Source organism: Misgurnus anguillicaudatus, chromosome 19 (genome assembly GCF_027580225.2).
Source record: "Misgurnus anguillicaudatus chromosome 19, ASM2758022v2, whole genome shotgun sequence".
NCBI lineage: Eukaryota > Metazoa > Chordata > Actinopteri > Cypriniformes > Cobitidae > Misgurnus > Misgurnus anguillicaudatus.
Genome location: NC_073355.2, coordinates 11,688,009 through 11,760,097, shown reverse-complemented (window position 1 = coordinate 11,760,097; position 72,089 = coordinate 11,688,009). Strand labels below are relative to the sequence as shown.

General features: G+C 36.5%; 2 protein-coding genes across 2 annotated transcripts; one reads left to right on the top strand and one right to left on the bottom strand.

Annotated features, from left to right (window-relative positions):
* Positions 1–17,609: 17,609 nt before the first annotated feature.
* tbcd (tubulin folding cofactor D) lies at positions 17,610–63,526 on the bottom strand. The gene is made up of 39 exons (XM_073856918.1): positions 63,036–63,526; positions 62,883–62,934; positions 62,669–62,766; positions 62,491–62,592; positions 62,201–62,347; positions 60,312–60,367; positions 59,070–59,202; positions 57,720–57,765; positions 57,489–57,621; positions 57,161–57,303; positions 51,174–51,234; positions 50,930–51,004; positions 50,753–50,846; positions 45,932–46,089; positions 37,910–37,967; positions 37,512–37,541; positions 37,331–37,416; positions 36,654–36,734; positions 34,718–34,791; positions 34,515–34,632; positions 34,349–34,409; positions 34,243–34,265; positions 34,125–34,156; positions 33,814–33,876; positions 33,630–33,706; positions 33,463–33,544; positions 33,249–33,367; positions 31,340–31,431; positions 31,027–31,167; positions 30,565–30,648; positions 30,320–30,478; positions 28,603–28,741; positions 19,427–19,548; positions 18,997–19,074; positions 18,720–18,809; positions 18,541–18,628; positions 18,331–18,442; positions 18,165–18,250; positions 17,610–17,773 (listed from the first exon to the last, which is right to left on the bottom strand). Exons 1-39 carry the CDS (start codon positions 63,192–63,194, stop codon positions 17,759–17,761), a joined length of 3,567 nt encoding a protein of 1,188 aa, XP_073713019.1. The 5' UTR covers positions 63,195–63,526; the 3' UTR covers positions 17,610–17,758.
* On the top strand, positions 46,214–50,331 carry znf750 (zinc finger protein 750). The gene is made up of 3 exons (XM_055187075.2): positions 46,214–46,859; positions 47,886–49,164; positions 49,292–50,331. Exons 2-3 carry the CDS (start codon positions 47,930–47,932, stop codon positions 49,887–49,889), a joined length of 1,833 nt encoding a protein of 610 aa, XP_055043050.2. The 5' UTR covers positions 46,214–46,859; positions 47,886–47,929; the 3' UTR covers positions 49,890–50,331.
* Positions 63,527–72,089: the final 8,563 nt, after the last annotated feature.

The following is a 72,089-nucleotide window of genomic DNA, read 5'->3' as shown; positions in this document are numbered from 1 at the left end:
TGCTCTATGTCATCATTAACCGTCAAAGTTCAATTCCAATTCTCAAGAACGCAAGTACAGAGGACGCATGAAAATACCCGGATGTGTTCTTGATATCGAGGATGCATCGAGTGCAGACTTGCACGCTGAAATCACTTTACACCCCAGAAGTCATTGCGGCAAAACAATGGCGGAGGTCAGGTGACCAACAGGAAGATCGCACACATCTCAATTCTCACAAGTGCGTTCTGTGCTCTTGCGACCTTCTGAGTTCATTCTTACAAGGTCACCTGGCAAGACCGATCTCCACGAGAATGCCATTCTTTGCGTTTTTGGAATTGAGAAACAGCAAAAGTCTCCCTAACAAGCTAATGAGTTAAATAAGGTGTGTTAATTAAGGAGACATCTAAAACATTCTGGAAGGGGTTCACTGAAGAACACTGCTTTAGGTGACCAATCCTGCTACTGGGCTCAGTTTTTCAACAGAAATCAAGTGGGATTTCGGATCACGAATTGGATCAAATATTGGAAATGTGTTTTCGAAATAAGATCAGAGCATGTAATCCGATTGTACATTTAATCTGGATCAAACCTGCCCTTTGAGTTTTTCAAAGCTTTGAACTCAGCCACAATTACAGAGACTAGGACTAAGAATGCGAGCAAAATTCTCCTGCAGATGAAATGTTTATCCTGGACTTGATCGAGGAGGAAAACAGATCCCCAGTGGATGTAATGAAGACAGTCCAAGATGTTCCTACAAGAAAACACAAATGTTCCTTAGCTACAAACCAGGGTGGTGACAGCTATGAGTTGCTTCTGAAACTGGAAACCGAAAGAGCAGAAGTACAAACTGAACTGGGTAAAGAACAAATCTTGCTTACCCAACTGCAGCAAGAAAAAGTGCAGATGGAGATACATTTCAAGCTATGATATATCATGTTTAGCAAGCAACACTTTATGAAGCTGCCAGATATGATACTATTTTTAATCGTTTTCTGATTTTTGTGTCACCTTTGTGCCACTTCTAATACTGTTGAACTGTGTTGAGAGTTTATATCATGCTCATTTCATTTAATTTACATATAGTGTTCATACTGTTGATTTTTTATTCTCAACAATTCAAGTTTGTACTGCCAGGTTGCCTTTGAAACATTTGTAGAAACTATAATATAAAGGGGCCATGGCATGAAAATCTGATTTTTTTCATGTTTAAGTGCTATGATTGGGTCCCCAGTGCTTCTATCAACCTAGAAAATGTGAAAAATATCAACCCAGTAACTTAGTTTTGGTAAACCATTCTCTACAAGCACATGAAAAAATAGGTTGTTTAAATTTGGCTCTCCTTATGATGTCATAAGGAGCTCTTATTATAATAATACCACCCCTTAATCTGCACTATCCAACCACTGCCATTTAGTGCAGAGGAAAGCACAATTGAGTTTTAATTGCAACAAACCACCATCATTGTGATCAGTGTTTGAATTTTATCAGCTCATTTGCATTTTAAAGGACAAACCAATACAGTCTCCTGAGGTTGCGTATAAATAGCACGAAGTGTAAAACTCGTGCAATACATACGCCAAATTCCACTTTGGCGTGCGTGTGATGCGCGGGTCCTTCCCATTCACTTGGACGGGGCATCTTTTTTGTCGTTTTGTTTATTGGTTTCTCTATTTTTTTCTGTTTTTTAAACCATTTTCGCTTGGGTTTAGGGTTAGATTTTAGATTAGCTTAATAAGGTTATTTAATATACAGGTTTCTCAATGTTTTTGTCCGTATTTAAGCCATGGTCGCTTGGAGTTGGGGTTAGAGTTGGGGTTTGGGTTAGGATGTCATTTTTATATAACAAAAAGTTGTTCTAACCCTAAACCCAAGCAAAAATGGTGAAAAATAACAGAAAATTTGAGAGACCAATGGATGGAACGACAGAAAAAGATGCCCCGTTTGGGTGGATGGGAGGGACTTGCGTGTCGTGTGCGCGCCGGGGTGGAGTTTGGCGTGTGTGTTGCACGGGTTTTGCACATCGTGCTGTTTGTACGCATTTTCAGGAGACTGGGCTGAACAAACCCAAAACGGCACATTTTTGCACACATCTACAAAGTGGCAATTTTAACATGCTTTAATAAATTATTTATATGGCATTTCGAGCCAAAACTTCAGATATGTGCTCTGGGGACACCAAATATTTATTTGACATCTTAAAAAACTCTTGTGACATGGCCCCTTTAAAATGTAATAGATTTTTGCATTTATTTATTTTTTTTGCAAAGATAAAGGACAAAATATATTTGCAGTTACATACAGACAACGTCAAATTTAGGTATATTTAAAGAGCACATATTGTCTGATTCACGTTTTTACATTTCCTTTGGTGTGTAAGTGTTTATTAGTACATTTTAACAATCTGCAAAAGGTACAAACCCCAAAGTAAATGATAAAGCAAGTTATAGTCTCCAGCGTAAATCTCTTTTCTTGGACTACAACAAACACACGGATTGTAGGCAACAGTTTACTTCCTGGGATTGTTGACGTGGACAAAACTGACATTATCATAATTCCTCCTGCTTCAGACTCACAGCCTGTAAGTTAACTCCTGTTAGCAACCGAATCTTTCAAACATGGTAAACTTTCGTCACATTTCCTGCTGATGTCAGAGGTATTCAATCACAACATACAGATTAGCTGGCCAGAGCTTTTCAAATCTGTGTGTTTCAGGAAGAAAGATAAATCTTGAACTACAATGTACTAACGTTATTTGGAAAATAATGTGTTTTTATAACCATAAACCTCACAAACACATTGTATTATACCAAATACACAAAATAGCATTGTTTTTAGCAATGAAATAGGTGCTTATAAAAATAAGAGTAACACAAAACATTTATCTTTTACCCAGCTGATGGGGTCGAAAGTAACAATGCGCTATTTATGTTAAAAGTGAAACTATACTGAAGTTGTTTTACATTTGTTCAAAATTCCACCTGACATCATTAGGCCACACTTGTGAGTTATTGACCACAGGAAAAATATATCTCTGTCTAAAATTAAGTTTTTCTGAAAAATTATACTTTTGCCCCTTCTCTCCCCTAATAAAATTCTAGAGAATTGTGTAGTTTTAATTTTGGTGGCGTAAAATTTTAAACTGTATTTACCTTGGCATAGATGAATAATAAGAGTTCTGTACATGGTAATGACATATCGTGAGCCTCAAACACAATTTTTTCCTTCTTTCGTATGTAAACCTTGTGCATGCAAAAGACCGTTGGAAAACATAACACCATAATGCCCGCGATGTACCCCCCAGCATTAAATTACACATTAAATTCATTACAGTGTTGTTACAATTCTAAAAACAAAGTTATGACTGCTGAGTTAGCGCTATATGCTAATTAATGCTATATGCTAGTGTTAAGGCTGTAGTTCTATTATTGACGTTAAAGTTAAGTTTTGAAGGTCCATACTGAAAAAACACAAACTCAACACTCAGAAACGTCTATTAACAACGACTGAATAGTATTGAGTTTTCTTCTCAAATTCTGTATCTGCTTCTAAGGTCTGTTTACTAATATAAGCTACTGACATGAGCCTCGCTGTGAAATAGCCAATCAGAGCCAAGCTTAACATTATTATTCATGACCCTTCCAAATAAGGTAACAGACCATTTTGACAGATTATTTCAATGCATTCTTTGGCACCTTTAAAGAAAAACAGTTTGGGCAGGGCCCAATGACAATGCCTTTTTGCACAAAGCAAGATTAAAATAGAAATAATTGATTCAGTCTTGTGTGGAAGAACTTGATTGGTCTGCATTAAGCCCAGATTTGAATCCAGCTGAACACCTTTGGTACGACTTGCAAGCTTTAGCCGAACACTTATTACCCAAACCCAGCAGTGCCTTGTAAAAAAGCCTTTCCGAAAATGTAAATGTAAACAAAACTCTTTAAAATGGCATTACATGGTATACCAATAGTATCTGTTTTCATTGGAATTACTGGAATAAATAAACATGTTTATTAGAATGGGGCGACCCAATTCTATTGTCTATACAGTGTAGTTAAACACCCTCCCTTGTCTTTCACTGATCAGAAAAAATAAACTCTCACTCCAAATGTGTTGCTGTGTCAAATTACTTTAACAACCAATGGTTTAAAAACACCACACAGCCACAGTGTTTACACTTTTCAGGGTTCATGCTGGGATAGACTCAAGCTCCATTAGACCCTTCGCAGCTTCTATCCACAAAATCCTGCTAATCATCATTAAAGTCAAGCCAAGCGGTTTCTCAATGAGACACTAATGAGTTCAAGGTGTCATTTCCCTCTCGTATGGGTGTAACAAGCTTTAGGACATCACCTGGCCGTAATTACACACCTCAATATTTATACGACTTGCATAAATGATCCCGCATACCAAGAGCTGTGTTCATTTATGAGTCATTGTCCAACCCTTCTATTTAATGAGATACAGGAGAGACGATTCACATTAGAAGCTGCTGAAATAAACACAGCAAATTAAAAATCAATGCTCCATGTGGAAATCATCATTTAGGTATGTACTAGAAAATCCTTACACATACAAGTTACACCACAAAACTGGAACATAAGAAACGTTTTTGCATGTTTATTGCACTGTTTAGATCAAGTTTAGTGTCTCTATTCACCTTGGCAGAAGCGCAGTCCTTTGTTTTTGCTGGTTGCAGGCCACTTGGGTTTGGCGGTATATATCGTCCAACAGCAGAAATGAGTCAACTAATAGAGTTTCTGCTGAATAACCTGAATAAACTGAAAACCAGGCAGAAAACTGATCCAGTCTTTAAATGCTCCAAGTGTTTTAAATGGAGCAATTTGATTTTTAATCACCATAACGTGCAGCTTTGGTGTAAATACTTGTATACACTTATAAAACGGCTCGTTGAATGCTTGATTCTGATTGGCCAGTCGTGACATTTGCAGCTTTGGTATTTCCAGAAAACAACCACTCAAAACTAATAACACACTGATGCTGCAAATAATTTTGAGAGGTAGAGTATAATATTACACAAAAATTAAATATATTTTTTCTTTTAATAACATATATGACATTTTATTTAGAAATTCTTAAACCAAATGTGTTCGTGACATTTGAAAGTCTAATCTTAAAATCAAAAATAAAAGTTTTTTTCCTCGTGGAAGGTCTGCATTCGTTAAAAATTAGTGAATACAATTTTTTAAATAAATATTTAAATGTTCCATACCGTACTTGTGAGGTAAATAGCCATGTAATAACCAGGATAATGTACAGGCAGTCGGATGTTATACAAGGAATAATTGACGACGGGGCGTTGAATTATTAGAAAATAATGCACATCCGCGTTGTGCCGTTACACTGCGTGTGTGCATTATTTTCAAATAATTCAACGCCCCGTCGTCAATTATTCTGCTCATACCACGGGTACCACAAACAATGCTCGGGTGCCTATTTTAAGACTATTTTTAAAGGTTAGGCGTACGGTTATTAAAAAATAATCAACACCCATGGAACATTTCTCAGCCAATCAGAATACAGCATTCATGAAGTCCGTGGTATAATGTGAAATAAACACCCTTGGTATGATACACTGCATCAGGGCTTATTTCTGCAATAACAACCGGCTGCCTATACATCATCTCTTACTTAAAAATGTTTTCTTCCAGCCCTTGATTCTGTATGGTCAGTAGCTGTGTTTTATTTACGATAAAACACAGTTGTGACTGCCACACTCATCGATTCTGTGCATCACTGCACAGTCACAGTCAGTCAGGGACAATTTTTTTCCAACAGAAGGAAAGCTTTTAGTGATTTTACTCATTCATAGTTGCGTTGGTATTTTTTTGTTTTTGCTTTAAATATTTGTATTGTATGGTAAGTGCTTTATAAAAGCATTAAGGTACAAGAGGAAGTGCTGTATCATGAATAAGTCAAGGATAAAGGGGTTGCAATGACCATGCTTCATGTCAGCCGTGACTTATTCCATGATAAAGCCTCTTGTACGTTATTGTTTACTTAAAGTGGACATATCATGAAAATCTGACTTTTTCCATGTTTTTGAGCTATGATTGGGTCCCCAGTGCTTCTATCAACCTGGAAAATATGAAAAAGATCAACCCAGTAACTAAGTTTTGATAAACCATTCTCTGCATTCTCTCTTTCCTCCTCGATGAAGGAAAGTCATTGTCTCACCAGGCTATGTTTATTTGGCTATCCAGTGCTGAGCTTCGATGAAACTTCACGAGACCGGCGAGATGCTTCCACAGGGCGGGAGATAAGAGGCATGATTGACAGCTTTGACACCAAATGGACATACGTGAAAATCAGATGACATGATTTCACATTTTTTCATTGGCCATTTAGATATGTGAAGCATACTGTATACGGAAATGAACCTGGACATTCAACCCGTCGAAAAATCTAAAAATCGGCAAAATGGACATACGTGATTTTCATCGGACAGCGACGATATAGTGGACTTCAGGACCCAACAGTTTGCAGTTTCAATGCAGTTCAAAAATGCAGCCTCAATGCAGCTCAAAATGACTCTAAACGATCCCAACCGAGGCACAAGAGTCCTATCCAGCGAAACAATCTTCAGTTATACATCAAAGCACTTTTAAACCACAACTTCTCACCCCGCACCAGCCGTGCGATGCGCCAGCGCGACCCCACGCACCACGCAATCGCGTTGAAAGGTCACACGTAACATATGTAAAACGCACACTTGCGGACCATTTTACAACAATAAACTGACACAAAGACATTAATTAGTATCATTACACATACAACAAGGTTGGAACGGTCCTCTTGTAAACATTGGAGCGGTAGTTTCACATATGTCATGCGTAACTTTTCAACTTGATTAAATAATACGCATTACACGGCCAGAGCAAGATGAGAAGTCGTGCTTTAAAAGTGCATTTTTTATTTTTCTTGCCAAAAATGGCAATCTTTTCGATAGATAAGACCCTTATGCATCGGTTGGGATCGTCCAGAGCCCCTTTCAGCTGCGTTAAAACTGCCAATCCAAACCGCATTGAAACTGTAACCTGTTGCGGTCCACTAAAGTCCACTATATGAAGAAAAATCCTGGAATGTTTTCCTCAAAAACTGCAATTTCTTTTCGACTAAACAAAGAAAGACATAAACATCTTGGATTTAAGAGATTAAATATACCTTTAAATATGCTGTATATCTTTTGTTTTAAACTTGAAAGATTGCAAAGATAACAGAAAGATTAAATAAACTACCTGTTGTTTCAATCTAACTTAAAGGTAGCCATGAATTCCATAACATCACGCAACATTATCTCACGGAAAGTCGTGCTAAAGTTACACAAAATTTGATTCATTTATTTGTGTCCATGACACGAAATTCAGCTTTTTTACGTGTCTTGAGCACAAATGTCTTTTTCGTGACACAAGCACAAATTTCTACAAACAGTTTCTCGTGTCCGTGGCACAACTTTCTTTTTTGTGTCATTTTATGTATTGTTTTCTAAATTTCCCCCCTATTTTTAAATCATTGTCGCTTGGGGTTGGGGTTAGGGTTAGATTTGGGGTTTTGGTTAGGATGTCTAAAAATGTAACAAAGTGATTCCAACCCCAAGCAACAATTGTAAGAAAATAGGAAAAAACAATAAGAAAACAATACATAAAATGACACGAAAAGAAAGTCGTGCAACGGACACAAAAAACCATTCATCGAAATTTGCTCAAGGCATGAAAAAAGCTGAATTTCGTGCCACGGACACAAATAAATTGATCAAATTTTGTGCAACTGACATGACTTTCTGTGAGATCAGTTTGACATTACATTACAGGAATGACATAATGCAAATTTTGCTGATATGACATTTACTCATACTGCCCATGCTTACCTAACATGGTGTGTTAAAAGACATAATTATACACTACAGATATGAGAAATTCGATTTTTTTTCTACACACACCTGCACACTTAGCTTTTCCTGTCCAGCCGAACACAAAACCACACCGCACTTCAGTGAGGAAACAGACCTTCTTGAGACATTTAAACCTCGCCTCACCCTAAGCTGGTAAAGTTCCCCTCTTGTAAAGACTTCCGGGTTTAAAGTTTGTACTTTATTAAAGTGCCATTAAAAGAGAGGCTATAATCTCAGAATGGTGTAGACCGCTATGGGCGGCACCTAATCCCATAACAAACAGCTCAGGGTAAAGTGGAAAATGCCCTTTCGCAATATCACAGCACAGCTGAGCGGATGAGATTGCCGGTCTCTTTAAAAGGCCTCCATTGTACGGGACCCATCGCCATGGCTACTGTCGGCCGACTGTAAGCCTTTAAGAATTATTAGCATTCTTCTTGACTCTCGGCACTGTAGCAGAGCCCCTCGGTATTCCAGTAATCCACCCAGATAAAAACACAAGAATTACTTACAGAACTTTCCATCTCTTCATCCAGAATTAATTAAATTCGAATTACGCAAGGTTAGAGGAGAAGACCACCTGAAATCTCATACTAAACAAAAATCCAGGGCTTGTGTAAGGTATATGGAGACTGCCTGTGTTTTTTTGCACCAAGATTTTTATTGAATGCAGCGTTTGATAAAACTAGTAGCACCAATACAGAATTGAAAACAGGTGAGTTGAAATAAAACAAGAAGTGATAAAGTTTGACAGCGACAGGACATTTTATCAATCACCTGGTTGCTACTGTATAGGTCAGTGGTAGAGCATTGTGTTAGCAGTGCAAAAGGTCATGGGTTTGAGCCCAGACACACACTAATAGAAATTGTATATCTCAAAAAGCACTGCAAGTCGGTTTGGTTAAAAGCATCTGGCAATGCATAAATGTAAAATGGGTTCTGTTTGTGCCATTGTAGCCCATAGTAAAATGTTATTGGTTTTAACAGCCCACACTGTAAACAAATATTTTTGTACTGCATTTTTAAGTTTAATCAAATTGGATTTACAAGCAATTTCAACCGTATTGGCTAGTGGTGAGTTGCTGTAACGTATAAAGTTGACATAACTAAGGCAAATTCAACTTGATTTATTAAGTTACAGCAACTCCTCACTTGTCAAGATAATTGAAATGACTTGTAAATCCTGATTAAACTTAAAAATGTAAGTGCAAAAATTAGTGCCATGGGCAAAGATTAATCGCGATTATTCGCATACAAAATAAAAGTGATTTGTTGCATAATATATGTGCGTGTACTGTGTCTAATTATTGTGTATATTTAACCACACACACATTCATATATTCATTTCAGAATTGTTTTACTTATATATAATTTTTTAAAAATTATTTTAATTTAGAATATATAAAAATATAAATAAATATATATAAACATGTAAATGTTTCTTAAATACACACATGAATATGTGCGTATTTATTTATACATAATAATTACACACAGCACATACTCATATATTATGCCAAAAATCACTTTTATTTTGTATGCGATTAATCACGATTAATCTTTGCCCAGCACTAGCAAAAATATAATCAAAGTGTTATAATAATCGAAGTGTAAGTTCTCTATGGGATATTTAATAGCACTGATGCCAATTGAGAGATGCATTAATCAGGATATGTAATCTGGTGACTCCACCCAAAAAAATCTTATTAAACTCAATTTAGCAACAAAGATCCTTTGCAATTGGTTTTAGTGACTCCCTTTTACACAGGTAACATTTAAAACACACAATCTGCTTAATTGCCATTTATAATGCCATTAAAGAGATACATTTTACTTTTGTGGGATAACCTTAACATAAGAATTACTCTAAAAAGTATGTGCATGACTATATGTGGGGTGAGGTTGTGGAATAATTTGGAGCAGTTGTTTAAATATTGTACAAACTTTAAACAGTTTAAAAAGATGTATAAAAACAAGCTACTAGAAGGTTATGAGGATGAACAGGAGTGATTGTGAGGGTGGGTCAAAAGATTGATTATATTAGGTTTAAAGGGTGACGGTTTGTTTGGAATAAAAGGTCAAATTTGGTTTGTATTTTAAAATAGGGGGATTTAGTTGTTATTGTAATATGAAGATATAGACTATATAGAAAATATTTGAAATATAATAGAATTTTGAATGGCTCTTTAAGGGGTGGGAAAAAAACAAGCTTTTGCTTCATCCCGCTCCTTTTCGGACACATGAAGTTAATGGATATTTTGTTTTGTTTCATGTGGTAACACAATTATTGTATTTTCAATTATTGTATTTTCATATTTCATTTTATTTTAAATTTGTTATTTTATTTTTTTGTTGTTCGAAATAAAAAGAAAGAAAGAAAGAAAGAACCTTAGATGACCTTGCCAAGATGTCAGGTGTATTTGACTGGACCCCGACTACTCACAACAGCTACAGTAACAATGTATCTATTACTCCTATAGTTTATAATATATTGCTTTATTAAGATGTCATTCATCAATAAGCAATAGTATGCACCAAAAAAGAAAAACAGCCACTTGATTCTGGGTAGAGCAAAAACGTGACCCAGGACCACAAAGACATTTTTTTTCAAGTTGCATGGGTATATTTGTAGCAGTAGCCAAAAATACACTGTATAGGACAAAATTATTGATTTTTATTTTATGACTAAAATCATTAGGATATTAACTAAAGTTCATGCTGCATTCAGATATTCAGTATACACTTTACTTGAAGGGGTGTTCACAAAACTGACACGACACCTCCACAATCATGACATGACACGTGTCATGAACATGAAGGAGATTTAATGCATGTTTATAACTGTCATTTGTTCAATTATGTCATTTTTAATGCAAAGATGACATTGTTTGAGATGTCTTCATGATGACAACTTGACATTAACCAATACATCATAACTTGTCATGACAACTTGAAATACCAAAGACAACATAACTGACCAATTTTTTTATCAGTGTTACAAATTGAATTTGTCATTAAAATGTCATTAAGTATTAACATGTTTTTCATGTATTTTATTTTTGTACTATGATACTGTGCTGACCTGCCAAGGGACTGCAGATGAAAAATAGCTCTTTAGCTAACTCTGGCGCATTTACATTTTGAGTGTAAACAAAAAATGTTGATTGATGTGCATTGTCCCTTTCAAATAAAAAAAAACAGCATCATGAATATTCTTCAGTTTATAGTGCTTTTTTCTTCAGTTTTTCCAGGTGTTAGAGAAATAAAATCAATCACCCAATAATAATAATAATAATAATAATAATAATAATAATAATAATAATAATAATACAAATTAAAATTGATATAATAATATTTTATTGCATTTGGATACAGATTAACTTAAAATTAAATGAAAACAGTACAATAAAGGGTTAAGCAATGCAGAGTTGGGTCCATATCGCTGAAAAACAGTTAATTACGTAAGGAATAATCAATGACAGGTCATTAAATTATAAGAAAATAATGCACACCCAAGGTGCAATGCGGCACGACGCGTAGCAGAGTACCGTTACACCGCGGGTGTGCATTATTTTCAAATAATTCAATGGACTGGAGTCAATTATTCCTCTTATACCACGGTTACCACAAACATTGCTCTGGTGCCTATTTTTAAGACATTTGACAAGTTAGGTGTGCGGTTATCAAAAATTAATGCATACCCACGAAACATTTTTAGTCAATCAGAATACAGCATTCAACAGACCCGTGGTATAAATTAAATGAATTAATTAATTACTTTAATTCTTCTACGTCAGAAATTTTTTGAACCCTCTGTGTGAAGTTCTGTTAGTTGTCAGTTTTTTATGTGTTGTACACATACATAAAGTTAAGTATAATCTTTTGATGTGTATGTTGCATTTTGCTTTTTGTTTATGTCAAGTAGTCATAACAAAGACATCTCAAACAATGTCATCTTTGCATTAAGAATGACATAACTGAACATAATGTCACTTAATGACAGGTGTCATTAACGTGCATAAAATCTCCTTCATGTTCATGACACGTGTCATGTCATGATTATGAATGTGTCTTGTCAGTCTTATGCACACCCCTTCCAGTAAAGTGTTACCTTTTGTACATTTTATACAATAAATAACTTTCTTATTGTGAGTGGATGCAGTTGCTACAGACTTCTTTTGGACAACCTTAAAGACGATTTTCTCAATATTTAGATTTTTTTGCCCCGTCAGATTCCAGATTTTCGAATAGTTGTCAAATATTTTCCTATCCTTCAACAAACAATACATCATTGGAAAGCTTATTTATTCAACTGATGATGATGATGATGTATAAATTGGACAATGAATAAATCTCAATTTAAAAAAAAATTATAATTTTGTGGTCCAGGGTCACAAATGGTTATGTCAACGAAGTAGCCAGAATTGTCCACACACTAAAAACATGCAAAGAAAGCAAAAAATGGCCCATCAGAAATATTACATTTATTTTATAAACAAAGTGAAAAAAGTGCAGTGTCTTAAAAACATACACAGGAGTAGATGTTTCAGCTCATGCTTTTCTCACTGCACTTTTTTTTATCTTGCATTGCTTAAATTAAAGTAATATCTTTGATAGACCTGTTTGGTCTCTCTGCAAGTTTTCAGTGTGCGGTTCATTTTGGTTATTTTATTTTTATTAAAATGCCATCAAGCTTAATGCATTCCTCAACACAACAAAGGCAGTCTATGTGATTGTCATATTTAGGTCAGTGCTTAAAACCGGTTATAAAAGTTAATTAAAACCTAACACCTAACTCACATCTTCTTTATGAATTGGTACATGCTTGCAAGTTCTTTTAGTTTAAGATTACTATGATCAAGGTATTATAAGGAACGTTATAGAAGGTCTGCCATAAGATTTTTTTTATAACCAATGCTATACAAGATGAACCTGAGGACGTAATTGAGTCTAAATCCTAAACACCCAAAGGGGCAAAAGTCTGAACTTCTTTATCTACCTCACCTCTTTTTACATTATGAAGACCCATCCACCACGTCCTCCAATTCAACAATCAACCCTTTGTTTCAGCCGGGAGTGTTGTTGTGTATTTTGAGACCACGTGGATTTCAGTGAAACTCATGCCTGGTGTGAGTCAATCTGGGTCAGGTTAAGTTTGAGAGAGCGACAGGCATCCTCTCGCCCCACCAGCCAGACACACGGATACACGTCGCCAGAGGAAGCCTGAGTTGAAATGACCGTACCAAGCTATGCCTGTCCACTGCCAGGGCTTCCTCTTTGGTAAATGTTAAAACTTTTCCTGGAGTATAATGAAGCGGATTAGATTGAGTTTCACTGCTAAGCTGCTCGTCTGAAAAGCTGTGCTGGCTGTGATAGAAAGGAAAAAGTACTGGTTGTTCCCTGTCTGCTTAGATTTCCTCAAAACCTACCATCACTTTAAAGGTGCGAATACAACAACCAAAATCACATTCGCTTAAAAGTAATAAAAATAAAAAATGAGGTTAAAATTCTGAAGCAACAGCATGTGCAGGACTTCATTTAAGATAAGGTTCAAAAATTAGGTTCAACTTAAATGTCAAAAACACATGAGATGTATCTAAAAAAAGAAAAATCTTAAAAACATGCTATGATCTGATAGCCTGGGTTTCCCCATGCTGCCTTGCGCACAAATTTATTCACACTGCAAGTCTAGCATGGAAACCATGGACCAATTTTTTCCCTGAAATAGGGAACCAATCACAGAACGGGGAGGGGCAGCAAGACGATGACGACGTCTATGCGACACACCGAAGCAGTTTTGTTTATCCAACGCGGAGCAGACTCAAAGTTACTTTTTGATGCAGCCTTAGATAGTGTTCTTAGTTGTTTTGAACGCAAGTTTATTTAAAAAAAGAGCCACTTTTGACATTTAACAATTTCATATCCAAGAAGGATGTTTGGATATGGCAAGACATGATAGCCACAGAGTTTTATAAGACCAACCTGCTAGGCATCGTCATCAACGAAGTCCATTTAACATATAAATTTAAGTGGTATTTATTAATATCATATTGTCATTATGCCTGTACTGTGTTTGTCACAGTGCCACTAAGTTGTGTTGCTTTTCATGATCAATATACAGCTACCGGTTTAGTTGCATAGCTTTCACCTGTGCACAAGTACCTGATAAAAGTTGTTAACGCTTGAATTTATGTCGCTGTACATACGTCATCTGGTATAATTTAAATGATTTTGGCTATGAGCTACGTACAGAAGCATTTGATAGACATTAGTAGCGCCCCATAAACGAGTCTGTGCATTCGTAAACCACGCCTCAAATAAGAGAAAATCAGCATATGGTTCCCAGACCACGTCTCATTCTCTATGAGACTGGTCTGGTATTAGCAAGGCTAATGATCCGATACTGCGTGTTTATAAAAAAAATAAGTATAGTAGATTAAATGTGACCCTTGCTAACTTAAAAAAGTAGACAAAAGTAGAATTAGTAGTGTAACTTCGAGCTAGAAGCAAAATATTTTTTTTGTAAAATAATAAAGTTTTTATAAAAATAAGTACATTAAGACCTCTTCAGCCACCCCAATGCTCCGAATAACAACTAAACATCTAAAATAATCTATATTCGTATGTTATCTAAAAGCTGTACCTTTGCGAAATATTTCCTAATACAAAAGATGTGTCCACTGGAAGAAAAGCACTTGTGCGTCTGATGTTTTGGTTTTAAAACTTGCAGAAATTAGAAAATAAAGTGCAGGACTTGCTTGGTGTTGAAAGAGTTGTTGAAAGAGATAAAGTGCGGGACCTGATTAATGTTTAAAGAGTTATTTAGAGCGATAAGTAAAATGATTTTACGTAACTTTAACTAGATTTATCTCAAAATTGACTTTGCTGACTCTATTGACTTTAAACTGTTATTGTAATTTTTTGTCAGATTCTAACAAATCTACATCATTTTGAAGGATTTTTTACATAAAATGTGAAAAATGTATATATTTATATATAATTTATATATTTATATATTAAAACTACTTTTTTACCAATTTGCTTATTCTTTTTAAGGAAGTCGCATCACTGCAACCTTCCGATCTCTCTGATGAAGCCCATACAGAAGTGACTTAAACTGCAATTCATCGACTGGCCGCTTGAGGCTGGCTCCAAAAGGGAGTCAATTCCCATAGACCACCATGTTAAAATGCCCGACTTCACATAGTTTTAAACAATATGTTTACAGCCAAATACAAAAAGAGTTTTTGGTCTATATAGCTAATTTTGCCCTTCATGACAACTGTGAGCAGGGTGAATTTTTTGTAACTCATCTGTTTAAATTATATTAAGCCTTAAAGCTCTGCATAATTAAGGGCGTGGCCACTTGAGTGACGGTTGAACAGCCACTGGTGTCACTAGAGTCGAGCTAGGCGGGTGTGGTTTCAGAAACCACCCAGCTCAGCTTCACCCACGTCCCGCCTCTTAACCCATTTTCGGTTATCCGCAAGTGATTCGCAATGACGCGTGGCCAAGATGGCGACGGCAGGCAGCGCCTTCACAAACGGAATGTCACGGAAACTACGTCCATATTTTTTTTACAGTCTATGATCACTGCACTGCCATGTTTGCAACGCCTCCAGGTCTTATTACAGCAAGTCCCTTTGCCAAGAAAAATTTAATTCTATAATGCTTGATGATTGGCTCTCTTTACTAGAGCCCGACCGATTTATCGTTTTGCCGATTTTATCGGCCGATATGAGCATGTCGCAGATATATCTGTATCGGCGTATAAGCCGCAGATATGCGCCGATATGAACGTTTGTTACAGAACACGTTAAATGCATTTGAAAGATGTAAGTACTTGTTTGTCCAGCAGAGTGCGCCATACTGGTTGCTAATGGTGACCCAGGTCACTCACTGGAGTGACACCATCCAATCCCCCACCCCCTTCACTTCAGTCAGTCTCTCAGTTCAGGTGGCATGGAAGCAGTCACGCAGTGTCTTCTTCACAACATTGTTACACCTGGTATTAAGACGCGCTTTGGTCGATTGGATTATAAATGGACAAGAGAGACGCATTCCCGCTTACATTTGGTGTTTTTAATCCGTCTCTTTGTCGACTTGCGAGTTAAAACGCAAGCGGGAGAAATGACGCGAGACGGAGAAATGACACGTTTAAACTACGCGCAGCCGTGCACTTATATATCACTATATGAGATTACTGCTGCTTGTGTTGTTAGTTAACATGCTAATTTCAGAGCAATTGATTCAATAAGCTCGCGCAACTCTACACCCTTGCTAAATAAAAGAGGCGGAGCGAAGACGCTTTAGTTTTATAAAAGTTTAAAGTTTGCACAGAACCCTGGGTTTGTGTTATAAAAACGTTGTGCATAACATTAAACATAGCGTACATTAGTATGTGCTCCGTCAAGCATTGTCTTCGTAACGGTGAGTGGCTAACAAATTTGTGAAGTACACAACTTACTGTAAAGCTAATAATCAATGACTTCATAAGTTTCTCTTTATAACGTTATTCTTGTCAAAACTGCAAATGATGCAAGTTTTATGTATTTTGTTCTCTTTGTGTTTTAAAGTTATTTATAATAAGTCAAGTTTACTGTTTAGTGCACTGATATCCGACTCATTTTGGATAATAAAGTTTATTGTTAACTTCTTGCCTATAGTACATAATATCTTTGTCACATCAATATAAGTGTTGGATCACCACATTTGTGAGTGATCATTGCATTTAATTGTATTTATTCATAAACAGTATATTATGTTGAAGTATATAGTGTATTCTATGTACAGTACTGTAGTATAATATACTGCAGTATATGTGTACTGAACTATAATATACACATAAAGATATCGGCCGATATATCGTTATCGGTCTTTTTTTACTCCCTAATATCTGTATCGGCATCGGCCCAAAAAACGCATATCGGTCGGGCTCTACTCTTTACTGGAAGGCGGGACTAAAGCAGCAATATTGACGACGGGATCCCCCCCATTCAAATCTATACCAGTGACACATCTTGTTAATATTGAATTTGCCAGGAGGGGTCACAAATGCTGTCATTAACACTCAAAGCCTTTAAAGGGGACATTTCACAAGACTTCTTTAAGACCAAATATGGACCAAATATTTACATAAAGTTTAAGCAAGAAGCCATTGACTTGAGTGCTATACATTTTGGAATAATGAGGCCAAATTGCTGAACAGCCAAGACCTTGATCTATAATGATATACCTTCAGATTTTGTAATTTAACTAACTTTTTTTTCAAAATTTAAACCCGTTTTATCCAAATTCCCAAGAATCACTGATAGATAATTTATTCTAGCATGTTAAAATTGCCACTTTGTATGTGTGAGCAAAAATGTGCCATTTTTGGGTGTGTCCTTTAAAATGCAAATGATCTGATCTCTGCACTAAATTGCAGTGTCGTGGTTGGATAGTGTAGATTAAGGGGCGGTATTATCCCCTTCTGACATCACAAGGGGAGCCAAATTTCAATGACCTATTTTTTCACAAGCTTGCAGAGAATGGTTTACCAAAACTAAGTTACTGGGTTCATCTTTTTCACATTTTCTAGGTTTATACAAGCATTGATGACCCAATTATAGCACTTAAACATGGAAAAAGCCATATTTTCATGATATGTCCCCTTTAAGGCTAAATTTCCAGTTATATCCCCAATCTTGTTCCTGGGGCGTACAATTTGCAAATGAAGTTTAGAGCACAAGGAAGTTTATTGTTTTTAGGAATGTATTGGTCACATGGTATTACATGGAAAACATCTCAGACTTTGATTGATGTCCAAAACAAAACAGAGTACAGAGACAAACTGGTAGTGCTTCTGTTCGTCTAAAACGAAAGGAGCTATTGGGGTGAACTCTGAAACAGACAAATGACAGAACATGTAGATAAGATGAGAAACACATTAAAACTAATATAAATACCCATTCACAGTATGCCTAAAAAGGGCAGAGAATCCTGCATGCTTTTTTTCTAAGATTTTAATAACTTATTTACTTGCTGTTTCTTTCATCATTTAAATTTGGATGGGTGGTTAATAACACATGACAAACTGAAGCACATTTAATATCGGACTTTACACAGACTTGCTATGAAATGTATAATTTGTGAGACAAGGAAAGATCTCACAACCAGAACAATTGGACTGGCATGTTCATTTGAAAAATAATTGCTAAAATAAAAAGCCAAATACATTTTCTAACCCTATACTTCTTAATAATGCATTAAATGCCTTAAATCAATGTATTACCTTGGCCACCGGTATTGGCCTTGGCACTCCCAGCCAATCACAAAGCTGATTCCTTTGAGTTCTCACTGTGGCGATGTCATTTTCCCTGAGAAAAGAAATGAAAAATTAAATTTGTAGATATGCTGAACACACCTGATTCTCCAACAGGGCAAGCGTCAACACTCCCAATTTGTGTCACTGAGCACGGCCATGACATCAGTCAGCACTTGCTCATCGTCTATGACATCATCGTAGGTCAAGAGCATCTCATATACTTGACCGGCTGTCGTTTTCCTGATCTTCAGATGGAAGAGAAAAGAAAGACACGTGTGAAGAAATAAACCAAACAGTGGAATTCACATTAAATTGACCGATATGTAAATGTTAAGAAACTCACCACAGGAAACGGGTGACAGAGCAATATCAGCAACTGCACCAAGATCTTCTTCCTCACGTCGCCCTGAAACTGGACCATTCCACAGAACCTGAGGGCAGGAGAGCCAATCAGAGAGCTAAGTAACAATGGCCAATTTTGAGAGAGGTGATCACAGTAAACATCAATTCCTTCACACTTACACGGCTATACATGACAACAACTTCTGGACCTCTCTGGACTTCTTGATTTCCTCTTTACAGAGTGACAGCAGCTCCACACAAAATGGATGACTGAAGACAGAAACATTACATCAGATTAAACCAGACACTGACCGTCCATCTTTCAATTTCAACAAATGATTTAGCACGGTTTATCCTCGGTTCTCCAAAGCATTCACTGTTTGAGTCTAATTCTGTCTCCTGTTGAGCTCTGGGTGGTTTGTGTATCTGTAATGGTCTCTAGGCTTTCCACACTCACCTCTCCTCAGTAGTGAAGATGTCAAAGCAGCCGTTAGCCAGGAGCTGATCCACCATCTTCAGTAAAGGAATGGAGACCCTGTGGGCGGATTTAGGTAAAACACTCAAGTTAACAGCCATAAGCTTCATTAACATCTAAAACTGACTGCATATGTTTTTTTCATACCCCATTTGTTCTTTACGGTTATAACCCCCTGCAGAATTTTATTCAAATGTAAAAATATTTTTTTAGTGCTGCCTAGTATTTGCATCCTCTTGGTTTTGAATATAGTGTATAGCCTAACGATTTGCGTGAGTAGATTACAATTACAATTCTGCCAGGTATGCAAACTAGGATGATCAATTGTATGTCAACAATTCTTTAAGTTAATGACAATAAATGTATCTATATGTAACGTCAATGCATATTTAAGAGCAGGTGTGTTGTGTACCTGTCTTTGCGCAGATGATCTCTGAAAATTCTTAACACAGTGTCTCCAAACTGCTGTAGTGCTGCTGCATCCTGCTGAATGGACTTCAAATACTCAAATAATGACTGAGATGAGAAACGCACCTGTGGACACAGATTCAGAAATACAGATTCAGAGATACAGATTTAGAGCTACCGATTCAGAGATACAGAGATTCAGATGTAAAAGATTCAGAGATACCAATCCAGAGATACCGATCCAGAGTTAAAGATTCAAAGATAAAGGTTCAGAGATACAGATTCAGGGTTAAAGATTCAGAGATACAGATTCAGAGATACATATTCAGAAATACAGATTCACAGTTCCAGATCCGGAGATACAGATTCAAAGTTAAAGATTCAGAGATACAGACCCAAAGATACAGATTCAAAGTTGAAGATTCAGAGATACAGATTCACAGTTAAAGATTCAGAGATCCATATTTAAAGTTAAAGATTCAGAGATACAGATTCACAGTTAAAGATTCAGAGATACAGACCCAGAGATACAGATTCAAAGTTAAGATTCAGAGTTAAAGATTCAAAGATACAGATTCACAGTTAAAGAGTCACAGTTAAAGATTCAGAGTTACAGATTCAAAGTTAAAGATTCAGAGATCCATATTTAAAGTTAAAGATTCAGAGATACAGATTCACAGTTAAAGATTCAGAGATACAGACCCAGATATATAGATTCAAAGTTAAAGATTCAGAGATATAGACCCAGAGACACAGTTTCAGAGATACAGGCCCTGTCCCAAATGGCGCACTTCATGTGGACTTTCGGTCTCGTGGCCTTAAATTGTGCGTGCTCGCTTAGTCTACGAGTCCGTAGGGTGTCCCATCTGTAATTTTTACGCTTTGAAGTGTGCTCATCAGCGCCTCCTTTGCCCCCTTGATGCGGTCTTCAGCGAAGCCCGCACTGCAGCAGGCGTCGCGCACTTTACCAACCCAGAAGTCCTTGCGAAAGAGCAATGAGACAACGGAAGGGAGGAGCTCACACTGACGGGCAACTTCTCTACCTATTTCCGGTGTGACGCTCGAGTCTGTCCCAAAATACGACTCCGTTGCACCCATGTGGACTTGCATTAAGGGTCCCCAAAGTCTGGACTACGTGATGTCATCAAAGTGTGGACTCTGAGGAGGACCACAAGTCCGGAGTGTGCCATTTGGGACTGGACCAACGATTCAAAGTTAAAGATTCAGAGATACAGATTCAAAGTTAAAGATTCAGAGATACAGATTCAGGGCCCTATCTTGCACCCAGCGCAATTGACTTTGTCAGTGACGCATGTATCATTTCGTATTTTGCACTGGCGCACAGCGAGTTTTTCCCTCCACAGACGTACGTCGGCAAACTAGGGAATGAACTTGCGCTCCCTGGGCGGTTCAGCGCAAAAAAGGAGGCGTGTTCCGGCGCAAACCATCCCTGATGCTATTTTGCAGTTTCAAAAAACAATTGCGCTACTAACCAAAAAAAAAACTAGTCTAAAGTCAGTGGCGCGTTGCGCGTGGTTCATTATGCTATTTTAAGGGCGCATGCTTGACCATAATGTATAGCGTGCACAACGCGCATTGCTTATCTAATCACAGATGCAACAGTTATTTTGCAAATCATAAATTGTTACAATAAAAAATATAAGATAAGGGAAATCATTAAATCATAAATTGTTACAATAAAAAATTTTAATATATGAGATAAGGGAAATCATTGTGGTGAGCATTATGGTGATAGTTTTTATTTATTTTGTGTGGCAGCGTTAAACAATTTTCATGCAAATAACGATTAAAATATTTTCATAAGTTTGTTGTGTGGCTGTATTACGTTTATTTTATCTAAATAAAAATTAAAATGTTTTCATAAGAAACTTTCATGTATGTGAACTTGATTTGTAAGTGTACTTTGGGGTTGGACCTTGCTTGCGTTTCTTATGTCCGATTTCAAAGCCCCCAAACCCTTTCAGCAGTGAGGGTGGACGCAGCGATGTCCTCCTGTGTGCCCGGCGTGCCCGATTTATGCTGGCAAGCTTGGGATCCCCCCGTCTCCTGACATCGTAGTGCTTGGCGCAGCTGATGAGACAATTGCGGCTATTTCCTCTCACTCCTGTTTAACCGACGCTGATTTGGGCGTGTTTCTCCTATCCCCATACAAAACAACTTCTCTGTCTTTGACTGCTCTTACAAGAACGTGGGTCTCCTCGGCTGTGAACCGCTCCTGGCGTGCGCCTGTCAAATCCGTCATAATAATAGCAACCCGCCATGGAACTTGCGCCCTTGCGTTTAAAGGGAATGTTGCATAGCGTTCTGATTGGTTTATTTGACGTTACGCCCAAACCACACCTATGAATAATGAACCTACTTCAGACCAACCCCTTATTGATTTGCGCCCGGCGCAAGACTTATTTCTCCCGCCGGGAAAATAGCAACAGCGCCCAAGATCCACCCACAAAGTCACTTGCGCTTTGCGCTTCGGACTTGCGTTTCAGATCGTTAAAATAGGGCCCTCAAAGTTAAAGATTCAGAGATACAGATTCACAGTTAAAGATTCAGAGAAACAGATTCACAGTTTAAGATTCACAGATAAAGATTCACAGTTAAAGATTCAGAGATATAGATTCAGAGATACAGATTCACAGTTGAAGATTCACAGTTAAAGATTTACAGTTACAGATTCAGAGATACAGATTCACAGTTAAAGATTCAGAGATACATATTCGAAGTTAAAGATTCAGAGATACAGACCCAAAGATACAGATTCAAAGTTGAAGATTCAGAGATACAGATTTAAAGTTGAAGATTCAGAGATACAGATTCACAGTTAAAGATTCAGAGATACAGACCCAAATATACAGATTCACAGTTTAAGATTCACAGAAAAAGATTCACAGTTAAAGATTCAGAGATACAGATTCAGAGTTAAAGATTCAGAGAGAAACAGATCAAGAGATACCGACTCAAAGTTAAAGATTCAGAGATACAGATTCAAAGTTAAAGTTTCAGAGATACAAATCCAGAGATACAGATTCAGAGATAAAGATCCAGAAATACAGATCCAGAAATAAAGATTCAGAGATACAGGGCAGTTAAAGATTCAGAAATACAGGTTGAGAGTCGCAGATTCAGAGATAGAGATTCAGATATACAGATCCAAAGACACAGATTCAGAGTTAAAGATTCAGAGATACAGATTCACAGTTTAAGATTCACAGTTAAAAATTCTGAAATACAGATCCAGAGATACAGATTCAAAGTTAAAGATCCACAGTTAAAGATTCAGAGATAAAGATTCATAGTTAAATATTCAGATTTAAAGATTCACCGTTAAAGATTTACAGTTAAAGAGTCAGAGATTCACAGTTAAAGATGTTACTGATTCAGAGATAAAGATTCAGAAATACAGATCCAGAAATAAAGACTCATAATTAAAGATTCAGAGAAACAGATTAAAGGTGAAGATTCAGAAAGTTAAAGATTTAGAGAAACAGATTCAGAATTAAAGATCCATTAAAATGTATTACATTAAATGGAGCAACTTTAAATTAATCTACAAATCTCATCACTAATGCAAAACCACAGAGAAAATGATTTTGTCTGTATCTTTTTAACACAAGTTCTGTTTATTTGGTTGATACAAAAGTTGTTTTCTAGCCAAGGAACCATTTCAGTTCTTGTATCTCTTTATCCTATCAATGCATTTAGATTCAGTATGAGTCAGTGAGGTAATGGTGTTTAAAACATATATTATGAGAGTGCAGGTTCCTCTTCCTGTAGTTTCAGGGTGAAAACAGGAAACCTTTAGTAGAGAAAGCAGCACTTTCACCCCACATCATGAACCCAATAACACACAATGCAAACCTCTCTCATGTAGGAAGCTGCTACTGTGTTTATGTATGTGAGGGGTCAGACAGAGTAAGATTAAGTGTGAATTCAACCTAAAGTCTCCAGTGCTGTCCAGAGGGAGCTGAGCTTCATAGAGAAGTCCAGTGTAGCGCTCACCATCATTCACAATGTACTCTGTAAAAACCACACACACTTATCCACTAGTTTTGGCTTGAAGGTAAAAGCATAACCTTTACTGTGGATCCAGTCAAAGAAGAGAAAGATAATGAAAAGAGATATGAGAGAGAGCGAGAGAGACTGCAGGGTCTAATGGGAAGTTCTTTATAGGTCTAGTTGACAGATGAGTTGACATTTATAACACTCGGAGCTCCTATAAAAAGCCCTTTACCTTATTTTTCATCATTTACAAACACTAATAGCCATAAATAAGGGAAATGATTGGTCCCATCAGCCACTGTATCAGAGGCTCTGAGCCTAGGGGTTTGAAGAAAAACAAATGTATACAGGAAAAATATAATGAATGACGTAAATGGGGAAAAAATAAGACAAGAAAGAAAAAGAAATATGAAAGTAACACTTGCAAAAAAAAAAAATACGGTTACTGTGAAAGTCTGCAGAAACTTCCCCCAATTTTTAGTTTTAAGTCATATTGCTCAGAAAATCAATATAACACCTCTACTCAACAAGACTTAAGGTAGACATGACTTCATTTTAGTTTCAATCAGATTTGTTTTAGTTTGCACAATCAGTGTTGCCAGAATAACACTTTTAAGGGGACAATCCACTTTTTTGGAAATATGCTAATTTTCCAGCTCCTCTAGAGTTAAACATTTTATTTTTACCATTTTGGAATCCATTCAGCTGAACTCTGGGTCTGGCGCTAGCACTTTTAGCATAGCTTAGCATAATCCATTGAATCTGATTAGACCATTTAGCATTGTGCTAAAACTTGACTCTTCTGTAGTTACATTGTGTACTAAGACATACAGAAAATTTAAAGTTGTGATTTTCTAGGCCGATTCTGGCGTAATAATCAAGGACTTTGCTACCGTAACATGTCTGCAGCAGGCGTAGTGATACTACACAAATAGTCCCCTTGGTTACTTTCAATAGCAGGGGACTATTTTCGGCAGCTGCGTAATATCACTGCGCCTGCTGCAGTCATGTTACGGTAGCAAAGTCCTTGATTATGACACCAGAATAAGAGTATAGTTCCTAGCCATATCTGTCTAGAAAATCACAACTTTTTATTTTCTGTCGGTCTTGGTACGCGATGTAACTACAGAGGAGTCAAGTGTTAAATAGGAAAAATGTTGAAACTCTTTGGTTATTTTTTAAGCGCAATGCTAATGGTCTAATCAGATTCAATGGATTATGCTAAGCTATGCTAAAAGTGGTACCGCCAGACCCGGAGATCAGCTGAATTGATTCCAAAACGGTAAAAATCAAATGTTTAACTCTAGGGGAGCTGGAAAATGAGTATATTTTCAAAAAAAGCGGAGTGTCCCTTTAATTTTAATATATGGGGTTACAAATTTGTTCAAATCAGAATACCTACTGTACAGTAATAAACCACTCATGACGAGAAATCAGGAGCAAACATTAAAGGGGACATTCCAGAAGACGTTTTTAAGATATTAAATAAATCTTTGATGTCCCCAGAGTACATATGTGAAGTTTTAGCTCAAAATACCATATAGGTAATTTATTGTGGCATGTTAAAATAGGCAATTTATGGGGCTGAGCAAAAATGCACCGTTTTTGTGTGTATCCCTTTAAATCCAAACGAGCTGCTCAGGTGGGCGGAGTCTCAAGCGCTCCCGCTGCAGAGCTGACAGAACATCGAGGGAGATTCTCTCACGAAAGAAGTTTGTGAGCGATGTTAAGCATTATAAATATGAACAAGTTTAAAAAGTCAATTATCTGTTTTATGCATACTAAATACATGTTTATCAGTAGATGGGAAACATTGTGGAATAAAAATAAAGACTTAAGGTCTCATGTTGCCCTTGTTTTAAACAGGCATAATGAGTTTCAGCATGTTACAATAAAATACACGTCCACAAACATTCAGAAGTTTGCTTTTTGACCAAACCACACGAGCACATTTAAATGATCTGTAATAAAACAACACGTTTAATGCTTAAACTTTAGAGAAACAGATCAAATTACATGTTTAAGTTTATTGTGCACACATATTCAACACATTCGCGTTTCTGTCAGTCTCTCATCTATTTTGTAACTCCTCATTCATTTGAAACTTCAGAGAAACATTAAACAACATATTTACTTATTGTGTATGATAGTAAATACGCGTTGTTCACTCACTCTGTCTCGTGCAGTGCATTAATCCTCGTGTTCATTTATATAAACTTCAGAGAAACATATTAAACAATATAACTTGCTTGAAAGCGAACCGTCGCGTTGCTCTCTCTCTCTCTCGTTCGTTCGCTCACTCGCTCTCTCTCTCTTGCACTAAGGTAACGTTAATCCTTTAGAACGTTGATTCAATCTTTAGAAAGATTATTAAAACTACAAGTTATAAGATTGTAGGCTCCTGTTTGTGTTTGATGGAATACAAACGCGTCGTGCTGTCAGTCATTCTTTCTCTCTGTCTATCGCACTCGTGAGGCCGTTCATGGTTGGATAGCGCAGATGAAGGGGCGGTATCATTATAATTGGAGCCCTTACCTACGTCATGGGGGGAGCGAAATCCGCATGACCTGTTTATTCACATGCTTGCAGAGAGAACCTTACCAAAACAAAGTTACAGGGTTGCTATTTTTCATGTTTTCTGGGTTGGTAGAAGCACTGGGGACCCGATTATAGCACTTAAACATGGAAAAAGTCTGATTTTCATGGAATGTCCCCTTTAAACAATACCCAAAAATCATAAGTCAAACTAAATTGTAAGAAAAAAAACATCAACAAAAGCAAAAAATAAAATAAAACATAGTATGGTGGTGTACAGAAAAATAGATCAGAGTAGGGATGCTCATATCGATCGGTTAATCGTTAACCAAAGAATTTATGACCAATTAATATAATCAGTTAAAAGAAAAACATATTTACCGCACGGTGAGTGTCGACACGTGCCAACAGACATTTCGTAATTTTTGTATTCTTAATTTGTGAATTTCCTGTAAATAATGTTAATTTCGTCAGACGAGACGAGACTAAATATGTTCCTTAACAACCTTTTTTTCCATGACTAAGACGAGACGATGATGAGACTGCACAGATGTCCAAAAACGCTGACTAAAACTAAATTAACATGCATTATTGTTGACGAAAAAGACGAGACTAAAATGTTTTGCATAAAATAAAAACTAAGATCAATCTCTCTTCATTTTCATCTACAATCGTCTCTACTAGAGAGAATATTCAGCCGTTACGTTAGGCCTTCAAGATACATTTGATATGTGTGAAACACTATTTGACTGAAATGCTTATCAGAAATAATCTCAAACATAATTTATTTAAAAAAAGACAAAAATGTTTTGACTAAAACTTGACTAAGATATTTTGGGGCGGTTTCCCGGACAAGGATTAGCTTAAGCCAGGACTAGGCCTTAGTTCAATTAGGAAATATAACTAGTTTTAACAAACATGCCTTACTAAAAACATCACTTTTGTGCATTTTGAGGCAAAACAAAGGGCACTGATGTATTTTAAGATATGTCAGTGCAAGTTGTTTTCAGTTTGGATAGCTCTTAAATTTATTTTAGTCTAGGACTAGTCTAATCCCTGTCAGGGAAACCGCCCCATTGAGTTTTCTTTTGACTAAAACTAGACTAAAATGACGAGACTTTTAGTCGACTAAAACTAACACTAACAAGGACATTTGGCACAAGACTAAGACTAAATTAAAAATATGTGACAAAATTAACACTACCTGTAAATGCCACAAATTATTGGTGCCCTGACGGTCTGGTGAAGTAATCATTTGTACTGCATATGTGTCCATGCTTTAGTATGATTTGAAAGCTGAACGGAGATGCATGCGTGTGCCTCTGTCCTAGACCCTGACCATAAACATCTCTCTTTTTGCACAAACAGAGAAAAAAGACCCAAAAGCAAATGCGTCCTGATTTGGAAATGGCCAATGTGGTAGATAAAAAGGAGACAATCTGCCCTCTTTGGTTATTAATCCTCTGGACTGATCGCATGCTCTTTGATAATGTAATGTTGCCTGAAAATATGATAATGTATGAATCCTGGTTCTGTTGTTGATCTGTTGCTGCTGTACACATTCAAATTAAATTAAATGTTTGTAGTGTTTTTACTGGGTCACTAACAACCGTCAAGTGTATTGTCAGTTAACAGTTAACGTTTGGTAAAATGAACTGAAATTAACATCCCTAGATCAGAGTATGTGCTGATAAGACGAAGATTTCCCTCAGGAGCCGCCTGTCACCACTAAAACACAGAAGCTTGAATCTGTAAGTGCCAATCCTACTCGCTCTGTTTCCAGCTGAATGTGTTTTGAATGAACCCTGGCCCACTGGAGAAGCTGTGGTTCTGCCTCCAAGCCATTTACACAAACCCTGTGCACTCTGGGGCCAGCATGGGCACAGACTTGCATTTGTGGCAAAACTTCTTTTTCGTTTAAACACACGCAAGATATTTTCAAGAATCAGCAGTGAGTTTCAACACTCGGAGCACCAAAAATAATGGACCACTTTTGTGTTGCAATACTTGTGAAAAATGCATTGTCTAATCATATCAATGTCCCTGAAACAATTGGATACAAACTCTCTATAGAACAAAGTGTCGACAGCACCTCCCACTGGTCACTGATGGGATACATTCTGTATTTCTCACAGTGGCAAATCATCTATTTCTGAAACTTCACATTATGAAATAAGCTTGTCTCCAGCTTGTCTTGTATTACCCCCAAGGGGTTTATTTTACAAAAAAATTCGTTTGACTGTACATTATCCCACTTATTACACATAAATTGGTCACATATGTAACAGGACCCTGCATTACATAATGCATTTTTATTGCATTGCATTTTATTTAATTCATTTCCAAATAAATCGAATAAACGAATATTTTAAATGAACCACACTGAACATTATTCTAAAGAAAATATAGCTTTACACTGGTTCCAAAGGACATACAATTTGTAATTGCATTAAAAATAACCAATGCTGTTTTAAAATTAATGGTGACAGAGAAAATATCAAAACACACAATATGTTTTTATGCATAGGATAAAGACTAAAATCTCCTGGTTTAAAACATGTTCCTCTCTGAGCCTTTGAAGGAAAAACAGGTTAAGTGTGAATTGTGTTTTTATGCCAATTAACTTACTGTGGATTCGGTGAGTCCACCCACAGACACGGTTAGGCCCAGCAGTGTGTGGTACTGGTACTGATGCAGCCGCAGCAGCTGTGTGATGTGAGGGAAAGCCTGTGATGCTGCGCTCCAGTTTAGGGAGTGTCCTGTCTCTCTGAGGATACATAAAAGAAACCCAGGGTGAGAGATGAGCACAGATCAAGCATCTGGGGTGAGACTTTTGGACAACTACAGCTACAATTGTAAGCGATTGCCTTTTATGAACCTCCCTGAATTAATGACTATGAGATAATTTAAGCTCATTTAATAGGCTTGACACATTCAACCTGGAGCAGATGGTACGCACACTTAAAGGCCCCATGAGGCATAAGACCAGGTAGAAATACATGGAAACATACAACAAGTGGTCAAAACAATAGAACCCAACAGAAGTATGTTGGTATTTCAGTACAATTCTACTGCTGCAATATAATTATTGCTGTTTCTTATACTTAATATTTTTGTCTTGTTTTAAGTACAAATATCTGAAAAGTCTTTAAATCAAGATGCACTTATTTTAAGCAAAGAATTTAAGCTAATGACCTAAGAAAATAAGTCTAGTTTTTTGACCAAAAATATCAAATTTAAGTGATTTTGTGCATAAAACAAGCAAAAAAATCTGCCAATCGGGTAAGCAAATTTTTCTTGAATTTAGTGTTCAAGATTTTTTTACTTCCCATTGGCAGATTTTCTTGCTTGTTTTATGCACAAAATCACGTACATTTGATATTTTTGGTCCAAAAATGTTCTTGTGTCGTTTTGCTCATCAAGAAAAATAATTTTAAGACTTTAAGATTTTTTTGATATTTTTACTGAAAACAAGACAAAAATACTAAGAATTTTTTTTCTTGAAAATCATTTTTTGCTGTGTTTGTCTTACTTAGTATTTTTGTCTTTTTTCTAATATAAATATCTGAAAATTCTTAAATTGAGATACATTAACTTGGTAAGCAAGTCTTGTTTATTGAAATAAATGATGAAAATCAAGAGTTTTTTTACTTAAAACAAGTAAAATATCTGCCAGTGCAGTTAGAAAAATAAACTTAAATTAGGTTTATTGAATAAAGTTGAAACTGGAATTAAGTTTATTTTCTTACTGCAATGGCAGATATTTTGACTTGTTTTAATAAAAAAAAAAAACTCTTGATTTTCATAATATATTTTAATAAACAAGATTTAATATCTTAAGCCAGTTGCTTACACTTGCAGTGTACCAAGTAATTGTATTTCAATTGAAGAATTTTCAGATATTTATATTAGAAAACAAGACAAAAATGCTAAGTAAGACATTAATTTTTGGCAGTGTACAATCTTTTGAATTCACTATTTTATAAGGCAAAAAAAATCATTATTTTATGTTTATTCAGAGGCATATTACAATTATTTACTTGCAGTTCTTAATAGAAAAATTTTTGTTAATGGTTTAACATCACAAGTGATTTATTTCTGACTTCTGAGATCATTTAAATCTGACTAAAATTTGGGTATAAAAATACAAATTCAGTTTGACATTCCTCACTTCGCTCAAAGGAACGCATCAAGCAGAAACAACGTTTTACGTCAGTTTTATGCACAATTTCATGCTAGCTTATATACTACTTCATAAAAATATAGTAACTTTAAGCAGCAAGTAAGTTGGGAAACAGTGAACTTGAGTGTATCCTGTGGATGGTGTGACCCCTGGGGCACTCACAGAGGAAAGATGCTCAGCAGCTCCTCCCGATGAGGAATGTGAGGTACTGCGGGCTCTGTGCTGTGGAGAAGTCGCAGGAAAACGGTGCCAGCGTGAGCTCTGTAGCGGTCTATTTTCTCTGCAGCCTGCTGGGCAAGGCAACACATCATATGCTGTACGCTATAGAGAAACAGAGAAAAATACCAGTTAACCTGTGTTGTGTAGGAAAACAAGCCTGGATTTATAAAAGACTGAGAGCGTCTCACATGTCAGGGGAAAGAAGCTCTGGTGCAGACGCCACGACCGTCAGGGTGACGTTCATGAGACCGCTCATTGCTGCTGCCCTCACCCTGAAACAAAATAAACAAAAGGTGATTCATCATTCATGTTTTGTTAGTTATAAAGACATTGTGACAATTATATTCGTTGTTGGTATTGCCGGAAGGTGTGCGATGTCTGGAGGCGCCTTTAGGGCTACTATGGTGAGGAATGCATTTCTTGTGGGGCCACAACAGATTTGCTAAAGGGCACTGGCAGGCATGGCGGCATTCCTCAGGGTGAGCTTAGGTAAACTTGGCCCCAGGGATTGTATGAGAAATGAATACATAGATACATGCAGGTGGCGTAAGGGTTGTTATGATACCTTACTAACAATACTAACAAAGTACCAAGAGATTTGTTTTGCACTAGCACCGTCTGAAATTTTCAAAAAATCCCTGTGCACTCACCAGGCCCCAACATCGCCTCGGCTGTCCATGCTGTAGTCGTTCATACATCCCAGCAAGGCTTCATACACGGCCCTAATGTTGTCCTCACACAACACGTGGTCCGGGCTGCCTCGCGCGCGCACTCCTACGGATATGCACACCCTGCGAGGGCGAGAAAGCACAGGACACATGGACATGCAATACAAGATGGGACAGAGCAGTGGCGTGAGACAGTCATGAATTTCAGGTCCTGCAGGAAGGAGCAGGCGTCGACCGTGTTGGCTCACGCTAAGCTGTGGCAGACTGGTTATTCAAGACATAAGGTGTTACTTACTGAGACATGGCTGTGGCAGCGTCCCTCCTGGCTTCTGTAAGACTCTCCTGTTTCTGTGCCACTCTACAGGCTGCCTGAAGCCCAGGTAATATCTAGGGAGTATGCACATGCACACTGTGACTAACAAGTCTAATGCATTTACAGTTATGCAGTTTGAAGACACTTTTATCTACAGCGCCTTCTATCTAATAACATTCAATATCACTGTAAAAGTAGTCTCGCCCTCTTAAATATGGCAAATATTTCAGTATTTAAATATCAATTTTTTTTTAATAGCACAGCCAATTGGTTTAGGGTCAAGGGGTTTCAAATGATCTTTGTATACTGTAAATACAGTCGTAAACGTACCGTAAACCTACTGTAAACGTTGTAGCCTAAAGCCAGTAGTATAGCAGGGTTCCTACACAATTTTCATTTCAAAATTCCATACTTTTCCAGAATAAAATTTCCAGACTTCCCTACAGATTTTTTTGACCATATTAAACTTGTTCGGATAAATTGTTTTAAAATTTAATTGCTGACAAGTATGTTACATTTTAAACATTTAGTATTGGTGTTTTTGCCTTTTATTAGGATAGGAAATTAGCTAGACAGGAAGTGAGCGGGATGGGGAAAAGTCCATGAGACAGGACTTGAACTCGGGTCTCCCGAAGCACAACAGCACTACATGGCGACGCACTTACCCACAATGCTATCGACAAGTATGTTACACTCCGAGTCAAAACCTCTATGTAGTCTATCATGTTAAATTTGAAAATTGTAGCTACTGATGCTCGAAGTCAATTAACACCAAATCCAGTCAAGTTCAAAGCACAGCATTTTATTAAAACTGCAATGCTAAAACAGTGCAATGTTACTCATATTTGTAATTTTGTTCTTTTAAATAACCGTAAACCCCTACAGAAACAGAAGGGATGTTCATGTAGCCTACAATTAACCAGAACATTTGAAAATAAAGCTAAAGTCAAATGACAATGCTTAATTGGCTGTTAGGTACTTGAAAAGACTGTTTAAACAATAAGCTAATTATAAATATACCATATTTCTAATAAATATAATAGAGTCACGCTCTGTACGTGGACCCCTGAGTACACAAAAAATAGACTATACCAAGAAACCAACTTTAAACCCCAGAGTATGCGAATGGTTGAACATAGAGCCTGGCAAAAATATAGTTTATTTTACTAGTACTTGTACACAGATGTTCGACGCATGCACATTGTAATATAATGCCATGCATCTCCTGGGCTTCTGTGCATGCATGTGCGACCTACAATGTACGCAGGTTTCAAAAATCCGGCGGTTTGCATAGAGTATGCATGCACTTTTCTGATGACGAAAATTGCGTACACCAAAGAAATGGACCATACTTCGGCCTTAAAGTTAAACCAAAAAACCCAACTCTAAAGCCCAGAGTATAGTCTGTTTTTTCACACACACAATGTTTAATGCAAATTATAGTTTATTTGATTCGTACGTGACCTGCGCGACCTATGCGTACAATGTACGCGGGGTTCAAAAATCCGGCAGTGCACGTACAGTATGCGCGCACTCTTCTAATGATGGAAATTGCATATTGCACACAGTACGCGGACCTTTGTACACATAAAAATGGACCATACTTCAGTCTTAAGGTTACAAGCTGTAGTGGCTGAGACTTTGTCAACAACAGCTGTTCCTACATGCCTCATCAGTCACAGCTTAATGGAAAAGTGAATGAGAAATCTCAGAGACAGTTTGCCAAAAAAGCATGTGGGAGACTCTCATACAAAATTAGAGATCAAACTTTCGATAGATACCAAAATTAAGTTCACATCATCAAAAGCGCATGGAATAATGCTCTGACTACTTTCTATAGGTATATACAAACATGAGCTAGTGTTATTCAGAGAGTGTTGAGAGGCGCTACCTGCTGCAGTTTGCCGTGTATCATGAACGGAGGCAGTGAGCCCAGGGCGAGAGCGCAGCCGCAGCGGGTCAGAACCTCAGGACTCTCCAGTGCTAAAAGGTATTGTCCAATCAGCTGTTCTGTACAGCAAAAAATGCACATACATACACCAAAAAGTGAAAATATGACACTGTCAAATCAACCAGAGCACATTTGCAACTAATTTCTCACGTACCTTGCATTTTCTGATCAGCCACCCCTGTCTCAACCTGATAATATTGCAGACACAACGCTGCCAATGCTGAAACTGCAGCATCCTTCCGAAAACACAAACACACAATATAAGCTACTATAAGCCACATTAAGTAGATTCAAGGTAAGATTCGAATAGAGATGAGGTACCTGTATACCCTCTCTGGCCCCACTGGAGAACAGATGAAGGTGCTTTAAGCAGTCGTCTATCAACCACTGCCAACCAGCTTCAAAATGAATCAAAATACACATTAATCATGTCGAAAATCAATTAACATTCAAACCCATCAACCAATCTGCCCTGGAGACATTTGTGATAATGTGGGTGACTTACATATTACTGGATCATCTTTAAAAGGCATCTTAGAGAGAGAGAGCTTTTCAATGAGGAGACAGACTGCAAAGAAAAAAAGACAAATCAGATTGGGTTAAAAATAATGTTTTTAATGCTAAATCGTTTCATATTTTACTTTAGACTTAATATAAAGACATCTAAAGCTGATGTGTTCTGAGTGTGTGTTAAGTATATTACAATAATACTCATTCCCACAGGATCTCTCAATCGTTAAAACAAATTTAGTTTATTACTCCAGCATAAAAGCGTCAAAAGTGCTAAAAATAACTATAAATCATAATTTTATTCACCTGCTGGTCTCATGAGCTCTCCACCAAATCCCCTAGGGTAAAAAGAAGTATAGACAAATTAGCGCCCATGAAATGCTTTGATGTCAATTACTTGGCAGTTTATGAGGCAAGTGCCTACCTGTACTGCTTTCTGTCAGCGAGCTGCAAGTGAATGTACATACGACAGGTTAGTGTCAATAATCTGCCTTTGTTTTACATTTGAAACTAAGACAAACACGAGAGACCTTTTGATGAATGCCCTTAAGGCCTTCAATAGTGTCTGAGGATAGGAAGTCAGTCACCGACCTATAAAAACAAATCAAATGTTTTAGAGAAAATATCATTTTTAGGTCATACCATGATGTGAATACAGGTCTGACAGGGTAACCAAAAAGGGTGACTGGGTGTGACCTATTGTTCTGGATGGCAAGTTCATAGAGGGCATGAGTAATCTCAGCGCAGGCCAGTATCGAGCCGTGACGGGCTTGTAGGTCCATTCCTGTCGTCATTGGCAAGAGCTTGGGTAAAACTGAAACACGAAAAAAGCACGATGGGTCATAGAGCAGAATTACGTGAGATTGTTCATATGCTTAGACATGTGAAGAAGTACTTACCGCTGCTGGCCATGTATTCAGGGGCACAGACTGTTAAATTGTGCAATGCTTTAGCGGCTAGCTCTCTGATCACCCTGATAAATTAAAATAAAGCATCAGGTAAATGCCACAAATGTACAAATTTTATAGAAAACAACACACAAATGTCAATGTTCCTGTAGCTCAACTGGTAGAGCATTGTGTTATAATCGCTAGGTTCGATCCCAGAAAACACACATATTGATAAAAAACGTTGTACATTGTAATGCACTGTGTCGCTTTGGTTTAGGGCAGCAAGTAACAATAATTTTCATAATCGATTAATTGGTCGATTATTTTTTGATGAATCGACTAATCGGACAAAAACCTAAATATTTACTTAATTTATTACAGATAAATAAGACACTAAATTAGGATATTCATGTGTAGATGTGTACTTTTCAAAGTGAAAAAGCCACACACTACTTACAGAGTTTTACTAATATAATCTTTTGCTATTTTAAGCCTTAACCCTTTAACTGACGCAGCCCTTTTTGAGGGGTGGTGAAAAGGTAATGTACACCTTCAAATAAATTTATTTGGTTTAGAAGCTTAATTTTGGTCTTGTTTTATATATATATATTAATAGCAGTTTACATTCATTTGTAATAAATAAAAAAATGCAATATAGTATTATTTTTAATACATAAAATTATCAAAAAACTGAGGTTTGTGTTGGTTTGCGGTGAGTTTTGGTGCATACTCTTGTCATAAATTAATAAATTACAGTTACTGCATTATTATTACTGCTAAAAGGTTTTGAAATATGAAAACTACATTCTTAGACCTTTCTAACGATTTATAGTTTGTCGTGATAGATAAACATTTACATTAAAAATATTGAAGTAAACTATGTAAATAAGTAAATAAGATGTGCAGCTTTTGGGTAGTAAAACGACATCTTTAAATGTCAAAATAACAATAATAAACAAATAATAATAATAATAATAAACATACTGAGTCTACAGGGATGAACTGAGTGCTGGTGAATAAATTAAGCCACAAAATAATAAACTCATTTTAATCTTCAACTTTAGACCTTAATGGGGTGGTTTCCTGGACAGAGATTATATCTGCGCAATGAATGAATACATTATTTATTTTTTCATATTTTATTTTATATTTTAATCTTTCTTAAAGAATTGTTATTTTAGCTGTGAATGTATTGAACTGTGTATGTGTGTATCTTTTGTGTGTGAAATGTTAGATGCACTGTGAAGCACTTTGGTCAGCCATGTGGCTGTTAAAAAAGGTGCTATATAAATGAACTTGAACTTGACTAGCTTAAAATAGGACTAGGCCTCAGTTTAATTAGGAAATATAACTAGTTTTAACAAACATGTCTTACTAAAAACATTACTGGAGTGCATTTTGAGGCAAAACAAAGAGCACTGATGTATTTTAAGATGTGTCAGTGCAAGTTGTTTTCAGTTTGGAGAGCTCTTACATTTATTTTAGTCAAGGACTAGTCTAATCCCTGTCTGGGAAACTGCCCCTATGAGTATTAAAATTATTAATTATTAACAAAATAAATAAGCCATATGATATGACAGTAATATATCCTACAGTGTTGCATTTTTACAGTAACATAAACCTTGAGTTGCCCCGTACTTTAAAACAGATGCTTAGTTTATGGTTCATTACTATTTTATTAAAAACCTTACAACAATTAAACAAATGCAAACTCACTTATATTGAAAGGACGAAATAAAACCTTTATTAACCAGCGTTCTTTTGCTTCCATCATTGTCTAGTGGCGCTGTATAAAGCGGCCACGGATGAGCATGTGATGTCACAAACCAAATAATCGATAATGAAATTAATTGATAACAAAATAATTGATTATTATCGATTAGTTGCTGCAGCCCTACTTTGGTTTAAAGTGTATGACAAGTGTATAAAAATATAAAATTCTTACCCATCCCAGTGATTGACTTTCATAGCCACCAAGTGATCAATTAATGGTTTGGTGTATTCTTCAAAACTAGCAATGTAGACACTGAAAAATAGTTTAGTTTAAGTTTAGTTAATACATATGTTCTATAAGCAATTTAGTTTGTACACAATGTAATACACCTCTTTAGGTAGGACTATTAGGAATACGCAGGCGTTGTTTGCTAATGTACCTTTAGGACACATATGTAAATGAACTCAAACTGCCTGACCTTTTCAAACGTAAAAACTATATGCATTGTAAACAAAGCTTACGTCAACATGGTACATGAAAAACTATCTATTCCAAGTTCGTAAAATTGCTTTCGCCTTTAGGCTGAAAGTTAGCATTAGGTATGGCTCTTTGCTCCCTAAGGCTAGCATTTTTCACATTGCTCTTTCTTTAAGTCAGGATGTCACAGTGAAATGGTGACATTTTTCCGAAGGGTGGGCCCTTCCTAAAGCTGCGGCGGTGTAACCGCTGCTCATTCACCAAAGCATTTAAAGCATTCAAAAAACTGTTCGCAGAATCGGGCTGTACAGTACAAATGATCCACCTGACCCTGTAAAGTACACATGGTGTACTCAAAGGCATAATGGGGAACAATTAAGTATGCCAAAACAGTTGTCAGTCAAACATTATAGCTCCTCTTTGTTTCTCACCTGATAGTCAGGTAGCAGTTATTCAGGTTACCAACCGTGAAGTAGTCAGCCGCTGTGAGAATGTCTATGCCATGGGGGAAAGTGCCCTGTGGAGACAACACATCTCTGAGCATTAGACAACCATGGCAATAAGTGCAGGTGTTTTCATTGGACTTTAACTGTGTATTGAATTTCTTTTTACCTGTCTGCCCACATTCTCTTGGAAAGCAGCCTAAAAACAGAGAACGCAAAACAGATATTATATTTCCTAAAATGCCTTATTGTATGCACTTACAGTAATTGAAATTAAAGCTTAAGTGTGTCATTTATTTAATGTTAAAGTACTTCCTCCTATCCCAAATGTATATGCCCAAACCACCATTTATAGGTTGACTTCCCTTAAATGTGTAAACACAATCAAATCATCATCCCAACGCAGCCACATCGGCACAACCATTGGCAGTTGAGTTTGAGGTGGGACTATCTGCTTGATTGACCAGTGAAAAGTATTCAGGAAACCTGTTTGAAAACATTCAATACGCTACTGACACAGAAATGACACACTTTGGCTTTAAAGACAGTATTATGGGATAAACTCACAGAGGCCGCTTTTCTACAGGTGACGTTCCTGTCAAATAGAGTTGTGATGACCAGCGCACTGTGGAGGTAAAGAAGAGGCCATCAGAAATATAGATGATGAAATATAAGCCAACATACTGAGATCAAGAACATCTATCCATGCATCCATTCATCTATCTGTACATCTATCCATTTATCTATACGTCTTTCTGACTATACATCTGTACATTTATCCAATTATCTAACCGTCTGCCTGTCTGCCTGTCTGCCTGTCTGTCTGTCTGTCTGTCTGTCTGTCTGTCTGTCTGTCTGTCCGTCTGTCCATCCGTCCATCCATCCATCCATCCATCCATCTATCTGTACATCTATCCATTTATCTATTTGTACATCTATCCACCTATCTATCTGTCTATCCATCTATCTACATCTGTATGTCTATCCGTCTGTCTGTCTATCCATCTATCTTTTTGTACATCTATCTATCTATCTATCTGTCTATCTGCACATCTATCCATTCATCTATCCATTTATCCACATCTGTCTGTCTATATCTATTTCTGCCCGTCTATCCATCTATCTATTTGTACATCTATCCATCTATCTATCTGTCTATCCATCTATCTACGTCTGTCTTTCTATCCGTCTGTCTGTCTATCCATCTATCTTTTTATACATCTATCCATCTATCTATTTGTACATCTATCCATCTATCTTTTTGTACATCTATCCATCTATCTATTTGTACATCTATCCATCTATCTATCTGTCTATCCATCTATCTACGCATGTCTGTCTGTCTGTCTGTGTATCCGTCTGTCTGTCTGTCTATCTATCTATCTATCTATCTTTTTGTACATCTATCCATCTATCTTTTTGTACATCTATCCATCTATCTATTTGTACATCTATCCATCTATCTATTTGTACATCTATCCATCTATCTATCTGTCTATCCATCTATCTACGCATGTCTGTCTGTCTGTCTGTCAGTCCGTCCGTCTGTCTATCTATCTATCTTTTTGTACATCTATCCATCTATCTTTTTGTACATCTATCCATCTATCTATTTGTACATCTATACATCTATCTATTTGTACATCTATCCATCTATCTGTCTATCCATCTATCTACGTCTGTCTGTCTATCCGTCTTTCTGTCTATCTATCTATCTTTTTGTACATCTATCTATTTGTACATCTAGCCATCTATCTATTTGTACATCTATCCATTTATCTATCCATTTATCCACATCTGTCTGTCTATATCCATTTCTGCTTGTCTATCCATCTATCTATTTGTACATCTATCCATCTATCTATTTGTACATCTATCCATTTATCTATCCATCTATACGTCTGTCTGTCTATATCCATTTCTGCCCGTCTATCCATTTATACATTTGTACATCTATCCATCTATCTATTTGTACGTCTATCCATCTATCTATTTGTACATCTATCCAAAAATCTATTTGTAAATCTATCCATTTATCTATCCATCTGTCTGACTATCCATCTATACATATCCAATGATCTATCCGTCTGTCTGTCTGTCTGTCTGTCTGTCTATCCATCTATCTATTTGTACATCTATCCATTTATCTATCCACTTATCCACATCTGTCTGTCTATATCTATTTCTGCCCGTCTATCCATCTATCTATTTGTACATCTATCCATTTATCTATCCATCTATCTACGTCTGTCTGTCTATATCCATTTCTGCCCGTCTGTCTGTCTATCCATCTATCTATTTGTACATCTATCCATCTATCTATATCTTTCTGTCTTTCTATCTGACTGTCTGTCTATCCATCTCTATCTATTTGTATGTCTAACCATGTATCTATTTGTAAATCTATCCATTTATCTATCTGTCTCTCTGTCTGACTATCTATACATCTATCCAATTATCTATCCGTCAGTCTGTCTGTCTATCCATCTATCTATTTGTAAATCTATCCATCTATCTATATGTACATCTCCCTATATATATATACTAGGGATGGGAATGAGGACACAAAAACCGAACATGAATTTTAATTTAATAAAAATCAAAAAATATGTAATGTATATGTTTTAATAAAAATATTTATATTATTACCATTACACATAGTATCTATCTATCTATCTATCTATCTATCTATCTATCTATCTATCTATCTATCTATCTATCTATCTATCTATCTATCTATCTATCTATCTATCTATCTATCTATCTATCTATCTATCTATCTATCCATCTATTGTATCCATTATTCATATCCATCCATAAATTGTATATGTTCATCTGTCGGTCTGTCTGTCTATTTATTGTATCTGTCTAAATTTGAAATCTATAAGTCAGTTATATAATTTTCAGACTTCAAATGCATTTCTAATAAATTTTACAGATTTAATAAACTTAGTGCTGCTGTATTGCATACCGTATATCGCATATCACATTATTTAGCAAGTTAATGCATTTTTCTTCAAAATCATGCAGCCTTATCAGATTATAATGCATGTCCTGACATATCACTTACATTGATTTCATTAGTTTTACAGCCTGAGGTGACACACATTCCCTATACCAGTATACAAGCCCCCACCATCCCTCATTATAACACATATTCTTAAAAACAAGTGCTTCCTGCTAATCTATTATTTCAGCACCCCCATCAGCCCGTTTCATTCTGATTTCCCTCTTTTTATTTCTGTGTGAACGTGCCCGCCAGGTATTCCCATCATCACTCACAGCCTGGGAGAATAAACTACACAAACATACACACACACAACCCTACAGGCTTAACACTGCCGCACTAGTTTCGATAAACAACTGTGAGTGGCCTCGAGCAACGTAAAACGGACAGAGACTTGAACGTGCATGCAAAGCTTGCAGAGCTACAGTTATCCGTTTACAATAACATAACAAATTACAACATAGTTGTTAATAATAAAAATATATCTTCTATACATCAAGCAATGATTCAGCCAATCATTTAAATCTTGGTGTACTGTAGCCGACTTAAAACTTTAAGAAATCGAAATCCCAAAATGAATGTTTTGTAATTTGCCTCTTTAAATCATTCTGAATCAATTTGTTTCCTTTGTCAAACTTGAAAAGGCAAATTCTGTACAATTCATTTTTTTCTTCCAGTTAAAGCAAAAGGGGAATGCGACTTTCAGGCTTCATATTGGACACAAAAACATAAAGCTATAAAAATATAAGAAAATTGTGATAAAAGTGGTCATAAAGCAGCTTTGTGTAAGTCCCTTTATTCATCATAATACTGTATATTATTTTAAAAATGTTAATACAACGTCTTTCCAGAACGAAGTAAAAAAAAACAATACCGTAGTTTCAAGCAATGACACAGTTTCTGACAGCGTCAATATGCAAACAGAAGGAACCCTTAACTGGTGATGAAATTAAAACAGGACTCGACAGGCCTAAAGCCTGTGTGCCAAATGGCGACCGAAACCCACGACAACAGGCGAAACCTGGCAGCAGTTTGGGGATAGGGAGGAGGAGGGAAGTTGCGGGGAGGGCGGACAAAGTCGAGGCGCAAAGCAAAGTGCACCGTCAGTTACATGCAGGCCTACACTTGTCCTAAACAGGGAGGGGGGAGACAAGTGCAACATCTTTCAGCTGTCATTCTCGTAATATCATTACGTTTGTATAATGACTGAAGGACTTACTGTTAAACCTGGGAGGTAAAAAAACACTTTCTGCTGATGAAACTATACTTCCTCAAGCTGATTCACCGCTACATCACTAAACACAGCCCAAACAAAAATCTGAATTGACATATTTTGAGTTTTGATAGAGGTGAGAAGCATATCCTGCAGAATCTTGCATTATTCTAACATAATTATTCTAAAGATGAAAAAATAGAAATTATTTCGAATCATGCTAAATTAATTTTTTAAGGTTGACTACTTTGATGACTCAATCCAATAGACACAACAAGTCCAGTTTACAGATATTTCCCAATTCCCACCTTCCGTGCAAATCTATTGGATGCTATCATTTGATTTTATGGTAACACATTAGTAAATGCATTAACTAACAATAAAAAACAATGAACAACATAGTTTTCCACATTTATTAATGTTTAATTTATTAACTTGTTAATGCTACAATTATTACAATACTATTATTACTGGACAATAATGTTGCAATACAATTATTCATGTTAGTTCATGGTGCATTAACTAATGTTAACTATTAAAATGCTTTATTTTATAAAAACATTAGTAAATGATTAAATCTACATGAATTAAGATTAATAAATGCTGTAGAAGTATTGTTCATTGATTGTTCAGTTTAAACAATGCATAACTAATTTTTAACAAATACAACCTTATTGTAAAGTAAAGGGCGATTTAGCGGTGCACCCCTACCTCTAAATATGAGTATGCATGGGCCAGTTACTGGTTTTAAGTTATACCGAGGTTTTAAACGGTCAAGGTTTCAAAGCCACTAAAATGTTCTGTGTTATCGTTTCCAAGGTATGAGCTGTGTTTATACAAAATTCATTAGATCAATAAGTCATATGATTGATTTGATGTTTACATTTAATATACATCACGAAAATATGATATATTTTTAATTTTAATTATAATTTAAAGGCTTTATTTTTACCTAGCATTTGAAAATAACACATTTTAGTGTTGCAATGGCAATACCACAACACCGTGAAACCATGGTATTTTTGCTAATTTTTTTGTTTTCATACCGCCAGAATCTTATACCGGCCCATGCCTAAGTATGTGCAATAATACTACTACTAATATTGTCTGTGCCCTTATGGTAGAAAGTTGGGCTTACAAACTGAGAGTTACCGGTTCGAGCAGGTTGCAAATGAGCAAGGCACCCAAATGCTGCCCGGGCACTGCAGTGATAGCTGCCCAGTGCTCTGTGTGTGTGCGTGGTGACAAATTACAGTGCGTTTGTTCACTACTCACTAGATGGGTTAAATGCAAATGTCACATCAAAGTAAGGGTTACTATACATACTGGTCATTCATCACTTTCACTTTCTTGGCTAGCAACACCACACAAAACCATGATAGCAATACACAAACAAAATGCCATCTATCGTACTATCTATCTATCGTACTATGCAAAAGTCTTAGGCTGCCACCACCACCAGACTTGTTGTTTTAGAAGTTTTAATATCTATCCATGTTTATTTTTCAATCTATTTTATTAAGATACAAACAGAAATACAGAAAATAAAAGATTTAATTTTCAGGACTAAATATCTTCTTTAGGCATCGTCGTTATTTAGTGTGACCTCTTTTGGCACTAAGCAAAAAGTCTAATTTCTTTAAAATGTAAAGAATTTAGGTTTAAGAGACCCTGCAGTTTCCTGCTATTGCTCAGGGGAGTTTATCCTAAAAACTTGACACATGAGTTTACATACATACATACATACATACATACATATACACATTTTCCTACTATTGGACATTGGCTGATGGTTTAAAAACAGCCGATGATCAGGGCAGATTGCATCTTGGCAAACAAAAGAGGCAGAAAAATGCATACTGTGTGATTATTTTGAATTGGGTAACAATGACAACAGAATTGCAGTTTGTACGCTCTGTACCTCTAGGATTTCATGACATAATACTTTTTACCCATTGTTTAAAACTATCGTTATCAGTAAATGTAATTTTATGTAATCGAAAACAGGTAATTTTGTATCGTGTATCCCAATTTATTAATAATCATTTGTTACCATCTATATTTCTATTCGTATATGTAAATAAAAATGATTCAATATTAATATTTTCTGAACACAAAAGCTTTTTTAAAGCCAACATCTAAAAACTCAGTTCTTTACTGACTATCCTCTGAAATAAAAGACATAAGTCTTATAAACACTGTGGATTCGTCTGTATACGTAACTACATTAATATAACTGGCATACATCTGGAATTATTCAAATCTGCTTCCGTTTTCCACCATGTCTTAACCGGTTCTAGCTGCAATTGAAACCAATTTACCTTTCAAATTACCAACCGTTTAGTCATCTTGTAAAGAAAGCACCTTCCTAACCATTACATTTAGGCCTAAAAACATAATTCTTTACCTGCTTCATCATACAGTATTTACAATGGGTTCGTAAGCTAATTGTACAGTACAAAGGCCAGTTTCTGGTTTCTGCTCCTTATACCACACCAACAGCTGTAATGTACGACACATGTGTAGATTAACAGACTACAGCGCACTTTTCAGCAGGGAGAGGTTGTGAGCAGGGAGAGGTGTATAAACTGGTTTTAAGGCAGTAAATAACTCTAGCCGGGTGAACAGGTATGAGAAGAGGCTGTTATGAAAAACGTTTTTAAGAGATTTATAATACAAGAATTAACCTCCTTTATACGGTACTCAAGGTTTTGATAAACAAGAAAAATATGTCCCCATAGAGTGCATAAAAAGAACATGCTGCAGCTCATGATGAAATGATCACGCTTTTAGCAAGGATGAACTTTGAGACAGTAGATAAAGGTCTTCGGAATTTGGCACATATTGCACACGAATAAGTGATGACTAAAAACGAAAACCATTCACAGTATGTGGGCTGCCAGTGTCGCTAATCAAATCCCCCAGTCTAACCTCACTTCAACTGTATTTCATTGGAGAGAGAAAGTGTAACCGTAAGGTCAACAGGACCACCCAAGTTGAGTTGTATTTTTCACCAGTCACTGACTTGAGATCAGCTCTCACTGTAGTTCTGGTGAAGAGCTTATTTTCTACTGGAAAGCTTCCAAGGTTCACATCAAACTTTTATATAAACAGAAGCATACAGGAGTCATTTTTATCCATGGTTGGGAAAAAATACATTTTTCTATAATCATATTTCATTTCGCCATCTAAGCTTTATGTAAATCATCCTTCATAAGAAATATATTGAGTTGGAGTATTTAAAACAACAAAAAGACTCCACTTTGTGTTTTTTTACTGTTAAAAAAGGTGGTAGGGTGTTCTGGGTGGTTGCTAGCTGGCTGCACACTGGCCCAACTCAAAAGTGGCTAATGCTGAGTCTCTAAAACACTGCGGTCTACAAATCTAGTTTTGCAACTTTATCCATCTACCAGGAAAAACAATTTACACATTGAAGTTTTATACTCAGGGTTCAGCTTAGCAATAGTGCACTGCAAAAAATGATTTTCAAGATAAAAAATTATTAGTATTTTTGTCTTGTTTTCAGTAAAAATATCTAAAAATTCTTAAATTAAGATGCTTTTCTTGATGAGCAAAATGACCCAAGAAAATAAATCTAGTTTTTCGACCAAAAATATCAAATTTAAGTGATTTTGTGCATAAAACAAGCAAAAAAAATCTGCCAATGGGGTCAGCAAAAATCTTGAAATTTTTTCTTAAACACCATATTCAAGATTCAAAATTCAAGAAAAATTTGCTTACCCCATTGGCAGATTTTTTTGCTTGGTTTATGCAAAAAATCACTTAAATTTGATATTTTTGGTCTAAAAACTAGACTTATTTTCTAGGGTTGATTTGCTCATCAAGAAAAAGCATCTTTATTTTAGATATTTTTAGATTTTTCTACTAAAAACAAGACAAAAATACTAAGAACGTTTTTTCTTGAAAATAATTTTTTGCAGTGTGATGCTTGCCTCAGTAAACACCACACGGCAAAAAATGATTTTCAAGAAAAAATCTTAAATTAAGATGCTTTTTCTTGATGATCAAAACGACCCAAGAAAATAAGTCTAGTTTTTATACCGAAAATATCACATTTAAGTGATTTTGTGCATAAAACAAGCAAAAAAAAAATCTGCCAATGGGGTAAGCAAAAAAAACTTAAACACTAAATTCGAAAACAATTCAAGAAAAATTGGCTTACCCCATTTTTTGCTGGTTTTATGCACAAAATTACATATTACAAATTAATTTTTATTAATAAAATCTGCTTTGACGGGCACCTCACAGACCATGTGCGGGCACCATTTTGGAGACCACTGATTTAATGGATAGCATAAATTAAATGTATTATGAAAGTTTAGTTGGTGAATTAGTGTTGGGATCTTACCTTGCAATCTGGTTAACATAAGGCTCAAGTTCACTTGGTTCGTAGGCACGAGCGAAAGCCCAGCATACATAACAGGCTGCATCACGGACGTTTGAGCCCAGACTGCAGGCTCCCCTTTTCTCATCAAATGTCAGAGCCTTTACAATCAGCGGCACCACTGTTGGAGTAAAACAAATAAAACATCAGGCAACCAAAAGTCATTCTTTTAAATACACATTTGCATGCTATAACACTAAGTGTGATGATACATTAAAAAGGATATGACACAGAACAAGTTTGCTAAAGCTTGTATTTTATTTAGTTTATGATTCATGCTATACATGTATTCAAACCCTAACACTAAGATTAGTGTACATAACTGTATTTGTTTTCATGTGCATATCTGTGTTTTGCCGTTTTAAATCAAGTGTAGCTGTAGTACACATTTGGCTTCATGCAAATCTCCCTGGTTTGTCTTCAGTATCTCCACACCCCTCTGACAAACCTCCTCAAACCTGCTTCACACCTAACTATACCACTCCTGGGCTAATTCAACCATTTAGCAAACAAAAAAAGCCATAAACAGAACTGTCTGCTTCTAGTCCATGTGGCTTTTCTTTAGCAGGTGAGACGGGAGGCAAACTAGCAACGTATCGTGGCTCGGGGCTTCCCTAATATCAGGCGCATTGATGCTGCCTCAGGGCTCTACTGCTTGGGCATAGACTCCACCCCAGAGAGAGTCACCACCTCAGACAAAAAGAGATAGACTCATCAGACTTATCAGAAACCAGTCAGACAGAACACCTAACCGTGTGGACGCCCGCGTTCAGAGAAAACCACATCGGCCAGAGTGTCCCACTCAGGGACAGCCATACTTTCAAGGAGGTCACCTGTGGACATACATCAAACGACAAACATCCAGCATCCAGAACGTCGAATCGGACGACAGGTAATGCCGCGCCAAAGCTTAATAGCATTACTGATATACTTACAGCTTACTGACATGCTTGAGCACCTGTAACTGCTTCTGTATTTAACATGCGTTTATGATGAAGAACTGAAGAACTGTCTCCAGATGCACCTGTTATGGTACATCTGGTAAAATACACTCTTTTTATATATTCCAACAGATGTCTTTTTACAAATTATGTATAAAAAATACAATTAAAATACATAATTGAAAGTTTCACAGTATGTTAATATTAGAAAATACTTAGGATCTAAAGAAAGGTGTCTAAAAAGATGGAAATTAAGAAACGCTTAAAAATGTAGCAAAAAGAGATTTCACAATACAAAAAATTTCTTTTATTTTGTGCCTTGGGGAGGGAGTGGTTTCGTATGAAACATGTGAAGCAAAACCTGAGCCACCACTTCTTGCGACAGCACGTGACAAGCAGGTTCCTTAAGGTGGAGTCACTTTCAGCAGAACTTGCTTGGCAAACTATTTCTAAGATCTGCTGCCTAATACAAACCTTCAGGCCTCAAAATCTTTGCAAACTTACCGGACCATCTTGGATCAGCATTGAAGTGAGAAATTATAGCATAAAGCCCTAAATGTAACCCATTCCTTCCAACTCTGATGGAATAAATCCAATTGGCTTCCAATGTTATAATACAGATAAGCTGCATTTGAATAACTTTAGTTGCTTCTTTAGTTTGCAGCGCAAGTAAGATCAACTACGTCTAGTCTGAAGTTTGTATCCTGCAGGTGAGGTCATGGGAAACAGGTGTATGTGGTTTCCCACGCCATCAGGTTTTGATAAGGGGGAGCATGTTTCTACAGGCTTATGCTGGCTTCAGAAGTGCAGCACATAATGCTTACACACATGCCAAGAAGCAACACAAAAAATGCCAGTTGAAGAATGTGCCTGTGCATACTTTTCATTACCATCATGTGTTATTAGTGAGCGAATAAATAGAAGCAGTGCTCTAGGGTGTGACAGAATTATTCATTGCCTTTTCTGCTTTCAAACAGGACTGACAATTAACGCTAAACTGGATTCAGAAAACGGCGCCAGGATGGACACTCTCCAGGGGAGAAAACCAAAGAAACCCCATTACATTCCTCGACCACCTGGCAAACCTTTCAAATACCAGTGCTTCCAATGTCCGTTCACCTGCAACATCAAATCTCATCTCTTCAACCACATGAAATACAACTTGTGTAAGAACTCCATCTCATTGGTGTCTCAACGTATGGAGCAGACAGGAAAAACGCCTAGAGCTTCCCAGCGTAATATTTCATTCAGCCAAAACACTAAAGAACGGCCACTAGAGGATGAAGCCGACAAATATCTGGAGAAGACCAACGCCAACAACAATGATCAAGCAGAAATGGGTAAAGAAACAAAAGACAAGCCTGAAAGCCCTACAAAAGAAGTCACTAAGGCTGTTCTTGAACCAGTTAGTGAGACCAGAGACAAACGTTCAGCAGTGGACATTCAACAGAACAAACTATCTTCAGCTTTCTCACCGGTTACACGAATGTGTGAAAGCGAAGCTCCACCACTGCCTCTGCAAAAGGATGATCAATCCGCATCATCCATTTCTCAGTTCTACCACCAAATGCCATCCTGGGTTCCACCCGCTACCGCAACACCCCTTCTTCCTTTAATGCCGGACTATTCTCCCTATATGGTAACCGAGCGCCCCCTGCATTCCCTCTATGCACCCTACTCCCTAAACCAACCAAGCACTACAGCTTACCAACTTACATCTCGAGAGACCCAAAGACCCCTGGTTCCATCACCTCTGGTCCCACCCAGTGCATCCCTTCTCCACTCATATCACTACAGATATGGCCATCCTATTACTCCCGGCCCACCGCTACCCCTCAGCCTCTATCAACACCCTGAACTACCCATGTCCCTACAGAGGTCCAGGTATTTGCCTTTGGATGTGTATAGCCACAGGTTCTATCCCCGAGAGTATGGAGGGCACCTGGTCCCCCAATCTCATTCTGACTCTTACAGTAGGATTGAGGACAGAGTTATCCAGGAGCACAGTGGAGACAAGGGTACTCGCCAAAGTCCTTTAGCAGGCTGTGCTGCCTCTGGGTCTCCAGACAGGCCCAGTGCTGCAGGTGTCACCCAGCGTGTCCCTGTTACACTCAGGCACACATCCCATGGGCAGACACTTTCAATCGGGCAATCACAGAATGTAATGCAAGGTCCAGCACCAATGACAGCAACCACCAACTTACCCCAGAAATCATGTGGACAACCTCAAGAGAATACACTACCGAATATTGAGAGGTAAGTAAAGCTCATGCAAGACAACACAATGCCACACACTTAAAAAAAGCATAGAAGGAAAAATGTGATTCGATTAATAAATGATTATTAAATAACATTGGGACATTGTCTTCTTTTTCTTTTCCAGAAATGAATTGCAAACCACAATTTCAGCAAGCAGCTACAATTCGTCAGACAAGGAGGAGGACGAAATGGAGGAGGAGGAGCCAAGACCCCTTAACTTGTCAAAGAAAGATCAGCCCGCATCTAGAAACATAATAAACCATTATCCTGACCAAAATCTCCATTCTGATTCAGAAAGTGGACAAGAGGAGGCACCACTCAACCTATGCCTAAGGGTACCGACCAAGAACCTTCGCAATACCACAAGCCTTGAAACTCCAGGAAAAGAAACCGTCCAAAATTCTGAGGTATCCATAGAACAAGATCTAGACTCTTGTGACCAGAGGCACTCAGCAGCATTTGCTCTGTGTCAACTTGCAAGCTCAAGGGACATTATCAAAGAATCCCCTGTTGGCCAACAAGAGACGACCAAGGACCAAAACAGCCGATGCACTCCTTCCCCAGACAACCATCCAGCCAAGGACACTCCAGACATGGCCAAAGAAAGCACTCGAGCACTGGGACAAAAACGAGCAAAAAGCAGACCCCTGAGACACACTACCAAGAGAGCAAGGGTAAAAGAACCAGTCAGAACCCAAAGAAAAAGGTCGCAAAACTGTTAATTTTGAAGTGTGAACACCTCCAATTCATAAAGCTGACAAAGAGCTTTGAATGAAAGATCGGTAGTAGAGACTTTACAGGATGACGAGATAAACTACACTGTATACATCAATTACTACTGTACAGTATTTTTATATGTACAACTTATTGAGTGTTTAATGTAAATATTTTCTATTATAAGTATTCTGCACTGACTTGACTTTACAGATTATACACTTTGTTCGCTTTGACAGACTTCGAAAATCATGCAACTGAGCATTTAAAGGAACTTGGTGGTGGCATTTTAAATAAAGAAGCTTGTCAAACCAGGTATTTGAATAGTGTTTGCATAAAGTGTATCTGATGTTTGCTTATGCGTGTTTGAAACTGTGCATGGTATAACATTATACAATATTATAACTGGTAATACTAATGTCAGTAGTAAAAGGATGGCAAAAGATGTCTGAGATTAAGAAAAATCAACACATTTGGAATTATCTATGTACTTTACAAAAAAAGTTCACCTTTAGTGTTTGAACTCCTATGAATTTGCTTCATGCGCAAAAAAAGACATTTTTTTACGAATTCTTACTGTCCATACAATGGAATATTAATAGAGGTTGAAAACATTGTAATGACACTGAGCCAAGAGATGAGCAGGAACCAATTGTTTAACATGTGGGCATGTTTGATTTGGGCTCTGTATGCATTGAGTATTGGAATCTTTTCTTTGTATTGATAATAACAATAGACAAGCTCAAAATATATTTTTTGACTTCCGCAGAAAGGAAAAAGTCGTACAATGTTGAGGCACCGAAGAGGGTCATTAAAAAATATATAAAAAAATTTGTTGCACTTAAATGCTTAAAGAGAGAATGCAAACCACATTAGACAGACGTGAAGGAAGCAGCAGTCCTCTCCGGCCCAGCTCTGCAAGAGCCAGGCAGCCACCATGCCAGGCATTATCTGTTTCCTGGAAACTGTACCATGTAATTATAAACACAATGCCATTGAAGAAACACCATTAAGCTAACCTGAGTCAGATTGATATAGCGTAACATACCTGAAGCACTCCAACACAGATTCAACCACTTCATCTGCAAGCTCTTTAGGAAGTCTACCGGTCACTCTTCCAATCCTGCAGGTGGTAGAAAAAAAGAGACAAGAATAATATAAATTTTTGTACTTTCATCAAGGTGATGATTTGTTGGCTTTTATACTATTTGCTATTTATACAGTTAATATATGCGCTATGTAGCACTACTAAATTATCTAAACTGGCCCAGATACAAAAACTTTTTCCTTACCCCTTGGCAGAAGACCACCGCACTATTGTCTCTTTGTCTTTCAGCCCCATCAACAGTTGCTCTGCAACATTAGATTGGCAAAAGAGCAGTATATGAGAGCATTTATTAATATATTTATTACACGGCTCATTGGAATGCTCGATTTTGATTGGCCAGTTGCGACATTTGCAGGTTTGTTATTCACAGAAAAAAAACTAAATTCAATTGATTCAATTCAATAAATTCAATGAATCATTTTTACTTTAATGCTTTGTTTCTAGACTTCTATTAATTTTTTCGACGTGTGCACCATTATTACCTCTCTCTCTATCACTCATCTCTACAATGTGTAATGTGATCCTCCTGCGCGAATGCGCGTTCTTGAGGTTCTGAGTGAGATACGGAGCTGCGTTAAATGAGTGGTGTAGGATTACAAATTTATAAAATGTAATATCTAGGTTCCAATGTAATAGTATGTAAACTGAAAAAGTGATATACATTGTGTTTTACATCTTGAGGTAAAGATTAGGACATTCTACAATCAAGTCAGTCAGCCCAGGTTGTTAAGACATTAACCTTCTGTCTTTATGCTCTTCCTGACCATTGGGAAGAGTGCCAAGTTAAAGGTGATTGCTAAGCTCAAGGCACAACTGTGCCTTTGTCTTTATGCATTTGAAGGTATAGGCGATACAGTAAGGATGATTGGATTAGCACCTATGCATTTGAATGATACTGTTATGCTGATGAGATCAGGGCTATAGCAATTCCCGGTATCGGGCTGATTCCTTGACTGAATTTACATGCTTTGTTTAAAGTTGAGTGCTTTGTATTCCATTTAGGGGACTACCCCCTAAAATGTGTATAAATGCAATGTAGGGCTACTGTAAGTCAGACTTGGTGACTGCAGCGCCCCGAGCTCTATGCTCTGATTTGAAGATCACTTTCTGCAATAAAGACTACTGCTCGAGGAAATCCAAGTCTCCTGGTCTTCGCTAAAAAGGTTTGAAACAGATGGTGCCGTGACCCGGATAGAGCTTCTCATTTCACCAAAAACATCTACAAACATCGCTCCAGACTGATTATTTCAGCTCAACTTTGATTTGGTGAGTGTCACTCTATCAAAAGAACCTCTACAGACCAGTACATGTGGTTAAGTGTTAACAAACAGCTGCAGGTTTCTGTTAACAAATGTTTGTTTACCCTCTGTTTAGGCAGGGAAGTTTAGCATAACGTGCTAATGTTTGAGTTATCCTCTGTTCATCCAGAGAAGTTGTTTGGTTATCCTCTGTTCAGCCAGAGAAGAAGTTTGGTTATCCTCTGTTCAGCCAGAGAAGTTGTTTGGTTATCCTCTGTTCAGCCAGAGAAGACGTTTGGTTATCCTCTGTTCAGCCAGAGAAGAAGTTTGGTTATCCTCTGTTCAGCCAGAGAAGTTGTTTGGTTATCCTCTGTTTAGGCAGGGAAGTTTAGTACCACATTATACATTTTGTGTTATCCTCTGTTTAGTCAGAGAAGTTTGGTTTAACCTGTTTATCACGGATGTATAAGAACACATGCATATGAGAAAATAGGTAATCCTCTGCTTTGCCAGAGAAGAATTTGCGCTATCCTCTACTGTGTAAGGAAGGTTAACAACAGTGATTATCTGAATCAGTATAAAGAAAAATGGTTAAAAGGCATCATAGACTGACTCCCACAACTGAAGAAGGTGGTCTTGCGACACCTTTGTGGTCAGATAACGAATTCAAATCACTGTTAGGAGTGCAAATGGACCTTATAGTCACTAAGAAAGTTAGACAAGAGCTAACTCAGAAGTATGAAATCCATCCAGACAAGACTTGGTCTTTAGATGAGTGTAAAAGAGTATTAGGAGCATGTATTCGCAAAAACAATGTGAAAGGCATTATCTGCCGCCGAGGAGAATTTGGTTTAACGCTAGCTACACAACAGCTTCAGCGTAATTCAGAACTAGAGGAACAAAACAAAGAACTCAGTGCTAGAGTATCCTATTTGACTAAGAAATTGAACCGCAACAAAGCTACAGTAAAAACTGATATGGAAGAAGTTAGTCAGCCTGATATGAATTATCCTGACTTACAAACTTTCTTTGAAACAGATGTAGCCATCCAATCAGTAGATGATGTGCCTATAAACTCAGTGAAGGTATGTGGCGCTAGAAGAAGAACTCAGGGAATTGAGGGAGTTAAAAGTGTTCCTCTTAACTCTTCTGTTGTCCAAGTAAAAACTGTTACAGAAGCACTAGGACCTAAAGATATAGAGAGATTATCTCAGAACTTACCCTCAGCGCGCACACATTTTTGTGAATTTAGAAGAGCATTGATCGGCAAAATGCGTCTCTATGACATGTCGTTAGCAGAAGTCACACAGCTAATGTCACAAATTCTAACTGAATCTGAATTCAACAGTTATGAGTCTGCTGTTACTTCTGAACTACAACATGCCAGTAAAGGCGATTTGAGAGAAGGTGTTTTGAAAATTCTAAAGAATATCATAGGACCCAAAATCGACTGGTCCAGAATCACTAACTGTGTACAAAGGAAAGAAGAATCTGTGAGTGAATACACTGAAAGGTTTTGTCAGGCAGCTGTAACTTACAGTGGAATAGTTGATGATCCTGAAAATGTGCTAGAGGACAAGGGACCTCTAGTCCGCATCTGGTCAGACGGCCTTGCAGCCGAGTATAGAAAAGCCTTACCATTCCTAGATCTAACTTGGTCTAACAAAACTCTCAGAAGTAACCTAGACAGTTTAGCTACATGGGAAAGAGATGCTGATGTTAAGGCAAAAGTAAGAGTAGCAACAGCTACATTTAACACAAGAAATCAAGAAAATAAATGTCTTAGGAGGGACATCAAATGTCACTACTGCGGGAAGCAAGGGCATTATTTAAAAGAGTGTAGGAGAGGTAAAAAGATACTTGGAGAAATCAACAGTGTTTCTCAGCTCTTACAGGGCCTCCTTACAATACTGAAGCAGCCCCTCTCCTCTACACCCAATCTGTGGGGCAACTTGCCAAGAGTCTAAACATTAAGGCTGTGAGAGCTTATTGCTGTATTGAAATTTACAATGATGAAAGACTCTTATGTAAAGATTCATGCAACAAAAAGGTTGCTATTTTTCCTTTTATGTATAAGTGTGGCTGGGACTGCAATTGTGATTTAAACTGAAAATCACTTACCACCACCTCTTAAGAAGAATAGTTTACTCTCACAGCCCTAAATGGTCTTTAGCTACAGGTCAGTAATTTATACTGTCTTATGACGTCTACTATGGGTGATTTTTCTTAGAGGTTTATAGGGATTTTTTTTACAGTTTAAAAGGGGGATGAGCTCATTTACAATCTAAGATGTTGATAGCTCCCATGTTGACAGGGACAGACTAGGACACACGGACCAGTGAGGAGCCCAGGGAAGATCCGAATGCAATAGGCTTCGGGGGCCAACCCTGCGGTGAAGACTCCCTCATAGGCCTTACCCATTCCACTAGTCCTTCCTTACCTCACTGTTCTTTAGGTGTCATAGGAATTAAGAAATAGGTAAAGAAGGAACAATAATAGCAGACTCAGACTGAACCGTTTTTGTTTTTTACAACAAATACTGCTCTTTCGTCTTTTGTTTTCTTTCTTTCTTTGTGCAGATACCCCTTGATGGCTGTCCCAAGACTCATACACCCCAACCTCCTTAACTGTGTATGAAGCCACAACCTCTAAAGACAACGACATCCACTGCCAAGCCAACAGTCACAAAGAAAAAAAAATACACAACGCAGAGAAACAAATACGGGAACTTAAGTCATCTCTCAGCATGATCAAGCAAAATTACACCAGATGACTGAAGACAATTCTTTATGGTTTGGAAAGCTGTTGGTAAATGTTTAGTTCAAGAAACAACCCTTGCCCATCACAAGGAGATGACAGTTCCAACCAAAAAAGACTATTACCCGTAGGAACTTCACGGACTCTAGCTGCATGTTTGCTTCTGTGTCAGCATGCAGTTTGTCACTACAGACAATCAACACAGAACCTGTGCCTGTTGCAATCACAGGTTTCAAGAATGAACTTTAAGTGTCTTAAATTGTATTTTGTGAGAGTTATTAGAACTCTCAAAGGGGGAACTGTAGGATTACAAATTTATAAAATGTAATATCTAGGTTCCAATGTAATAGTATGTAAACTGAAAAAGTGATATACATTGTGTTTTACATCTTGAGGTAAAGATTAGGACATTCTACAATCAAGTCAGTCAGCCCAGGTGGTTAAGACATTAACCTTCTGTCTTTATGCTCTTCCTGACCATTGGGAAGAGTTCCAAGTTAAAGGTGATTGCTAAGCTCAAGGCACAACTGTGCCTTTGTCTTTATGCATTTGAAGGTATAGGCGATACAGTAAGGATGATTGGATTAGCACCTATGCATTTGAATGATACTGTTATGCTGATGAGATCAGGGCTATAGCAATTCCCGGTATCGGGCTGATTCCTTGACTGAATTTACATGCTTTGTTTAAAGTTGAGTGCTTTGTATTCCATTTAGGGGACTACCCCCTAAAATGTGTATAAATGCAATGTAGGGCTACTGTAAGTCAGACTTGGTGACTGCAGCGCCCCGAGCTCTATGCTCTGATTTGAAGATCGCTTTCTGCAATAAAGACTACTGCTCGAGGAAATCCAAGTCTCCTGGTCTTCGCTAAAAAGGTTTACAACAGTGGTAAAAACCCGGTTTTGACGTGGATGCGATTAATGTATGCGATTAATTTAGATAGATTAATTAATCACAGAGTATGTAATTAATTAGATAAAAAATTTTAATCGATTGACAGCCCTAATAAATATGTATTTAAATAACATATTTGACAGTATATTTGACAAATGATTAAACCAAATAGAGTGTTTGTGACATTTGATTGTTTTGTCTTTTGACCCAAAAATAAATGGGTATCCTCGCAGAAGGTCTGCATTCGTTAACAATGAACATATCAAATCAATAATGTTCCTTAGCTCACTTATAAGGTACATAGGCGTGTAATAAGTGGGATAATGTACAGCCACACTGCAAAAAATGACTTTCTAACTTAGTATTTTTGTATTGTTTTCAGTAGAAATATCTTAAAATTCTTAAATCAAGATGCTTTTTCTTGATGAGCAAAACGGCCCAAGAAAATAAGTCTAGTTTTTAGACGAAAAATGTCAAATTTAAGTGATTTTGTGCATAAAACAAGCAAAAAAAAAAAATCTGCCAATGGAATAAGCAAAAAAAATCTTGAACATTTGTCTTAAACACTAAATTCAAGAAAACTCCAAGAAAATTTGCTTACCCCATTGGCAGATTGTTTCGCTTGTTTTATGCACAAAATCACTTAAATTTGATATTTTTGGTCTAAAAACTAGACTTATTTTCTTGGGTCGTTTTGCTCATCAAGAAAAAGCATCTTGATTTAAGAATCTTTATGTATTTTTACTGAAAACAAGACAAAAATACTAAGAAAAAATACTTGAAAATCAATACTTGAAAATCATTTTTTGCAGTGTATACATTATCCCTTACACTGCAAAAAATTATTTTCAAGAAATTAAAAATATCTAAAAATTCTTAAATTAAGATGCTTTTTCTTGATGAGCAAAATGACCCAAGAAAATAAGTCAAATTTAAGTGATTTTTTGCATAATACAAGCTAAAAAATCTGCCAATGCTGTAAGCTAATTTTTCTTGAATTTTTCTTGAATTTAGTGTTTCTTAGTGTTTTTTGCTTACCCCATTGGCAGATTTTTTTGCTTGTATTATCCACAAAATCACTAAAATTTGATATTTTTGGTCTAAAAACTAGACTTATTTTCTTCGTTTTGCTCATCAAGAAAAAGCATCTTAATTTAAGAATTTTTAGATATTTTTACTGAAAACAAGACAAAAATACTAAAATGATTTCTTGAAAATCTTTTTTGCAGTGTACTTAGGAAAACAATATAGGTACATAAAAATTGTACTTTGATTCTTACCAATGACATTCTCAACCTCCTCAGGTACATCATCGTCTTCATCATGACTGACAGATGCCAGATCAGGTTTTGTCGCCTCTACACTTTCTGTTACAGCAGATTGGGCCAGGTTCACTGCAAGTGACCGACATCCTCTCTGGTATCTGAATGCCAAAGCAAATGCTTACAATTTTTAATTCGGATGACAATTTTTATAATTTTCTTCAATTTCAACCTGTTTTCACATCATCCTCAGAAATTAAAAGGACATTTGACAATATCTTTATGACGAATAAAAAAACAACAAATGCATAAACAATGCAGTCTGCCTCATTGTTGAGCACATTACCTCCATTTGGCTAAACGTGGTTTTTGAAATGTCAGGCCAAGTCTCTGGATAACTTTTACTCCCAGTTTGCGTAATGTGGCCTGGTTACTCTCAACTATTTTCTTCGTGTTCAAGCATTGAAACACAGAGGGGGCTGCAGAGAGAAGGATTAAGGGTCAGGTTAAAATTGGAGACATTCAGACTGAACATTCACATACCTGTAAATATTTTTTCTTTAACTTATACACACACCATACTGCAGGAAGTCATCACGTTTCCCATGCTTGAAGAGCTGGGCCTGGTATTAAAAAGGTGATTTGATTAGAATGATGGTATGATTCCTCAAAACTGCTTTACCTATGCACAATAAAAAAAATTTGCCTTGACATCAACATTAACCACTTTGCAATGTGTTTTTTTTTTAAAGCTGGCTTCGGTTAATGTCAGCAGAAGCCTCTTGTAATGAGAAAGTTTGAATGTGCACCTAACAGGTTCCTGCATACTGCCTTGTGGCACATAAAGTGTACACACAATATGCAAATTATCCTCCTTTATGGCAGGTTTAGCACTTTAGGCACTTCAAGCACACAGAGCCAGTTTTAAGGGCCTCGGGGAACAAAGACGAGCTTTACAAAAGTTTAAAACAACAGGACTGTTTCATACAATTTCGGGTTGTTTTTATTAAATTACAACAAAGGCAAATATATGTTTTTACATGCATGAGTACAGATAAACTGTAGAATAGTTTTTAAACAACTATTTATGTTTACTGTTCAAATTAACAAACTATGACAGAAACAACACGCCAAGGAATCAATCAATAATGCCAAAACTATACAAATATATAAAATTTCTGTAAAAATGTACCATGATCACATTTCTATTGGGTTACTTTAAAAGTAGTAGTTACATAAAAAAATTCAATGACGTACGAAGAAAACACGAAATGCAATTTTAAACAAATGTATATACTATATAAATAAAAAGTAGGGTTGCATCTAACAATTATTCTTTCGATTAATTGACTAATCGGATAAAAACATTTACTCAATTAGATTCTCTCATTATAGCTAAATTAGGAACTATGTTTAGAAGAGCTTTTAAAGCCACTATATTAGTTTTACTAATATAATCTTTATTTATCTGATATTTTAAGCTTTGAATAAAAAAGTTTGTGCAGCTTTTAAACAAGCTGGTTGCACAGTGAGAAGAAGCGTATGATAAACGTGCAGCTCATGTTGTATGAGTGTGTGGGAGCATGTGACGTCACAGACAAACTAAGTTGACAACGAATTTCAACGATTAGTTGTTGCAGTTCTGATAAAAAACATTAAAAAGTGAACAAAAAAGGATCACAGAGAGAAAGATAAATGCATATTAAACCCAACACAACAACAAACTCTTCCTGAGGCAATACAAATACGCTTTGATGGTATCACGCCTGTTTTTTTAGGCAGCATAACTTCCTTACAATGGCCAAGCTGTGTGATAAAAGTATGCAGCCACATGCATGTTGTATTTGACTATGGGTTTTGTGTCAACAGTCTAAGGCAAATGATTTTGTGAAACGTGACAGAAAACTAAAGAGGATTTGGCGCTTACTAGTGACTGTAAAGCTCCATCGAGAGCCACGGTTCCCTCCATGGTCAGCTCACTGGCCTGTGAGATAGTGGTCAGACAGTGGTCCAGAAAATTCCCCAAATGCTTCTGCTTCACATCTGGACGGGTCACAAACCTATTGCAACAATGCAGATTTAAAGGGATAGTTCACCCAAAAATGAAAATTCTTTCATCAGAACAAAACAGAAAATCAAGCTAATCAGGAATTTTTTTTAATACAGGTTTGTAAGAACACAAGAGTGAGTATTATGATGACAGAATTTTCATTTTTGGGTGAACTATCCCTTTAAAGTAACCTACAAGTGTTAACACAGCGCCCTCTAATGCTCATGGAATAAAACTGACACTACAAACACTACTATTAGTTTTAGGTAGTGCTGGGCATAGATTAATCTAGTTTAAATCGCATACAAAATAAAAGTGATTTTTTTGCATAATATATGAGTGTGTGCTGTGTGTAATTATTATGTATATATAAATACACATACATTCATGTATGCATTTAAGAAACATTTACATTGGTATATATATATATATATATATATATATATATATATATATATATATATATATATATATATATATATATATATATATATATATATATATATATATATATATATATATATATATATATATTAATATTTTTGTATATTCTATATTATATATATAAACAAAAAATGGATATATAAATAAAATGTTCTGAAATGCATATATGTGTGTGTTTTTAAATATAAATAACAATTACACATAGACACAGTACACACACATTTATATATTATGCAAAAATAAACTTTTATTTTGTATGCGATTAATCTAGATTTAGTTTTAGGACTAATAAGATGTATACAGAATATTAAAAATATACTATATTTTGTTGTGAAGATTTTAATGTGGTATATATGCTTATATAGGTATATTTACGCTTTTATTTTACTGTAATATGTTACATCATGTTAGAAAAATATATTCAAATGTTTATAGAAAGGAAAATACAGTAAAACAAATACTGAAAATAATGGCATATTTGTCCTTTCTAACTAAATGGATACACAAAAGAATTATATTTTTATAAAAAAAATGTATCTTTAAGGAAACTTAAATAGGCAAACTTTAAAAAACAATTAATCATCCCATATTCACACAATGTTGCTTGATTTAATAATACAAATATTCAATATATCACCCAGTATATTACATAAATAGAAAAAAAAAAAAACTTACTTTGCCACGAGTACAGCTGCAGCATCTCGAGATTTGTCACTGACATTCAGAAATGACTGCAAAAAAACATTCAAACTTTAGATAATCATAACAAAAGTTCACCTGTGTGAGGTGACCAGCCTTTGTCTTGTTACCAAATTTTATTGTATTATTGTTCGTGTTAATACCATTTAGCATTGGCATGGTGTTTTGGCACTAATTTAATCATTACAATGACAAGAATCACCACAAATAACCATTTGTATGTGGTCTTTTTAAATGAATTAATTATTACATTTCTTATAAATAAGTATGATTTATAATTTTTTATACAATGTACGACAGTTTTTTTGTGAATTTTAGTCATATAAAGAATTCAGGTGCATTTTGAAATGTTTGAACAAACCATACTGTATTGAATATCACTTCAGATTTAATTGTTAAATGCAGTAAAAGACTCTCAAATTAGCAAATATTGAAAAATGTTTTGCAGCTAGTTATAGAAACATGCATCAAACAAACTCAACTGACTTTTGATAATTGTAACAAATATGAATATATAGATAAAAACTCAAACCAAGTGTTATACAAACAGAATAAAACATTGTAACATTTTATCAGTCACCTATAACAATCTGTACATGTTTATCAGAGCACAGTTTACTTTAGTAAACTGTAGTAATAATTCCAACATACGGTATTGTTTAATAACCTATCCATAATAAATATTAAAGTACTACAGTATTTACTACAGTTTATCACTTCACTAAATTAATAATACAAAACACTACTGCCTAAAATCTAGTGCTGCCACCATGTGTTGACATTGTAAAATTGCACGACATGAAAATTATTTCTGCTGGGTGACACAGTATTTTTGACCCTAAAGGCGGGGTGCATGATTTTTGAAAAACACTTTGAAAAAGGGAGTCGGGCCGACTAATAAAACACACTTGTACCCAGTCAGCAGTAAGGGGCATGTCTACTAACTGACATCATTGCCTGGGTTGCGTATGTGCGGGGCAGGTCTATCAAAAGAAGGTCCAGATTATATTGGGGTAAGGGTGTGTTTGTTTAGGTGATTTCAAATATCAACATTGGCTTTCAGAGATCATGCACCCCGCCTTTAAATAATAAATTTTTATATTCTACTTTCACTTTGCTAATCTCACGAGACATGATTTCACCTCAGTGAGAAACACTGTCACTTAATAAAAGCAAACAGGGAATCGACAACCCTATAACACCGATATTATCATAATACATCATAATTTAATGTTTTTTTATTTTGCATTAATTAACAATTAATCTTCTATTCCCACTATTATCAGAGACAGACAAGCTGCAGTGCCCAGTGAGACGGCATGATGATTGACAGGACCATGACCATGAAGAAAAAGCACTTACCAATACTGCTGTCTTACTCAAAACTTTTCTTAATAAACTTTTTTCTTTATTTAATATAAGAAAGTTTGTCATTGTAGCATTTTATTGGTTTTAATATAGACTTATTGTTACACACTGTTGTTACTCTTCATCATTCCTCTTCTAATCTATTACAAGATACAGCGCTAAAGTAACCCTCGCTGTCTGTGCTTTTGCAAGTTCCTAGGCTTAAATTCGCTGTGGTGTCTTTCTTGTACTCTGTGTCTTGTTCAGGATGCCCTGATTTTAAATGATAAATTAAACTTGTAGCCCTGTATGTTTTTGCATCTTTCCTGGACACTTTAAAATGCTTCCACTGACAAGGACATTCTTAGGGAATGAACGTCCCAGTTCAGTGGAAGGATTTTTTAAATCAGACACCCTTTAAAATGGACGACTGCCTGTTCAGCACCCTACCTACTTATCAAGGGAGTTGATTGAGACGCACCCTTAAAGTTAATGTGTGGTCTGTGTCTATGTGTTACCTTAGCGACAGACATGATACGATCCATGACAGACTCTCTGTTGATCCCGGGGTCAGTGGACAAGTGGCCATCCAGACGGGACAGGTCGAAGGGAATGAGGCATGTCATGGAGAGCCACAGGAGGAGTATGTAGCGTGTTTCCCAGGTCTAATCAAAACATGCAATAACGATTAGATGACTCAACATTTTGTCTTTGAGAACAGAGTTACGTATCTCAGGAAAATGTAATAAATGTAACAATATGTAAGTTTTGATGATGCTAAGGATGAGCATATCCATATGTAACTCACTTCAGTGTCCTTGGGGTCCTGTCTGCATAAAAGGTCCAGCACCGGTTGAACATCTGACACCTCGTGAGGGAAAAACTGCATGAAGACCTTGTAGCCTCTGACCTACGAGAGCACCAACATTCAGTCACAAACTCTTAATTCAAATATGAGAAACTTGGAGAACTGTGCATGGTCTTGCCTTAGAGATGACGTAGATAAATTTGAAACAGATATGGACCAGAAGAGGTGGCGACTTCTCACTGCGGATCATCTCCAAAAGCATGCTCAGCATCCACTCTGCACGACAATAAATACAATGCTATCAATCAGTGTGCAATCACAGAAATCATTCATCATGTCCATTACATCAATGATACATGACATCTAGTTTTAATGACTAAAAATCCTCTTACCTAAGTGACGGTCCAAAAGATGTGGCTGCTCCTGGTAGCGATCCATCATAACTGCACAAATTACGACACAAGCACAGGTGCTTTAGAAACAGACAGCTTGCCTATAAATGCATGTACTGTGTTGTAGTAGCATGTGTATTAAAAACTTATAACAATGAATTTCTCGACGGTGATCTCTCTGGTGACCGTGTCGTGATAAATGTCAGGCAGACTGCTGATGAGAGCTCGAACTTCAGCGCTCTCACCGAACTCAGACAGCACACACGTCTGAGCCATCACATCTGAATCCTCGCCATTACAAACACCTTCCATCTCTTAATTCTTATCTGTGAACAAGGGACTTATAAATATAATGGCTGCGGTATTATATGGATCTTACAAATGGATTAACAAGCGGTAACGGTACGTTGAAAGGTTTGTTTTTAGCGTCACGAGTAAAAGATACGACTAGTTCAACCTTAAGATGCTATTACACCGAATTATACACAGTGCTGCCAAATATACGCTACAATTCACTGTGTGTCTGTTGCTTAAAACTGGATATTTACAACAGATACAAAAGCTGATAAAATAATGCACATGACGCAGTTCAGTGTTATGTTGTCATGTCCATTGAACGGCGCTATGCTGATGACGTCTGACGGTAAGCCGCGAGGGTCCAAATAATAATAAAAACCTGACTGCAAATGCGAAACTCTGGTGCTTTTCTTGAAACAGTCACTAGGTGGCGCGGCCGCCATTTTGGGGTGAAAATTTCAACTTGACAAAAGCACAGATACACAGAATGACAACGAAGAGAAATCAAAGTGAGTAAAAAGAACGCCGTTTTCGTCAGTCCACTGGAAAAATCAGTAGGTATGTTGCTAAAATTTTCAAAATGGAAAATAAAGCTAGTCGTTCAGATAGAAAGAACTTGAAAAAAGCTTTTAAATGAGACAAAGATCATGTTTATGGGTTCAAGAATAACAAAATACTGGCCATTTGAAATGAATCTCGAAAATCATCACTTTATTTTGTCCCATGTTTTCCATTAAAATTCTAGAAAATGTGTGACTGAATCATGAAAATTATAAAATTTTTGCTATAACTTTTTACATTTTTGAGATATTGACCTGAATCTTTCAGGATAAGCTGTTTGCCAGATCCTCTACATCAGTGTTTCTCAAACTTTTTCAGCCCAAGGACCACTTTATCTTCCAATTTTTTTCTGAGGACCACCTAACAGAATCCCACTCTAACACGCCCCCAAAAACAACAAAATAATAAGGATAAGCTAAATTTAAGTTTAATATGCAATTGTTTCAAGTCAAAAACTAATTTTTTAAACACAAATGCAATGCTATGTTCAGAAATTATTATATGAATTTTATTTCATTTGAACAAGTAAATGTGAAATGAGTTACAGCTTAATATGAACAACAAACTGCACATGTGAAAAAATGCAATTAAACATACTATAACAGCCAAGGTCCCACTTAATGTCATTCTAAAGAGCCCTTAGTTTAAAACTGAGGTGGTGGGTATATGAAGTCTATGGTTGTAACTATGGTAACTATAAAATGCTGAAAAAAAAATTCCCCTTAATGTCCAAAATCACTGAAATTACAGGGATTTTACACATGAAACAAAAACTAGTACATTACAAAACGAATAGATCTGTGGATCTGTGGAGCTGCTTTCAGTTGACGCTTGATCTTTTATTTTGACTCCTCTTTGGTTTAGCCAACCGATCCATTTTTACGTTATTAAAACAGAAAGGCAAGAACTGATATCACGGTTTTGCAAGTGCATTAAAAATCGACTTAAATAAGTGACGATTGTATAAACACTTGCCTAGTTTAGGTCATCTTTTGTTGGACCACTGGGGGGGTTTGGGACCACACTTTGAGAATTACTGCTCTACATATTCTACTTCTGAAAAGTCAAAAAAAAAAAAAACACTAATTGGACCAAATAACACTCTTTATTCAGTCTATATACAGAGATCTACTACATGGCTATACGTCTGCTTCACATTCTTTGTCCATTCGAGCAGATTTTGGGGGTGGTAAAACTCCCGTGGTCGTCGTTCAAATGTATTAAAATTTCGTTCACTTGTACTGCCCTACAAAGCCAAAGCGCAGTAACTACGCATTTGGTCAAAATTGAGTTAAGGGTTAAAATGGGCTTTGCGAGATCGGTTGTGTCTTGTGACAAAGTCTCCTGGTTCAATTTTGTCCCAATTTTGTGTGCCAAAATTGCAGTAACATGTTTGACTGGCTGGTGTAAAAAAACTTTAAAGGGCATTTTTCTCGATTTCAGTGTTTGGTTACTGCACTTAGCCTTTGTAGGGCAGCGTAGTTTAGCAATTAAACTAAATGTCTTTACAATTTTAAGACTGTCTTTACTCAACTTCAGCAAAAACAACGACGATTTTACAAACAACAGACTTTGGCGAGTTAAACATGAAAGGTGGTGACTGAAAACGAGAAGGTAGCTATGGTTCTTCCGGTGGTGTTAACAATAAAAACTTCGCCATCAACAAACCAACAGAAGCATTATTTTTCACAACACCGCGCGCCACCTAAGGAAATCTTGAGTTTCGTTGAGCGGAACCAAAAAATCAGCCGCGACAGCGGAGTTAGCAACATACCTACTATCAGTGTGACAGTAAAATCTTGCCTTTCATTGATTTATGCTTACTTATACTGTTTTTTACTGAGTAGTCAACTTAAAGGTGCTGTAGAACGTAAAACTGTATTTACCTAGGCATATGAATAAGAGTTCTGTACACTGTAAAGACATATTGTGAGCCTCAATATGTATGCAAAAGACAGCTGGAAAACAGGCCAACACCAACTGTGACGTTACACCCGTGATGTATGCCCACAACATTAAATTACACATTAAATTAAGTACAATCAGAGCCGGACAGTAATGGAGTACATTTACTTGAGTACAGTACTTATGTACAATTTTGAGGGATCTGTACTTTACTTGAGTATTATTTTTGGGGAGTACTCATGACTTTACTCAAGTACATTTGAGAGGCAAATATTGTACTCTTTACTCCACTACATTTCTATCCATAACCGTGAGTACCCGTTACTTCTTCTAAAAAAAAAAAAGGAAAAAAGAAACATCTCAGAAACCCTCGAATTGTTGTTTCCCTTTTCTCAAACGTGATTGGATTGTGCAGGCGCCACTGATTGGGACAGCTTATCCGCTATCACCTTCAGCTTTCCGCCAAAGTCCCAATAGTCAGATTTACATAAGAGAAGAAATCATGGACGAAACAATGGATGAAGACACAGCAGGTGCATCCTGGGAATGTGACAACCCGTGGCTCCACCTCGCCACTATTTTAATTTTCTAAACAAGTTAATGATAGTTTTCGCTTTAAGTGTTTGCTAAAACAGAGCTTCATCACCGCTTACAAAAATTCAACCCCTTGAGAGTGGCAGGGATCACTGGTGATCCCGGATTATTGTTGTTCAAAATTCATTCCTCTTCAAAACATCACACTCTTACTTGATCTGGACAAACTCAGCATCACAAAACAGGTTTAAGACTCCAGCTTCGACATTTGACCACTGTTTGTTATTAAACTGCTTTGCAGTGACATTCATTTCTTAATTTATGCCAGGAGTGCAAAATAATTAATCTGAAACGTTCGTTATTTTGAATAGAAATCATTAAACATTTATTCTCGTCTTCTCCGGTTTATTTGTATTCAAATACATAAAATATACAGAATCCGCCAGGGCTATTAGTACAATGGTGCGCATATTTGAAGAAATAATGATTAATTATCACATGTTAGTAAAATATTTAGTCTTACAGAATAAGATTTCTATCAATTTTCCACTGAATTATGCGATCTGAAGAGCTCAAAGAGCGAACGGAGTGAGATGTGTGTCTCCTCTTCCTGATTTGTGTCAGCTTTGACCTCAGAGCTCTATCATTTGCTGTACAGCTGTCAATCATCTCACGTGCTTCAATGTGCACTGTGGCAGTAGTAATGCAAAATTTTAAAATGTACTCTTGTACTCTTGATACTCAAGTACTTTTAAAACAAGTACTTTTTACTTTTACTTGAGAAGACATCTGACTGCAGTACTTTTACTTGTACTTGAGTAAAATTTAGCAAGGGGTAACTGTACTCTTACTCAAGTAATGAAGCTGTGTACTCTGTCCGCCTCTGAGTACAATGTTGTTACAATTGTTGAGAAGTTGTGACTGCTGAGTTAGCACTATATGCTAGCGTTTAGACTGCCAAGTTCTACTACATAGGGTAGGTATGCATTGACATCACTTTTCCAGGTGACCACACCGGCGCACGCCCTTTGTTTGTTTCCCAGTGGCAAAGATTCAACAAAATGGCTGGTTTTTAGAGTGCCTGATGTGAAAATGCCAGTAAAACGGACTATTATTGACTTTAATTGAATTTAGTTGGACTTGATAGCAGAGATGGACAATACTTGGGTACATTAGTTACATTTTCCAAGCATATGTGCTTTATTAGGGTGTTTGTCTTGGGAAATATTTAGTTTATTTTAAAGCATAGAATCATACTGTGTATTCTTTTACATTGCACATTCAAATTGTGTACTTTTACTTCAGTAAAAGTATGTTAATATACTTAAATATTAAATGTAAAACAAAAACTTGTATTATAAAATGTAATAGAGTAGAAATTATGATAATATGCTTTGGAATGTATGTTTCTTAAAGAAAAACACTGATAAAATAAAAATTCTTGAAAAAAAATATTTTAAGTAGAAAGTAAAATACTTAAGAAGTATCCACCTCTGCTTGATATCATATCAACTTGTCAATCCATCCGTGGTCAGTGGACTTTGGCATGAACAATCTATTTAACTCACTGCAAAAAATGCAAAAAAAATTCCCATTTAGACGCGTTTTCCCTGTGTTTCCGCTGATTTCACACTGGACACAAATTCTGCCACTCTGTCTTTTGATAACCACATAACCACAGTCACTTTCGCCGAAGGTGACGTCACGTGCATACCCTCTATTGACATTAAAGTTACATTTTGCAGGTTCATACTGAAAAACACAAACCGGATTTGTCCCCAGAATGAAATGGTCTATTATTGTCCATTAACAATCTCCAAACAATTGATTTTTCTTCAAATTTTGTATCTTCGTCTGACACAGTCTCAAACATATAGTCTGTTTGCACACACACAGAGCTACTTAAATGAGCTGCTCTAAGATACAGCCAATCAAACATTATTATTCATGACCCTTTCAAATAAGGCAATAATAGGCCATTTCATTCTGGGGACAATACCTAGGGTTGTAAACGAACATGTACATTTTCTGGAGATTTTTTGCACTAACCATACCTTCTATGTCGATATCAAAGAACATTTGGTATCAATGCGTTCTTTGGCACCTTTAATTCTTTTAGTAACTGCAAGTCCTAGCCATAGAAACCATAGTACAGTAATGATTTATATATATGCCACTAAGTTACATTGAGCTTATTAAATTCATCAAAATAAAAAGCAGTTACGTACATTCCTGTTATATATTAATTGTCCAACATTCTGAATTTTTTTTTATTAAAGGGACATTCCACTTTTTTAAAAAATTTGCTCATTTCCCTCATTGTAAAAAAAAGCTGTAGAAATTACAATGGTATTGCAGCTGGGTTGCCGGTAAATTACCGTAGATTTAAATTTAGGTTATTTACTGGCAAGAGTTTGTTCAAAGTTAAATAAATTTTAAATATTAACAAGTCTTTATCTTTACATAATAAAACTATACAATAACAGCCGCATGCAAAGCATTCTGGGAACCAGAAATCATCATCAACCTTTTTCTGTTTTTTGCTTCAGATTTTGTTTCCCAGAATGTTTTGCTTGATGCTGTTTTTCTAGTTTTATTCTGTAAAGACAAAGACTTGTAAATGTTTAATGTTCATTTAACTTTGAACAAAATGTTGCCAGTAAATAACATAAATTTAAATCTACAGTAATTTACCAGCAACCCAGCTGCAAATTTCTACAGAATTTTTTGTCAGTGCTGCTCCAAGTTAAACATTTGATTCTTACAGTTTTTGAATCCATTCAGCTGATCTCCGGGTCTGGCGCTAGCACTTTTAGCATAGCTTAGCACAATCCAATCTGATTAGACCATTAGCATCACGCTAAAATAACCAAAGAGTTTGATGTTTTTCCTATTAAAAAGTTGACTCTTCTATTGTTATATTGTATACTTAGACCAACGGAAAATTAAAAGTTGTGATTTTTTTTAGGCAGACATGGCTAGGAACCAGTGCTTTAAGTGGGCTGGAACGCCCCGGTACTCAGTACCGCCACTTCTAAAAATAGCTCTTGAGCGTACCACCGCCTCTACGTGCGCCCAGAACGTGCTTTTAGCGTACCGGAACGCTCATCTGTTTAAAAATCAGAGGTTTAATTTAATAATTTGGCTGCGCTCCGCTTTTCAGAGCGCCCTTAAGGTACGCTTCCTAATTCGTTCCACCGAGAGCAGAGACTACATTACCCATACACCCTTGCGTTTACAAGTTCAAAGTGCATGCGTCCTTCAGTCAGTGTCAACGTGCTCTGGAGAGGTGTGTGTTTGTGTGTGAAACGCGGCGCAACCATAGCTGCTCGGTTAAAATGAAAATACAATGAACACGTAATATGCCCTCCTTGTTTTAGACTCTGAGTAGTAAAAGAACGCCGTCAGAATCAGAGGACTCGCTGACATCCCACCAAGCCAGAATGATAGCTGCAGGTCAGACGCAAGCCTTGTAGGTACGTGATAATTGCTAAACTAAAAGTAAACGAAATTTCAATGAATTTAAACGACGTGCACAGTAGTTTTACCATCCGCAAAATGGAAAACAATGGGACAAAATAAATGACTTTAATCAGAATTTCAAATGGCCAGTATTTTGTTATTCTTGACCACATAGACATGGTCTTGGTGTCATTTTAAAGTTTTTTTTCAAGCTTTTTCTATCTGAACCACTAGTTTTAGCATTTAACCATGCTGAAAATTTTACTCACATATCTACCTTTTGCACATTTTATTTATGTTCAAAAACTCTTTCTACAGTAGCTCTTTCTAATGGTATTTTTTTCAAAATCCTTTTGCACATTTTATTTATGTTCAGTAGCTATTTCTAGCTCAAGCAAATCCACAAATTTATAAAAGGATTAATTATTTTTTACAAGGTCGTCTGTTGACTGCTAAATATAAAACCCCTTCAATATAGGAGTCGAGTCAGCAAAAAAATAAAAATAAAATAGAGTACCGGCACCTCTTTTGGGCCACTTAAAGCACTGCTAGGAACTATACTCTCAAACTGGCGTAATAATTAAGGACTTGTAACATGGCTGCAGCAGACGTAGTGATATTACGCACTGCCCAAAAATAGTCCCCTGCTATTGAAAGTAACCAAGGGGACTATTTTCGGGCAGTGCGTAATATATGTCTTTAGCACTATTCGGACATCTGTGATTTCATGTACCGATTCGGACGGGATTAAAATTCCCAGGCTATTCCAGAGATGGGAATGTTTCATGCATTTGGGCGTTGCCGAAGATCACGTGCTCTGGATACACGGGTTTGTAATGTTTAATATTTTGCTTTAAATGTAAAATTATTACAGAACATGTAATTTATTAATATAATTTTAACAAAACAAAATAAAATATACAAATCCTACTAAAGTAAAGTTGGCCTACATGTTTTATATAACTGTCTGCTTATAATAAACCCAAAGAAATAAAGAAATAATGATTAATAAAAATGTATTATTGTTATTAATTAACATTACCATTCCAGAGTTTCTGACCTTATAACGCTACGGATATTACAGAGGCCAGTCTTAACAGTGTTTGCTATTCAGCTTGTCTTGATGTAATTATTTTATTTAGCCGAAAAGGAAAAACATCCATATCTGAATGAATGGGACTCAGGAAATTCAAAGGCTGCATCCGAAAACTCTAAATTGCTGCCTTCTGAGGCAGCTTTCCAAGGCAGGAAGGCATCAAGGCATGTCCGAATTCAATGTTTGGTTTACTTCCTGTCTCCTGAGACCTATGCGTGGACGTACATTAAAAATGTGAATGGTCGAGCCCAGGGCCGGTTCTAGATATTTGGAGGCCCTAGGCAAAATTTATGTTGGAGGCCCCTCACACCCCTTTCATTTTCAGAATAATCTGAGAAAGTGTTTTTTTTTCTACCCTGTAAGAATTTATATGACCACTACAGTTATTAAACATGTTTCCCCCATTACTTTTCTGTTTTATTGAGTTAACAAATTGATTACATTTATGTTCAAATTTAATTAGAAATTATGCAAAACCACATGTGTTAATCATTTTGAGGCATTTTTGTTGTTGTAGATGCAGTAACTTATTTAAAACACCACCTTTTTGGGATAACACAGGATAACACAAACACAACACTAAGACAACATTGCAAAAACCCTAACTGTAAAAAACTACAAATGAACACCTCCTAGTAAACTTTTTTGTTTTTTATTTGAGCTGGGTATGAAGAAGAATTCCTCTCTTACTGAACCAATATACAGTATAAAGTTATTAGACTATGGATTTATTCATATATATATGTACTCAGAGATGTATAGTAACGAAGTAGAACTACTTCACTACTGTACTTAAGTACTAAAAGACAGTATCTGTACTCTACTGAAGTATTATTTTTTTCTCCTACTTCCACTTTTACTTCAGTACATATTTTCAACGAGTTTAATACTTTTACTCCGATACATTTTTTATGTGCTGCATAGTTACTCGTTACTCTCGTTATAAAAATTTTACGAATCATTCCGAACCCACATTATCACTGCCGGAGCGGTGATACACGTTAGAAACACACACACACAAATCGTGGTCTAAACCAATCAGAGATAGTGAAGGGGGGACCCCTCCCTCCCTCTCACTTACAAATATGAGCTGCGGTTGTGGACAAAACGTGAAGCGAAGAGAGAGCAAACGTGCGCGAGAGAGACAGAGTTTGCGTGAGAGAGAGAGAATGCGCGAGAAAGGGCGAGTGTGGGCAAAAGAAGGAAACCTAAATACATTGAAACACCTTGCACCTATACCATTATATTGACTAATATTTCATTAATACTGAATTTTTATCGCCATATCAGTTAAATTAATCTGAATTAATCTGAACATTCCTGTCCTTGTACTCCTGCTACAGCCAAAGGAA

What these genes read in the sequence shown, in the direction of transcription:
- tbcd (XM_073856918.1), bottom strand. Translation starts at nt 63,194, where the DNA reads ATGGAAGGTGTTTGTAATGGCGAGGATTCAGATGTGATGGCTCAGACG. An exon ending in GTATCATGTCTGTCGCTAAG is followed by an intron (nt 60,368 to 62,200) that starts GTAACACATAGA and finishes GTTTTTTTGCAG; the next exon opens with TCATTTCTGAATGTCAGTGA. An exon ending in GTGGACTCACCGAATCCACA is followed by an intron (nt 19,549 to 28,602) that starts GTAAGTTAATTG and finishes CTGTGTCCACAG; the next exon opens with GTGCGTTTCTCATCTCAGTC.
- znf750 (XM_055187075.2), top strand. Translation starts at nt 47,930, where the DNA reads ATGGACACTCTCCAGGGGAGAAAACCAAAGAAACCCCATTACATTCCT. An exon ending in ACACTACCGAATATTGAGAG is followed by an intron (nt 49,165 to 49,291) that starts GTAAGTAAAGCT and finishes TTTCTTTTCCAG; the next exon opens with AAATGAATTGCAAACCACAA.